The following is a 61454-nucleotide window of genomic DNA, read 5'->3' as shown; positions in this document are numbered from 1 at the left end:
CAAACTAATGTGTTGTGATATAAAGATTTCAAAGTCATGTAGCCTGACTCTGTGTTGTTCCATGCTCTTAACCACTATTCTGTGCTGCTTTTGTCAGTTGAGTGAATAGGCTTTATATAACATGGGCATATAGCATGGAAAACTCTTAATGTGTTTGGTAACTAGGAACAAATTTTTTGTTGTGTTAAGTTATAAAATTATGTAGTCACTTTGCCTAGATGGTTTTGGATATAATAGCCAATTCACTACTTGTGATTTGATGACTCTTGGGGCCTCTAGGTTTTCCTAACAGCCTCCAAAAAAGTTTCAGAATCCTTACTGCAAAAAGCACAAAAGTTTTCATTTGATAGTGATATGTAGCTTGTAAATAGTAATTCTTACCTCTGTGTTAGATAAAACATGCAATAAAACACCATCAAATTTAGCTTTGATAGAAGGGAACAATTAGAGTTGGTGTAGAGGCAGACCAGTTAAGATGAGGGCATGAAATACAGCAGAAGCAGTAGGAAGAGAAGAGAGATTGAGGATTTTGAAAGGAATTAGGATTTAGATGAAAATTTAAGATAATTCCTAGGTTTGGGAATGGAGGGAGAGCTTAAACAAGATAGAGAATATAGACACAGGTTTTGGAGGAAATGATTTTCTCAAGGGACTGCTGAGTCCAAGGAATGTTTACAAATCCTCATGAAGTGTTCCAGGCTGTTGGTAAGATATGAGGCTCACAGACCTTGTCTGGCTGTCAGGATTTAGAATCATAATAGGCAGTAATGTAAATTCACTAGCTGACTTTGAGGATGCAACATTGATAGCACTCTGAACTTTGAGGGCATCTTGTTTTCATTGAAAAAACTGGTAATCCCTGCTTTGGAGTACACAAGCATAGGAATAAGTAAATCCAATAAAGGAGTATTTAGGCTCACCTGGTAAATATTCAGTGTGCCACCCAAACCATCTGTAATGGGTCCCCTTATGAAAACATTCTTTTTCCAGAATGTTGGAGGCTGGATGGGCAAAAGCAAAATAAATCTACCACAGACCCTTGATTCTGTTAGTATCAATGATAAAACATGATTGATAAAACTAGGCATGATACATTCTTAAGGTACAGAAAAATGTAGAAATTGTCTGTGTCAAGAAAATCCACAAGTTTTAAATGGTTCTTTAGGCTGACAGTAACAAATGGGATCACTATAATTTTATGTAAAACCTTAAAAGGCTTCCTACTAAAGAAAGCTGAATTCCAGTAACAAATTGAGCCGTGACTACTCAGTTCATATTAGAGATCAACTTAGACTATTTTTGATGCCTTAAAGATTTCTTTAAGTCCCCTTTCTACCATACCCCCAGTAAAGCTACTTAAAATCATCTGTAGGAAAGAGCTGAATAATTGGGGGCAGAGATGGAGAACAAATTTAAGGGAACAGCCATTGGGAAGACAAAGCCAGAATCTGAAGATAATTTTAAAACCTTCAGGGAAAGTAGGTGTCTAATCACAGGACTTAATTCCCTTGAACAGAAATTTGTAATTTAGCCACAGGAATTAGGAAGTATTAGTTATAAGAGGTAACTTGAAGCTGTGGATATAATGATAGCTATTTTTGTTATTGTTGCATAATTAGAATGTGCCAAACACTTTGCTAAGCGCTTATGATAGCTTTTCTCTTCAGAACATCACCATGATTATTTACAATATAACCTGTATTTTACAGATGGAGAAACATAGGCAAAGGAAAGGTGCATAACTTGCCTCCGGGGTTACATCGATAGCAAATGGTGAAATTTAATTTAAAAATTAGAAATTGATTCCAGAGTCCTTACACTCTTAAGCATGACGCTGAAGATACCTAAGTCACCACACAAAACCCAGAATCTAAACGGCCATTTGCTTATTATTAGTGCTTATTCCTTTATTTCGTAATATTAGTTAAATGACTAAATTACTATGAGAAGATAACGTGCTTTCAGTAGTCAGTTGAGCCATTGATTTTCTTACTAAGAACCTCTAAAGGTCCAAAGGGCAGTTGACAGAAATTGGTTATGGATTCTGGAGCTGCAGGACTGAGTCAAAGTAAAAGGCCCATGGCAGTAAATTTGTCCCTTGCAGGCAGGCAGTTCTAAATGCTCGTCCCTAGAAATAACCTTACCCTTACTATCATCTGGACTCTGAGCAATTTTTGCATCTCGGTATTCTTAGATGTGGATTATTAAAAGGCCACAAACGAAGGCAGCTAACATAAGACACTTTGTGGGTGTGAGAGTATTCATTAAAATCAAGTATTAGTGTATTAGAAACAAATTCACTCATTTCAATTATGTAAAGCTAGCTGGGTTCTCAGTTTTAGCAAGTTAGGGAAGATACCCCATCACATTACAGGAGAAAGACAATCTAAAAGTTTTTGAAGTTTTAATGGATTTAACCACTTGTAAAATGTTATAAATTGTAGGACACTTCTCCGAAAGAGATCCTCTAGCGTACATGGATGGTCTGCTTTTCATATTTATGATTTAGCAGGAAATTCTGAGTTCATTTGAAGTTAGACTTTTTAGTAGTTTTTCCCCTCCCAATGAACTGTTCTGAGTTGATAGGTGTAAAATGTGTAGATTTTATTGAAAATAAGATAAAAGTTTGTAAGCGTCTTTAATATAGCAATTCTCTTGCTTAATTATTTTGTTTTATTCAGCACCCAGGTCACTTCCTGTGTGCTGGAGATAATTAAACAGACTCCGCTTCCAAGAAAGGATACAACAAGGAAAATAAGAGGTTGTTAAATAAAAATTATGCCAAAGATAAGCCTGTAGAAAGTATCTGTGGTGCATATGGTAGATTTTTATGGTTGGATTTCGTGAAGGATAAATAGTAGAGTCCTGAGGAGGAAAAAAAGGACAGGAGGTGGCCAGATAAATACAAGAGAGGGGAAGGGAGAAAGAATAGGATATGAAGAAGCCTGGCGTTGAGAGGTGGTATTGGCCTGTTCAGAAAACTTACTTGCCTAACCCCTAAGCTCTAGTCTCACTCAGCATTGGGTTTGGGGCTCCTCTAGATTCTAGTATATCATGATAGATCATGCAGTCAGTAAAAGTCCTGCTGATTTTTACCAGTAAAGTGCTTTAGTCCACACCAAGCCTGATCTTTAGTCCATGCCTAGAATTGGCAAATGCTCCCAGGAAAAAAAACAGTTGGTAGTCTCAGCTAGCTAGCTAGACTCAAAGACTTTTAGTACATCTAGTCTTAAGTGCTTCCACAGCTCTTTGATATCTCTAGTGTATTTTGCATTTGATCCATTTTTTCCTAGTTATTGAACCTGGGAGCCATTGCCAGTACTACCACATCATTTCGGTAATGGAGGTCCCCATTGAAGGATTTTTTCACAGCACATAGCATGATGACATTTAGGTAGATCATTCTGGCTAGGATTGTATAATTGTGATACGAAGGGGGAAAGGAAGTGAGATGATGTAAAAGGAAGTTTTGCATCATTTACTTGAAAGATACTGTTCTTCTGAATTTAATCACATTGGGAATTGGAAAAAGTAGATGAATAAAAGTTATTAAAAAGAGAAAAAAGATCAATGAGTCCATAAAGTTAAAAAGCAATTACAAGAAAAAGACAAATCTAATACAGTACCGTAATTATTTCAAAGGTTACTATTTTACCCTAAATTCATTTCTGTACTTTCAAGGATCGATTGATATTTTTGAAATTCTGCACTAAATGGAAATATTAAGATGGCTCATGTGTGCATATATAAATGAGTGTTATTTGTATCCTCAAAATAATACATTTCAAGGGTATAAAATAGGATTACTATTTGTGAACTGTATTGAATCCCAGAACCCTGTACTTTTGTCTGTTCAAAATGAAAACAGTAGTTTTTATTATTTTACCCCTTATAAAAGGGAATATACTCTGATGTAAAAAATTTTAGCAATTCAGTACACAGTACAAGTCACATAAAAGTCTACCACCAAAATGCAAGCACTGTTGATATTTTGATATTCATATATTTAGTTTTATCACTTTTTTAAACCAGTGTTAAGTCATGGACAACTTACCATATACATGAAAAATGTATATATAATCATTTTATGTTCATTTTTATACTATAATCAATTCTCCATTGATATTTAGCTTGTGACCTTTTTTTACTACTTTTTACTATGATAAATGCTGTAGTAAACACTGTTGTGTCACATACATTGTCATTCTGTCCAGTTTTCTCTATAGAAACCAATTTTTAGAATTTCTTGGTTAAAGTATATACATGCATTTCACATGCTTTTTGCTTACTAGTTTTTATATTAGACAACTTTTGATTAAACATTTAGGTTAAATGATTAAAAGTATGGCATAATAATAATTTATGGATTATTTGATTTTAAAAGTAGGTCTTAAAACAGGCAATATACTATGACAAGCAAAATATTTCCTTGTCATTATTTCCTAAGTATCCTTAAGAGAGATAGTATCTCTCTCAGGACTTGGACCAAGGAATGAGATGAAAGGGGAATAATGATTAGCTGCTTAATTCAGCTGATCTCAAATGCCTAGGGGGAAATTTTTTTTAAAAAAGTCCAAACATATACCCTATTTAACATGTGATAACACATATTCTATGTTCAGTGTCCTGAATTGATTATAGTGCTTGCCACACAATCACTTGTTCTGTTGCTAGCAATCAGATATTGATTAAAAATTATAAAAACAAAACTTAAAAATTAAAGGAAAAATTAAATCGCAATGATTGCTATTTTACCCCAAACTCATATTTCAAACCGCGTATGCTGTTTTGGCAGCTTGCATCTGTCTTCAGGAAAACGACCAGTAGGAAGAACACCCAAGAGATTTCCAAACATTTGTGCTTTGTCTCCTTTAGAAATGATAGAATTGGAGAGAACTGATGCCCAGAGATATGTAGTGATCTACTCAGTTGGGTAGTAGATAGTATGATTCATGGGTCTTAATGCAGTATTTTTTCTACCACACAATGCTTCAAGGCAAAAGTTAAAGTGGTATACTTTGGTACTGTAGCATGGTAGTGAAGTTAACTCCCTAGATTTGAGAAAAACTTTTACAAAAGTCTTAATTGTGTATATTTATTTATACTTCATAAATAACACGCCTTATTGCCTCTTTAAGCAGAAGGAATGGAACGTATTTAAAAGTTACCTTGATGAGAGAACCATTGCTATACTTGCAACTTATTTTATTGTAGGGGATCAGTGAAATACCTCTAGTAATACTGAGATGTATAGAAAATGCCCCTAAACTAAATGCCCCCACTGTTTTAAGTTAAACTGTATTGTTGGCCTGGGAGCAAGGGTAACAGTTTTTCCTTGTAGTTAAGCTTTGAGCTATCATTTCTTATTTTAGTTATTGTGCCTGCCTATGAAGGCTCTTCTAATTTTTAATTCTTAACTCGTTTTGGTGAAGTAGATGAACAACCAAGTTTATTGAAGCTTTAATCATAGTTTAACATGTAATTGAGTCGTTGGGCTCTGCATAAAGGTTTGCAGATTCTGACATACATTCTTTACAGGAGTTACAGTGTGAAGATTGTAGTAGCTATTTTCATCACCCATCAGACTTATATGTTTATTCAGTAGAGCTGAAAGTATTAAATTTCTGAATATTACTGGCTTTTTCCTGACCATTCACACTTCATGGTGATTTCACAAGAGAAGGTATATGATTCTGGTTTCCTTGCCAGACTTGTTTTTTGTGTTTTTTGTAATCACAGTTATCGAGGCTTAATTCTCCTACAATAAATTATATATACATTTTAAGTTTACAATTTACCATTCAGATCAAGATACAGAAAATTCTCATCTATTGGAGAAAGTTTCCTCATACTTCTCTGCAGCCATCCTCCCCAACCTGCCACTTGCCCAGGCAATCACTAATGTAATTTCTAACACTACAGGTTAGTTTGCCACTTCATCTCAATAGAAGCATATTCTATGTAGCTTTTGTCTGGCTTTTTTCTTTCAACAATGTCTGCCAATAATATTGCATTTATTGAAAGTTCATTTTTATTGCTGAGTAGTAAGTAGTCGTGTGGATATACCACAGTTTATCCATTCATCTGTTGATGGACATTTGGGTTGTCAGTGAACATGCATACAAGTATTGCTGTGATCATGGTTTTTCCTTCTCTTGAATAAATACCTAGAAGTGGAATTCTGGAGTCCTAAAGTAAAAGTATATGTTTAACTTTATAGGAAACTGCCAAACTATTTTCAAAAGTGGTTTAACCATTTTACATTCCCACATCTGCAATGTCTGAGAATTCACGTTCCTTGCTATAATTTAGGGACTTTTCTTTTACTTTTTGCCACACAGGAGTTTTTTATTTCATTAGATTAACACTTTGCTAATATAATTAACGTTTAAAGAGCAAAAAAAAAAACGCTCTGCAGATGAAAAGACCAAAGCCTATAATCAAAACATGACACGAAAAGATTTTAGAACACCCTGGCTTCGTAAGTTATCAGAAGGGTGAATTTTTATCCTTAGACTTTCAGCAACACCTTTAATGGCTAGCCACTTGAGACCTTCCTATAACACTTCTTTCAGAGTTCCTGCTGCTGCTTGAATTGTAAAAGCTGCAATAGAAATATGTTTCTTTACTTCTTTCCAGGCCAAACGAGAGTCGGCTTTATTTTCAATATCAAAGATAGCATCATAGATTCCAGGAAATGATTCTCCAGCATATTTGTTGTGGCTACTTGGAGCAAATATGATGTGCCTAAAAGGAAGAAAACAAGGCAAATTAAACTAAAGTGTATACGTACATTTTAGATGCTTTTTGTTTAGTCCACATTATGTTTCCTTGTGACATTCACTTTTGTTCCTATAAGATGTTCCTATAATTGATTTGAGATACTTATGCAAATCATAATTTTAAGCCAGGAAAGGAGCTAACAATATGCATTCGCTAAGACATATCTCAGAAATCACATACCATGTTGCGAACCCAAAACAGACGGAAGAAAGTAGATTCTTGTAGGTTGTGCAGAATAATCGTTAAGCGGCCCGTGAGCGTCCACAAACATGGTGATAACATGTAAGTTTATGGATGTTTTTAACAAGAGGAGATTGAGAAAGATAGTTTATTTTCGTGTTGCCTTTTAAAAATAAACAAGAATGACAGTTGTTCCCAATACTTTTTAGACATTAAAAAGCAAGTATTTATAGAAGCCTGTATTTCAAAATGTCACAAATGGCAAGGATAATGAAGTCCATTCCACAAAAGTAAGACACTCAACTTTTGATCTAGAAAGAAAGTTGTATAATTGCTTTTCTCTTTCAACGTAAGTAGCTCAAGGGATCAAGCGTCTTTCCGCAATAAGTATGTAGCATTTTGCTTTCCAGAAAGCGATATATTTTATTAAATACTCACATCAGGAATTAGGTCCAACAGTCAAACCCCAGAGCTTATTCTAGAGTAAATCTGTGTGAAGTAATATAGACCTCCATATAAGTCAGTATTAATGATAAATCCATAACACTCATTCAGGTTTACCAGAGTACATCAGGATTTATTATCTTGGCTTTTAAATCTTAATATGGCCTCAGATGGATCTTATTTTTAATTAAAATCAGTATATGTGCCAAGTTGTTTATAAGCATTGGTATCCTGACGGGTATATGAGTCAAGAAATTAGAGATGCAAGTCATAGATATTCCTTAGTATACTTACCCTCTTCTGGAGAATTGTAAAGCAAGAGTATAGCAAAAAAAAAAAAAAAAAAAAAGATGATGGAAGCGAATAACCTTTGAATCATTGATCTGACATTTAATATCTCAGTAACCTTTGGCAAATTGCCTAAGTTGTCTAAACTTGTCCCAGATGTGTAAAATAATTGAAATAATATAGACTGCATAGAGTAGTATCTGAGCGGGTTGTAGAGTGAGACTGCTTGTTTTTTAAAAATCATAATACTATCAGCTATCAGCCTTGTGGCTTTGCACTGGTTATTTAACCTCTTTGTGCCTGTTATCTTAAAAATGGTGGTGATAAAAGTACTGTCCTAAAAGGATTGTTGTGAGAATCAAATGTTGGATGAAAAGCATAGCTTGACATTTAATAAGTGTTCAGTAAATATTAGCTATTATTCTGAAGCTAAATCCTTTCCATAATTTTCTCAGATGAGAAGCAGGCAGCAAGCTAAAAGAAATGATCAATTGGTAATGCTTAAGCAGCTCAAATACCTTTTATGAAATGGTGGACTCAAATAGCTATTCTAGACCCCTGAGAATTCAAACTCTGGTCTAGTTCGCAAGGTTTCAAGTATATGATTTAATTACCCTCCACAATGAACATTTCTGAATTTTAAAGAGGCATCAAGAACTACTGTAGCAGACTAGAGAATACAGTCAACACTGTCTTTCTTTTTTCCTCAACCTTTCCCTCAGTACATAGTATTCACTGATGGGTTATGATAATGTAAATTTTTTTTTTCTTTTTTTTCTTTTTTTTTTGGAGACAGAGTCTCGCTCTGTCGGCCAGGCTGGAGTGCAGTGGCACGATCTCGGCTCACTGCAACCTCCAACTCCCGGGCTCAAGCAGTTCTCCTGCCTCAGCCTCCCAAGTAGCTGGAATTACAGGTGCCTGCCAGCACACTTGGCTAAATTTTGTATTTTTAGTAGAGACTATGTTGGCCAGGCTGGTCTTGAACTCCTGACCTCAGGTAATCCACTCGCCTCAGCGTCCCAAAGCGCTGGGATTACAGGCATGAGCCACCATGCCCGGCCACAAATGTTCTTAGAATTTCATAATCAAATGCTTTGCAGTTTTTAAAGACTTTTACAGTATTTCACTTGATGTTTGCAAGAAAGTAAGCTTTATTTATTCCTTTTTAGATTCCATTACAGAGTATGTTTATTTTATATTGCTGCTGTGCAAATTACCACAAACTTAGTGGCTTAAAAAAACATTATCTTACAGTTAGTGTGACATGAATCTCCCTGAGCTAAAATCAAGGTATGATCAGGGTCACATTCCTTCCTGGAGGCACTAGAGGAGAATCCTTTTCCTTGCTTTTCTAGCTTCTAGAGGCCTCCCACATTCCTCCACCATCAAAATCCGCAACTGCATTTCAGAATGAGTCTTTCGCAATGGCATCACCCTAACTTTCTCTCCTGCCTGCCTCTTGCAGAAGACTTTTAAGGACCCTTGTGATTGCATCATTGGGACCACCAGTATATTTCAGAATACTATCCCTATTTTAATTCAGCTGATTAGTAACTTTAAATTCCATCTGCCACCTTAGTTCCTTTTTGTCGTGTAACCTAACATATTCAGAGGTTCTGGGGTTTAGAAAATAGACATCTTTGGGAGGCCATTGTTAGGCTTACCACACAGAGCAATTAATTTATGTGGAACTTTCATTAGGGAAAAAACAAGAGCAGTAATAGAATAAAGAAAATGAGCTGAATAGTAGATAAGGAAGGATTCATTACTTGCCTTTGTTGTGATAGTTATGATATATTACCCACAACTCAAAAACAAATAAGTTTGCAACATTTATCAAGCATGCTGCTATGGTCTGAATGTGTTCATTCCCCAAATTTATATGTTGAAACTTAATTTCCAGTGTGACAGTATTAAGGGATTAGAGCCCTTATAAAAGTGAATGAAGGAAGCTAACTAGCCCTTCTATCTGTTCTGCCAACTGAGGACACCCTGAAAAAAATGCCATGTATGGGACAGGTGCTCATCAAACATTGAATTGGCTGACACTGACCTTGTACTTCCCAGCCCCTAGAACTGTGAGGAATAAATTTCTGTTTGTTATAAATTACCCAGTCTCAGGTATTTTGATACAGCAGCAGGAATGGATTAAGACACATGTTTTTTATTCAATAAACATTTAGTTATACTTCTGAATTTTAAGATGAATGTTTTATATATTTCACATTAACGTTTTATTTTAAAATATGTACAGTGTTTTCTGATTTATTCATTACTGAATCTCAACTGTTTAACTTAAAGCTGCCTCCTTAAATATTTTAAGTTCAGTCTAAAGGTTTCTCTGTATATAGTGAACTATAACCTAAATGGAGTTGTCAACAGACTGAGTCTACTCTTGTGCCAGTCACCAAGTTTTGGCCAGTTAAAGGGGGTCAGTTCAAACTGTTCAAATAAGGTAAATTCTGCACTGTAACCAATCTAGCTGTTTCTGTCACTCATTTCCATTTTCTGTATGTCACTTTCCTTTTTCTGTCTATAACTCTGCATCCATCACATGGCTGCACTGGAGTCTCTCTGAGTCTATCATTCTTTGCTCAATTAAAGTCTGTTAAATATAATTTGGCTAAGGTTTTCCTTTAGCAATACATACATATGTAATGTACATACATATATATAATGGCTATACACATATATATCAGATTCGTCTAATTTTCTTAGTCTCAATTCTACATGGTAGAACAATTTTATTACACTAGAAATTTGGTAATATCTCCATTCTTGAGGTTCATGAAATAGCAGAGCTTAAAAATGTCATTGATCCATTATACAAACTGAAAATTTTTACTCTTAGGTTTATAAGATTTACAAGATCATTTTTAACCTGATCTACATTGCCTGATGAGGAAAAAGTCATTTTGAAATAAATTCTTTAAGACAAATGAAAAATTCTGGGTATCTGAAATTGCTATTACAGCTACATTTATCTTAGCAGTTATTGGGAAAAGTGTGTATATGCAATATGTCATATCAATCCATAAAGTAATCCTTACAATCATTAAGAACTTATTTCCATACTACTGCAGTAGACTAAAACATAATAATATGAATTAGCGTTAGAATATAATCTTAACATTGAGCTAATAGTTCAAAATGCATCTTTAAAAATATGGTAGTCTTTGGAGGACAGTTTGGCAGTAACCTAATCAAAATTTAAAATGTGTTTACCCTTTCACCCTGAAATCCCAGGTCCTGATTATAGAGTGTTTTTTTTTTTTTTTTTTTTGGAGGAATTAACAATTATTAAGGATACATAATTGCCATGAAAATATTGGCAAGAAATAGAAGAAAGTGATTATTTTGTCTGCCAATTAATATGATAAAGGTAACTGACCTTGTGGAATAAAGAAGGAACAATATAATACTATTTACCAAATATTTTAAATAATTTTGTCAGCACCATTTACCAAATAACCCTAGTACTCCTGTCCCCAGCTGATATGTGATGGCAAGCCAGGGTGAGTTTTTGTATATTGCATAGCCTTAATTCACTGATTGATGCTGGTACTACAGGCATTTGATTATTATAAGTTTAAGCTATTCTTTAATTTTACAGATAGTAAGTCTTCTCTCCTTGGAGGGGATGGATATGAAGGAATTTAACATTTTTAAAAATTTAAAACATCACTTCTCATGAAATAAATACATTTTTTTTCTGCAATGAGGAAGAGCATAGATAAATGGATGACTCCGAGTGGAAGGGAACAAGTGATTTTGTTACAGTCGTCAGAACTGTGGCCAGGATCATTTTAGATAAGTATGTCAAATGTGTGGAATATCATGGAAGTGGCCCTCTTTTGTCCTCCCAGCTGTATGCTAATAGAATGCCTCCCAGGCACATGCTAATAGAAATATGTGTTAGATGATTGAGAGTCTTTGTTGTTGTTAAGACAGAGTCTCGCTCTGTCACCCAGGCTGGAGTGCAGTGGCATGATCTTGGCTCACTGCAACCTCTGCCTCCTGGGTTCAGTCAAGTGGTTCTGTTGCCATAGCCTCCCAAGTAGCTGGGATTACAGGTGTGTGCCACCACGCCCAGCTAATATTTTTGTATTTTTAGTAGAAATGGGATTTTACCATGTTGGCCAGGTTGGTCTGGAATTCCTGACTTCAAGTGATCCTTCCACCTTGGCCTCCCAAAGTGCTGGGCCCACGGGCATGAGCCTCTGTGCACAGCTGAGAGTCCTTTTTTGATGTTGGATTCATATTTATCCCACACATTGACTGGTTATGCAGATACTGGTCACGTTAAGTTCCCAAGAAGTTCTCCTCTCTGCTGCTATTCTTTTCTTCTTCTTCTTCTTCTTCTTCTTATTATTATTATTATTATTATACTTTAAGTTCTAGGGTACATGTGCATAACGTGCAGGTTTGTTACATATGTATACTTGTGCCATGTTGGTGTGCTGCACCATTAACTCGTTAGCACCCATCAACTCGTCATTTACATCAAGTATAACTCCCAATGCAATCCCTCCCCCCTCACCCCTCCCCATGATAGGCCCCGGTGTGTGATGTTCCCCATCCCGAGTCCAAGTGATCTCATTGTTCAGTTCCCACCTATGAGTGAGAACATGCGGTGTTTGGTTTTCTGTTCTTGCAATAGTTTGCTGAGAATGATGGTTTCCAGCTGCATCCATGTCCCTACAAAGGACACAAACTCATCTTTTTTTATGGCTGCATAGTATTCCATGGTGTATATGTGCCACATTTTCTTAATCCAGTCTGTCACTGATGGACATTTGGGTTGATTCCAAGTCTTTGCTATTGTGAATAGTGCCGCAATAAACATACGTGTGCATGTGTCTTTATAGCAGCATGATTTATAATCCTTTGGGTATATACCCAGTAATGGGATGGCTGGGTCATATTAACATATGTTAATATTAACAAATGTTCAAATAGGATACAAGGACATCCATACAATGCCAGTATTTTTCATAATAGGAAATAATTGTGGAAAAATCTAATCTGAAACTAAGAGGTAGATACATATTTGCACAAGAGTCAAATCTTTTCTCTAAAAAAAAATTGAAAAGTCTTAGAGATCCTCCAGGCTGGAGTGAATGGCATGGTCCTAGCTCCACTGTAACATTGAGCTCCTGTGTTCAAGCAATCCCCCTGCCTTACTCTCCCAAGCAGCTAGGATTGCATGCACCACCACACCAGCTACTTTTAAAACTTTTTTGTAGAAACAGGGTCTCGCTGTGTTACCCAGGCTGGTCTTGAGCTCCCAGCTTCAAGCAGTCCTCCTGTCTCGGCCTCTCAAAGCGCTGGGATTACAAGTGTGAGCCACCTTGCCCAGCCTAAGATATATTCTTACGGAAAAAAATAAAATTATAAAATAATGTGTGGTCCCATACATTATTTATGTAGACATAAACAGGTTGACATATTTATACGTGTAAATATAAATGATTATGTAAATTTGTGTAAATATATGTAAACAGATGTTTATGTAAATATAAATGTGTTTATATGTGTGTGTTGTGTGCATTTTTATGCAAATATTTGCAATATATAGTATGTAAATGTAATATGTATATGTAAATGTATATGGAACTATATACAGTAACTCCTCACTATCCATGGGGGATTGGTTCCAGGATCCCCCTTGGATACCAGAATTTAAGGATGCTCAAGTCCCTTACATAAAATGGCTTATTATTTGCATATAACCTATACAAGTCCTCCCAGATACTTTAAATCAGCTCTAGATTGTTTACAGCACCTAATACAATGTAAATGCTATGCAAATAGAATAGTTGTTTACTATATTTAGGTAAACAGATGACCCAAAAAAGGTCTGTAAATCAGTACAGACACAACCATTCTTTTTTCGTTTTCAAATATATTCTATCTGCAGTTGATGAATCCACAGATGTGGAACTCACAGATACAGAGGGCTGACTACATAGATAAACATGTATATAAATGCATTAAAATTTACACCAAACTCTTGACATTGAGTTTCTCTGAAGAGAATAACAGAACTGGGTGTAGGGAGTAGGGGGGAATGCTGAAGAAGCACTGGTCCTTTTTATTCTATGTGATTCTATAGAGCCTGAGTTTTTCAAATAATGACAAAATATAGCTTTTTTCTTATAAATAAAAAATATATAAAGAGAATAATAACACCTGAGAGGACTAACAAACACTGTAGATATTGCTTTCGGCTTTTGTTTGATTCTTATAAATAATTGATCATTGCTATTTCATTTGTATCAATGAAGAAACAAACATTTGTGTTCTTATTTATTATTTATAAAAATAGCTGCCATTTATTGAGTGCATCCGTCTTGAGCTAAATCTTCTACATGCCTTAAATCTACAGACCTATTGGGTAAAAGCAATTATAATTTCCACTTAGTAGCTGAGGGATCTGAGGCTTAGAGAAATAATTTTTCCAGGTCACATGAAGTATGTGGCAGAGCTGGGTTCCAAAAGCCTGTGCTTGTAATTATCTAAATGTTAATATTAATCATTAACATTTATAGGAAAGGTAACATATAGACCTTTTTTGCATATTGTTTGATGATAAATAGCTTTGCAAAGTAGCAATTATCATCATCTTAATTCGGATGGGAAAACCCTAGAAGTTACTTGCTCTAAATCACCCATCTGCAAGTGAACTAGAATATAGAAAATACGATATAGATTTTCTGGCCTTGAATGCTAGGACCTTTATAATTTCCACCAGAGAACCACTGTTTAAGAAGGCCCTTGAGAAAATAGTGATCATCCAAAGGGAGGCAACCAAGATACTGAAAGAGAACATGATGTAGAGATACAGAAAGGAAAATAGAATACCGAGGCTTCGTCATTTAACGAGTTGTTTTCTGATAAAACCATCATAAACTGAAAATATCACAAGTCAAAAATGCATTTAATACACCTAACCTACCAAAGATCATAGCTTGGCCTCGCCTACCTTAAGTGTGCTCAAAACACTTACATTAGCCTACAGTTGGGCAAAATTAACGCAAAGCCTATTCTATAATGAAGTGTTGAATATCTCATGTAATTTATTGAATACTACACTGAATATGAAAACCAGAGTGGTTTATGGGTACTTGAAGTATGGTTTCTACTTAATGTGTATTGCCTTTGCACCATCATAAAGCTGAAAAATGAAATCTAACCATCGTTGAGAACCATCTCAAAACCTAAAATACTATATGGAAATAGAGCTAGACTTATTTGACTTTAATAGAACAAACTCAAAGAGGAAAATAGATGTTAAATCTTTATGGAGAAAACTTTCTAATAATTAGACCTTTCATAAAGTGAAATGGGCTTCCTCATGCAGTAGTAAGCTTCTCATCACTAAAAGATTCCGAGACTGGATAACTATCTGAGATTCTATAAAAAGGATTTATGAGAAGGTTGAACTAGATGAGCTCTAAAATTCCCTTTAAGATTCTACAGTTTGAAGATTTTGTTCGAGTTCTTTTTCAACTAGCCTTTACCATTTTCACTTACAGCAAAGCAATAAACAATATGAAATTTATTTTTCTAATATGTATTATACTATTATCAGATGTACAATCTTACCCAAATTCCCTAGAGTATACATATTTGTCTTTCACCCATCTAATGGCATTGGTTTAAAGCCAACTTTAGGTATGCTGGTTTTGGTCACAGTGATGTATTTGGCACCTGTTGTTTCCTTACCTATAGAACCGCTTTCCTGGTAAACCAAGAGGATCGATGAATGCTCTTTCCAGGAGCATCAACTGGTCATTCATCATTCTCACTGCAATGGGACTTTGAGAAGAACATATACATAATTATAACCCAAACCGCAGAATCGTGTTTCAAAATAATATTAAATAAAAACAAGGCTTGGGAAAATACATTTCTAAAATTGATCAATTTTTAACAAAATGAATATTAACACAGTAATACTTTACATGGTGAGCCACAAACAATAGCAGGGTCATCCTTCTAATATTTACAGTCAGCAGAGAGACCTAATGGGAAATCGTTTGTTACATATTTCTAGATCACACACCAATCAAAAAGAACTCAAAGACATTCTATACTTCTTTCTAGGAGGATAGCCAGGCCTCCTGGAAAGGTAGACAAAGTGAGCTATCAAGTTATTCCTGATAAGTCATTCAGTTCTACTGCGGAAGAAAGGAGCAGATAAAGGCTGGACAACAAAGAGTGAATGAAGGTTTCAGAAGTCTGTCAGGAGGGTAAGAGATAGCTGCACGCAATGGATAGGGAATCCCTTTTCACACTCAGACTATCCATTTGGGGAGCTGAATAAGTTCCCTGGGCTCCCCTACAATCCAAAGGAGAATGAGGTCCCTTAAAACTACTTATAGCTTTCTTCCAATATGGGAAGTGGCAAAGTTTATTCTGATTACATCTGAAAAAACAAATGTGACATGGACACATTTGTGGATAAATTTATGCTTGTTACATGGTATTTACTTTGAATATACTTTGAAACTATTTTCAATCTGAAAGTGGCAATAAATTAAATAAAATGCAAAAAAACCTCATCAATGAAAAAATTTCTAAACAGGTACATAGGAGTACTGAACAAAAGACTTGTAAAATACATTACAAACTAATATGAATGAAAACAGTTCATTCTAGTAACCAGATAGCTTTTTTTTTTAAGTAGGGATTTGAAACTTACTTGTTAAGATCAACTTGTATAAGTCGTTTATGAAAATCTGAAGCAGCCTCTGAGAAGTTTTTCACGGCAGAAAATAAGGAGTCTTTTTTAAAAATAGAAAAGCAGAAGAGAAATTAGCTCGTATTTCAGAGGTTCGCTTTCCCACCCTCCCTGTTCCAGATTGATATAACCACATAGATGTTGAAGCCATTTTTGTACTGAGTCTTCTTGCAGATCCATGAAAATTAGTAGAATATAACAAAGAAATATTGTATGAAAACAAAAAATGGTAAAATTCTTTCTTAAAGAAAATAACTTTCAAAAATCTAGGACACAAATAACTCCTTAACCCATAATTTACTACAAACCCAGAATTCATTCATTCATTAATTCATTCATTGGGACAACAACTATATGCTAGACACTGGATACAGCTATGCTAAGGTATGATTCTGTAATTATTACAGGGCAAAAAAATATCAATTTTTGTTTTTAAGTAGTGTATTTGAGATCTTGTTCAACAGGCAACCTGTGACAAACATATATCCAGAGACTGAGAAAGAGGATCAGATTTGGTCTTGTCAAACTCTTCTTTAATTCACAATACTTCTACGAAAAGTAATTCGGTTCTCAGTACTGTCATACCTCACTATCAGTGGGGCCTGGGTTCCAGGATCCCCTGCTGATACCGTATTCCATGGAAGCAACTCCCTTATATAAAATGGCATAGTATTTGCCTGTTACCTACATACATCCTCCCCTATACTTTAAATCATCTCTAGATTACTTATAATGCCTAATAAAATGACTATATGTCACTTCATTCATGTGGATTCAATGTAGTGCTCAGAGCACAACAAATTCAAATTTAAGTTTTGCTTTTTTGAAACTTAGTGGATTTATTTTTCTGATTCTTTTTGGCTTGCAGTTGGTTGAATATGTGGATGCAGAACTCACCGATATAGAGGGGTGACTGTATATTATATTTTTATTACAACAATGTATTTATTATTTTCCATATTTGCTACACAGGACTTTAAACATACATTATTGATTTGTTGCTTGCATCAATCCTGTGGTACAAGCAAATCAGGAGATAACGATACTCATTTTATAGATAAAGCACTTACAGCTCAGGATTTCTATTAGGTAACACCTAATGGAAAGGATTTCTATTTCTATTTCTATTACCTAATTTCTATTAGGTCTGACCTAATGGAAATCCTGAACTCTAAATGCTTTAGGTAGTAGGTGGTACATTCGGTATAAGTATATTCAGTATTTTTAAAAACCTTTTTAGTCCCAGATTTTAGTCCTAGTCTTTTGGTCCTAGATTTTCCTTAAGTTTTAATTGTTGTTTTTAAGCCATGTTCAAACCAAATAATATAATAATAGATGCAATAGAAACTATGAGAAAAGAATGCTGAAGACAGCATTTTAAATTTCAAATCCAGGACAGAAGTCAAGACAGATAACTGAAACGTGTCCCTGGGATTAGTGACACATGTCAATGAGGACTTTGACAAGAGCAATTTTTCTAGAGTAGAAAGGACATAAGACAGCACAGTGGACTGGCTAGTGAGAGGTAAAAAAAAAACCATAGACAGTGTAGATTATGTATTCATTTATCCATTCATTCATTAATCATACCTTCATTCCTACACTAATACATTTTCTCAGGAACTGTTTTTGCCTGGCACTAAATGAAGAATTTTGATTGTGAAGGAAGTGGGGCACATCTGGCAGAAGAAATGTTTTTGAAATAGAAAAGCTATAAGAAGAATTAATCTAATGGATAGTCACCAACAGTAATGGTGATTTTTGAAAATATGACAGGGAAAGGCATTAACAGATCAAACCAGGCCTCTAAGAAAGTAAGTAGGTAGAGGAATTAACCTTGTATAAAGCGAGCCCTTCCACTGTAACTGTGTAGTTTCTGTCTCTTAATTGGACCCTGACTTATAAAAACTGATAAGACATCATTCACCAAAAGGAAATCAGGGCATTTAGGAAGACAACTGGCTGCTGAATAGCCACAGAACTACGAATGTCCATTTTGCTGTAGGCTCTGCTTATTTCTCTGGTTTTATCTCCCCTTATTTCCCCCATCATTGCAGAGCTACGCCAATTGTATTGATATAAACACATTTTATTTGCTTCATTTTTTTTCTAGACCATTTTTTTTCTAGACTTGCTGTAATTGCTAATCCTTTCTATAATCATATTATATAAAGATTACTAATCCTTTATATAGTAATATTCAGAAGTCCTTACTATTCCATACCCATTCTCTGCATTCTTATAGTACTCTCTACATATCCCCATAATAACCTATTATCTACATATTGCCTTCTTCCTCGTGTTAGACTTTAAGCTTTCTTAGAACTATGACCGAGCCTTGTACACACTTATATCTCCTAGGTAATAACATAGTACTTAGTACACAGTAGAAACTCAGTGCATATTTGATAATTTGGGTATATACTAAAATATGTGCCCCCAGAATAATAAAAGACAATGGTTGTAATAAAACAGTAATAATAGGTAACATTTAATGAACAGTAAGTGTCACCCACCACAGCTTCTATATACTATCAAACTGAATCTCCACAATGATCTCTGAAACATGATATGTTGATACATTCTTTTTTATATTTTCATTGTATGAAAGCTAACACATAGAGAAGTTAAGTAACTTTCCCAAGGTCACACAATGAAGAAATGATAAAGCTAGTATCTGAACCAGGCAAACCGTTTCCAAACTCAATCCTCAATGCTACTACATACACTACATTATGATTCATCCTTGCTGTATAGGAGATGCACAGTGCAGAAGAGCAACCACTAAACAGTCATTAATAAAAGAAAAGAATGCTTATAACCATGTAAAAAAAGTTTCATATAGACAAATACTAAAAGATATATGCAGTAATAATCACATTGTTGATAATAAAAACATGTATGTAATAGAATTTGTGGCTTTCTCTATTTCTCAATCTTTTACAAATCATGTTACATTTTTCTAATACTGTTTCTATGACAGTAATTTTTTTTTTTTTTTTTTTTTTTTTTTTTGAGACGGAGTCTCCCTCTGTCGCCCAGGCTGGAGTGCAGTGGTATGATCTCGGCTCATTGCAAGTTCCACCTCCTGGGTTCCCACCATTCTCCTGCCTCCGCCTCCGGAGTAGCTGGGACTACAGGCGCCCACCACCACGCCCGGCTAATTTTTTGTGTTTTTGGTAGAGACGGGGTTTCACCATGTTAGCCAGGATGGTCTCAATCTCCTGACCTCGTGATCCGCCTGCCTTGGCCTCCCAAAGTGCTGGGATTACAGGCGTGAACCACTGCGCCTGACCAGTAAAAATGTTTTTAAAGGCCATAATATAGGAAAAATGTTTACCATCCCAATGTTTGTGGTAATAACTCAGCCATAATGGATTCATTCTATACATGCCAGATTAAATCAGATTCTTTAATAAGTGTTTGTTTAAAGTTTTTGTGTAGAAGTCAAAATAAGTAAGACAAATATGTATTCTAGGATGAAACAATATGCATTGATCATCATAGGAGATAATATTTTAAAGCTCCAAATTAAAGATTGTAAAATATCTGCCCAACTATTTCTTACCAAATGATACTCCATAGTCTCTCAATTGTTGGTCATGTTTCTTAGATAGATTATAGATACTTGCTGCATAGTTTTTCAAAGCTTCTGCATAGTCTTGAATATTGAAAGGAATGATTTTAGAGTCCACAAGCTCATATACCAGTGCTCCTCGTAATTGAGCCACACAACGTTGTTTTTTAAATGTGGGGTCATAAAATTTCTCTACCAATTCAAATGTCTCATAAATTGTGTGGTACACTGGGTAGCTGCTGTACTTATCTGTTCTCTGAAAAAAAAAGTGGAGGGAGGCAAGTATAAATAAACATTACATATTCACGTTATAATATTTTTATGTAAGCATAAAAATAACTATAGAAAAAAATACAACCAGCCAGGTGTGGTGGCTCACACCTGTAATCCTAGCACTTTGGGAGGCCGAGGCAGGAGGATCACCTGAGCTCAGGAGTTCAAGACCAGCCTGGGCAACATTGAGAAACCCTTTCTCTACTAAAAATCCAAAAAAAAAAAGAAAAATGAAAAAGAAAAAATACAACCATATAACACCCTGAGTTTTATCACAATGAGGCAAAATGCTAATAATGAAAACACCATAGCCAAATATTCACTGATTTTAAATTTTTTCTCATTATTTGTTTTATAATTTATGTAAACTTCATTCAAAATGCTACACCTTGAACATTCTTCTTCTTGTATCTTTGATAACTAAAATTAGGGAATACATATTCAAATTGCACCTCAGCATAGTTCAAAGTTATCTATCAATTGATTGGTTAAAAAAAGGTTCTGGCCAGCTAAGTATACAACTTAAGGATGATTTATTAAAGTAACTTCCCTTCCTTCCCAAACAGTGTATATCTAAATGTCATTTAAACTTTATTACATAATTAAGGGTACCATTATGAATATGAATTATTACATAGTAGTATCCTGTATAAATATTCTTTTTAGTTCTTCGGTTTGCCTATTGTAATTTTAGTTTTTACCATTTGCCATCTTTTTATAGGGCTATCGTTCTTACTGCTTTTAGTATCACGAAAAAGCAATCCCCATATCAGTCCTTCTCCTTCTATCTAATTGTCTGCTTCTAATCTAAAGTGGTCTTAGAAACTAGATAACTTTGATCCAATTACAGAAGACAGAGTATAAAAGTGAACAGGCCTTGAAAAAGAGTTAAAACGTATCTTTTATGTATTAAGTGTAATGAATGTTAGTATTCTGAGTTTATCTATCTATTTTGGGTTAATCTGGAGTTGCTTTTATTTCTTTGTTCTTTATTGTATTCTGAATAGTCAGATTTGCAAGTGATATACATATAATGGGCAAGCAAAATTTAGGTGTATTGCAATTATGATTTGAAGATTGATTAAAATCTATGACAAATCTGTGTCTGCTACTGTAATCTTCAATTTGGTTTATGAAATAATTTATAGCATTGATGAGCAAAGATGATATATGTTGGTTATATCCAAGTACTTGTATATCATCAGGATATCTGTGTGACAGAGGTGCAAACCAGTCAGTGCAGAGCAAAAAAGGGGATCGAGTTAAAAGAGAAACTTGCTGTATTTCCCAACCAAGAGCCCTTGACTCAGGTGACAGGCAGAAGTGGGAATATGAAGAGGAGCTACCCACCATAATGAATCTTACTCTAATGCTCCTCTTGACCAAAATATGTTCAACTGCATTCTTCCTCATGAAAAGTACATCAGAGCCTGCAAGACTAGTCTAGAGAATGAGAGTTTTCTGACATATCAGGAAAAGGATGTGAACTGCTTGGTTCTGATACCCAGCTAAGTGTCTGGCATTACTCTGTGAATTATCATTTCTTTGATTAACCCTAACAATGAAATTTTCACAAAATTACTCAAATTACTTCCTTGTTCATCTGGAAAGGGACATGCAGTCTATCTCTATCCCTGGGAACTCTTCCCAGGCCATATCCACCAGGTGTCTGGTGCCAAACAACTCAGTGACATTCTTTGCTAAAGGACTGTAGATGAAATGTTATATATTCAAAATGATAAAGTGGCTTACCTTATTCTTAGTGTAACGGGCTCTGCCTGAAGCAATTCCAAGTCTCTGAAAATAAGCTTCAAAGTCACTTCCAGATCCCAGCTTATTGATTCTAGATGCAATACACACACACACACACACACACACACACACACACACACACGCATAAATAGGTAAATGATACAAAGTTTAAATAGATGGGACAAGGAATCCTGTCCCAAGAATAGCAAGGAATTATATGTTACATTTACAAGAATTTAGAAAAGGTCAACCACCCTCAAGACATTTTCCCATAATCTGCAGGAAAATTGCTGTAAAATTAAAAGTAACGGCAAAAACTGCAAATACTTTTGCACCAACCTATAACAAGAATTGGGCCGTGCCACTAAAGACTGCATCTGGTAATGATGCTCTCCACCATATTTTCAGCATTTACATTTTTGTTTAGAGGGCAAAACAACGAAGACGTGGGCCCTGCCCTCAGAGAACTATCATCTAGTAAGAAAATTGCCACAAAAGTCTACTTTTAAAATCATGAAGTATCTAAATGTGCTTTGTTTCATTTTAGAAATAAATCTAATTATAATTTATTTCTTTTCATATGATTAGGAAACCTCTATCTGTTGATCTGTCCCTCACATATATATGCATATACATAAATAAGATGTAAGACATGAAAAATTTTTAGTAAAATAATGGTAAGTCATGAAAACAGAATATAAAATTGCATGTGCATTAATAACATAACTATATATTTCCAAACTATTAGATTAGTAGATGTGTTTTTGAGACTGACCTCTTCAATATTTTAAAAATCATTTTTGTATTTTACTATTGTTATTGAATTGGCATGTAAAACTTTTATAATGGACCCACATTCAAACTTTCACAAGACCAATTTGAAATGAGGAATAAAGCTATAAACTGTTACTATTATTTGCTTGTACATGTTGAGTATCCCACATGGAATGCTTAGGACCAGAAGTATTTTGGACTTAAGATTTTTTCCAGACTATGAATATTTACATATATACAATGAGATATCTTGGGGTTGGGGCCCAAGTCTAAACAGAAAATTCATTTATATTTCATATATATCTTATATACATAGGCTGAACTTAATTTTACATAATATTTTAAGTAATTTTGTGCATGAAACAAAGTTTGTGTTAAGTACTATAATGTGTGGAATTCTCCACTTGGGACATCATGTTGGTGCTAAAAAAGTTTTGGATTTTGGAGCACTTAAGATTTCATATTTTTGAGTTAGGAATGCTCAGTCTGTATTAGAAATGGCATTGCAGTAGAAAACAAATATATACTTTTTATTACATAATGTTTAGAAAAAAGAAAATAAAAACAAATAGATATAAAATAAATTTAAGAAAGCTGCTGTAGCATGAATGAGAAGACGTACAAAATAAAATAATATTCATATAAATTCTAAATCACAGGTAAAGACACAATTTGGTGTTTATTGATAATGCTCCTTAATAAATGTACAAGCAAATAATCTAGCATTTGTCTTTTATTTCATCATTATCATCTGAAGTTATATATTAATACACCTAATACATAACTAAATGAAATTTTATGCAAGAATGCTAACTAATGGCTAATAATGTAGTGAAACTATTTCAACTAAAAATTTGCAAAACTAGGTCTATTTGTGCTCTAATACAGGCTGAAAGATTTCACGTGCTGGCTAATCAGCAAAACAAAACTAGACAGAAAATTTTTTTTTTTTTTTTTGAGATGGAGTTTCATTCTTGTTGCCCAGGTTGGAATGCAATGGCACGATCTTGGCTCACTGCAACCTCTTCCTCCCGGATTCAAGCAATTTTCCTGCCTCAGCCTTCTGAGTGACTGGGATTACAAGCGCCTGCTACCACACCCGGCTAATTTTGTATTTTTAGTAGAGACAGGGTTTTGCCATGTTGGCCAGGCTGGTCTCAAATACCTGACCTCAGGTGATCCACTAGACTTGGCCTCCCAAAGTGCTAGGATTACAGGCATGAGCTACCGTGCTCAGCCAGGAATTCTTTAGTATCCTTTCTGATTCAAATTATTGATGAAACACTTGAGAATTTCATGTTTGGAGAAACAAGAGGCAGAGCGGAATTTATAATTTATCCTACAGTAGAAAAGGTGCACACCGGTAACTTACCTAGGCAAATTTTTACTTTCAGGTGAAGGATCTTTTTCCAACCAGCTTTCATACAGTGATTTACTCTCAAACCCATCATCAGGGCTGGGGATCTAGAAAGAGAAATCAAATACTGGAAATTAGGGGTAGAAGCAACTACATTTATGCCAAAATAAAACTATATATTATTTGTCATCAACTTCTACTTTTAATGACGTATGTACATATATGTATGTACATATATGTACACATGTATATATGTTTATTTATAGAAAAATTATCTTTTTGCAAATGGCAAGAAATAAATCTGGCCCAAATTATTTTTTATTCATGATGCCTACCTGTGTTGGTAATTTTGCCATATCCCTAAGGTGTAATTGCCTACTTACTTTGGTAAACTTTTAAATAGAACTTAAAATTTTTGCAAACGCCATTTTAATGTCTGGCAGCTTAGATTTCTTTTAGTGGGAAGACACTGGAGAAAACTTCAGATATAACATTTGCTTTTGTAAATTATTTTTGCCTAAGAAGACCTACAAAGAGGTCTCAGAACAATAGAGGTGACATAATTTCAAGCTCAGCTTCTTAACCTGTAAGTCTTGGTTTTGTAGGGCAGCAGGGGTTAGTGCCAGGACTCTTCTTTTAGACAGTCTTATTATGTTTAAACAAAGTTAAAATTTTATGGATTAAAAAAAAAAAAACTCTATATAACCTCAGATTTCTACTTAGGAATTTTAAGAGCTCCTCTGTGTGTGTGTGTGTGTGTGTGTGTGTGTGTGTGTGTGTGTGTGGTGCTCATCATGTTGAGCACCAACATGATGTCACAAGTGTCATATTTTTATTCCTTTCATTAAATGTACATTTACAAATTTATACTTGCCTTGTCTTTTGACACTCTAAGAAGAGCAGAGCCATGTGGTGAAAACATTGTGGACTGTGGACTGTGGAGTCAAATTCATCTATTTTATATCTAGACTACTACACATATTGACTATATTTTGTTTGCTTGTTTGTTTATAACCCTGATTTGCTCAAAAATAGACCCAAGGCAGACCCTACTTAAGTAACTGTGAAAGCATTATAACTTGGTATATTGCTTCCCCTCTTTGAACCTTAGTCTTCTCACCTGTGAAAATGGGGATAATGGTAACTTTCTGAACATAAACATCTGATATTTTCTCTGGCCTTTAGATAGAGTTGGTTATTCTAACTTCTGTTTCACTATTCTTAAAAATGTTTTTATGGATATTTACCAAGCACTGACCTCAGTAGAGATGCGGAAATGGAGACATAGTCTCTACCCTCTGGGACCTCACAATGAAATCTAATTGGGGATACACACACCAAACAAATTTTGTAATATAAAATTATAATAAGCAGTTCAAAAGAAAATATCGAAGTGCTATAAAGAGATGTGGGGATGAGAGATAGATACATCTCCAGGTAAGGCCTTTCTGAGAAAATGGCAATTAAATTTAGGAGGATTTAATAAAGATGTTGGCTATTGGCACATGTTTTTGAACAATTTCCCTGTTTCAATCTCATCCCACTTATTTAGAGGCACGAATGTGTTGTGTTTACTGATAACACAAGCCCTCATCAGTGTTCAAGTAGAAGGTAACAATGGTGAATCCGCCCCCTTCCATAGAGTAATGGTAGGGCTGGGAAGTGGTCACTTGCCCTTAGCTTAGCATGAATGAGATGATACTTTATCACTGCATAGAGGGTCCACAGCTTAGAAATAGTCTTGGCACTCCACACCCTTCCCCACCAACATGAGGCAGCTGCAGAGATGTTCTGCTCATTTCTAGCCAGCTAACTGGGTTCTGCTCTCTACTCTGCTCCTGCCAATTTGCAATGGTTGAGAGAAATTCTGTTCCGGTTCCTAGATCCTGCTTGAATTGAATTCCCAGTAAAATCGTCTTCATTTTCTGAATCATACTGTCTCCATAGTAGTGCTAATCAGAAATCATGTCCCATTGGCCTAGACAATCCGGGTCTGTCTGTCTGTCTTTCTTTCTTTCTTTCTTTCTTTCTTTCTTTCTTTCTTTCTTTCTTTCTTTCTTTCTTTCTTTCTTTTTCTTTCTTTCTTTCTCTTTCTTTCTTTCTTTCTTTTTTTCTTTCTTTTTCTTTCTTTCCTTCCTTCCTTCTTTCCTTCTTTCCTTCCTTCCTTCCTTCCTTCCTTCCTTCCTTCCTTCTTTCTTTCTCTCTTCCGTTCTCTCTCCCCCCTTTCTTTCTTTCTTTCTTCTTTCTTTCTTTCTTTCTTTCTTTCTTTCTTTCTTTTCTTTCTTTCTTTCTCTTTCTTTCTTTCTTTCCTTCCTTCCTTCCTTCCTTCCTTCCTTCCTTTCTTTCTTTCTCTCTTCCGTTCTCTCTCTCCCCCCGCCCTTTCTTTCTTCTTCTTTCCTTTCTTCCTTTTTTTTTTTTTTTTTTGAGTCAGGGTCTCTCTATGGCTTACACTCCTGGGCTCAGGTGATCCTACTGCCTCAGTTGGAACTATAGGCATGTGCCACCACACGCGGCTAGATCAGTCTTACCTCAGCTATATGCACTGTCAGAATTGATAGCCCTCCTCTTATTTAGCAGCACTTTGCCCCATTTCTTGCTCCATCAAGCAGCTGCCCTTCCCTCCAAGCTCAGCCTTGTCTCTCATCCCTACCCTATCCTCACATCACCAATATGGCTTGACTATTTGTGCTAACACGCACTAGGGATTAATAAAATTGTAATAATCAGTTCACAGGAGAGTAAAAACAAGTCTTCTTTGTCTACTGGGTCTTAGTATGCCCATAGATAAGCACTTATCTTTGTACAAAGGGGCATAGACGTCAACTTCTCCCTTATCAACTACCAAATTCTTATCATTCCTGACATCAAGGACAGGGATCATCTCTCTAGGACAGCACAAATCATAAATTCCTGCTCCAAAAAGGGTTCTCTCAGTAAAGATTTTCTTTTCAACTTGCTTTTAGATAAGATGCTTTTATGGAACATTCCAATGAAAGGATCAAAGACATCAGCTACCCAAGATGGTGACAGCATTGTGATGAGGAAAATGAGAGGAGTTTCATTTGGAAAACTAGTTTTTAAAGACATGAACAGTAAAAAGAGAGGGGTAAGATTAAGGCAGGAAGTATTAATAGTACCCAGAGAGAAATGATATCTACTTCGTATTGCTATCTAAGGCTGACCTTGAAGCAAACATTTCCACAGGTAAATTCTTTGGCAAGGAACTATTTAAATGATGTTCACAGATATTAAATGAGTAGATTATATAAGTTTTAGAGATTCAGAGTCCTTTAGATTTTAGAGTTTTAAAAATATCTATAACTCATTTAATATTTATAAATTACTGGGAGATTAGCAAGCCTGCAGAATTATTTCCATTTTTGCCTTTAGACTTGCAATTACTTAATGTACTCACTACACTGACATAAAACAATGAACAACCTTGTTAGAAATTCTTTAATGATTTCTCCATAATAGATTTCTGAATTCCTTGGCCCATTGGTTATACCCCATTTCTTGCCATTTTTCCCACCAACGCCTTTGGCTGGGTCATGCTGAGCTCCCTTCAGATCAGGAAATATATTCTTTTATACTTCCACATCTTTTTTAGATACTGTGTCCTCTGCTTAGAATGTCCTCTCCCTTACTTCTACATCCCTTCATTTGACAGAAGCATCAGTGACTCTGCAAACTTCCTCTTATGATCCTCAACTTCCCCCAGCCCCAGGATTTAATATCCTCTATTCCATAACTGTTCTCCATCATATATAGTATCAAATATTCCAGTGAACTCTAATTCCTCATTTACCAGTCTGTGTCCTCTCTAGATTACAGAGTGTTAGAATTCAGTGACCTTGTCCCTTTATCACTATTGCTGCTATAATTCATTTTATAGAGCCTGACATATAGTGACCACTCAATGAATATTTGTTGAATGAATGAAAGAGTAGCTAAGACAGTTTTTGAACCATACGCTTTTCTATTCCAGCTCAGTCTTCTTTCTGCTATATCAAATACCTCTGCCAGATAAATACATGTTACAACTGTTTACACAATTACTAATAAGAACTATTACTAGAACAAAGAAGCTGGTGATAATATCTTATGTCGTATAGGTAAATTGCATATTAAAGATTTTGTTTTGACTTGTTTATATGATTCAATCATGTTCTCTCACCAGCTTAAAAATAAGTACCATTCATTTGGGTGGGAACACATGTTATTCATTTATCCATTCAAAAGAAAACATATGAAGACACATCTCTTTATATACCTCTTTTGTCAGTTTATACACTAATTGGTAAAGAAGGGGTGTACAGTCAACTCTGAGAGTATAATTGCCTGAAAAATAAATAAGACACAGAGTATTATTTCATACTTCTAAGTGAAATTCCGTTTATGATTAATTCTAACTTTATTTTCTAATTTTAAACAAGATATAATGATCTTCAAATCAAAGATTTAATTCCCAAAGAATAAAACAGGGTGGAACTAGTTCTTCAGGAGCAAGAGAGGCTGCCCCATATATTTTGAATAGAAGAAGGTCTTGGTGGACTTTGGTTGCTAAGGCAGCAGCTCTCACAGTGATTATAAGGGTCATCCTTATGGCAGCATTTCTTAGGGGCACTTTGGCAAAGGAAGTGGTAAGTCTGTAGCATTAATTTTTTACTTGTTTCATTCTATGCAATAGTATATATCAAGATATTAGACAAAGCCATGTCAGTAATTATTATGCTCTGACATTTATTTAGAAATAATCACAATACAGTGAAAGCCTAGAGACACAAATCTCTTCATTTTCTGAATCATACTGTCTCCATAGTAGTGCTAATCAGAAATCATGTCCTGTTGGCCTAGACAATCCAGATCAGTTTTTTTTTCTTTCTTTCTTTCTTTCTTTCTTTCTTTCTTTCTTTCTTTGAGAGTCAGGGTCTCTCTTACACTCCTGGGCTCAGAGGATCCTGAGCCAGATTGAAAGGGAGTTTGTAGTTCAAAAGGAGTGAGTACACTTACTTCAAATTTGTTACAACGAATACAGGAAATATTTCTAGACAGAATATTCTGTAAAATCTTTCTTCTGAACTGTTTTAGCCAAATTCTATTAATATCTTCATTGTGAAAATATGTGGTTAATACTAGAGTTTTAAGCAGTAATTTAATATAAACAAATAGTAAATATATCAAAGAAATTAAAAGCAATAGCTTAGTTATGAATGATATCAATTCATATGAATCCTAATTATTTTCTCTGTGGTAAAATGAAAAATAAAGGTATTACTGAGGCATCTCATAGGAAGGGGATATCTGAGGTGCTTAATAATTTAGAATTTATAGGCTTAATAGATGGTAAACTACTCAACAATAAGTAAAAGTTACTTGAAATAAAATTTCCTTTCTGAAAATTTTACTTCAAATTGAAATAAAATTTACCTTCTATAGATGAATCTGAGTTGATATAAGCAATGCTTCTCTCCTGGAGTATTTTGACATTCTCCTACAGTTGAAGCAAAGTTGTTACTTAATTCACATTACTTACAGTTGTGAAAATGTCAACAAAATAAGCAAATTAATTTTGTGAAATAGCGGTTTACAAGTATCTTTCAGAATTAAATAGCTATATTCATCTGTGACCATAATTTCTGAGAAAATGCAGAAAACCAGTTGGTTAACAACAATTATGCAATTAATATAAGAATTAAGGTTACTCTGAAGCAATAGCTACTGTTTACAGAAATAGCAGAGAGCCCTAAGGAAAAAGAAAATATTTTCAAAGTGTGGTTCCTTGATTCCCTGCATCAGAATATGCAGGGATGTGGCTCCTATATTCTAGGGCCCTGCCCTAGATCTACTGAATAAGAACTCACAGTGAGGCTAAAAGTGGGGCCTGGAAATCTGTATTTTATTATTTTATTTTATGTTTGAGACAAAGTCTCACTCTGTTGCCCAGGCTGGAATGCAGTGGGACGATCTCAGCTCACTGCAACCACTACCTCCCAGGTTCAAACAATTCTTCTGCCTCAGCCTCCCAAGTACCCGGGATTACAGGCATGTGCCACGATGCCTGGCTAATTTTCGTATTTTTAGGAGAGACGAGATTTCACCATGTTGGCCAGGCTGGTCTTGAACTCCTGACCTCAGGTGATCTGCTCACCTCAGCCTCCCAAAGTGCTGAGATTACAGGCATGAGCCACCGCGCCGGGCTGGAAATCTGTATTTTCTAATAGATATAACTGGCAATTGACTTTTGCACACATTGAAGTCCGAGATCCATTTATAGAGGGGATACCCAAGTAAATTTATCATTCCAAAAGTAAGAAATAGAAAATTTCCATTTGTTTATATTTACTATGTATATGGAGAAGTGAACAAAAAACAAAGACAAAAAATTAGAAAGAGAGGAGGCACACATTAGGACAAAAACAAGACTCTCTTTCGCTCTCTCACTCTCTCTCCCACACACACACAGACACAGATTCAAGAAAGATAAAGCAAGACTAATGCACTTACACACAAAGAGGAACATACTGAGAGCCCTCCACCTCTCTCTCTAGCTTGTTAGCTTTATAAAATATGTTTTAGTAAAAACATCTAAAGCTGTGTGTGGTTATGGCACACAAAAAAAACTTTACCTCTTTTCACTGGCTTGCATAGGCCAGGTGATAGTTGACTCCATTACAGAGAAATATAAAATGAGAATTTCCATTATAACAGATTTATAGCAAAAATGAAGAAGATTCCTCACGTGTATTTAAAGAAGGTCAGCATGCTACTGAATATAATCAAAAACCTGGCACAAAACTGGAAAAGTGTATTGAAATTGCCTTTTAATGCACATGTTTATAAATTAATGCAAAGCATTTTTATTATTTTATATATTACATTTCTTTATGTTCAGCTGCTGAAAAATTTAAAAAACAGATGCATGTGTTTATGTGTATTTATATATGTATCACAAGAAATCACATGTTTCTAAATCACATGTTTCTAAAAGCAAATGACCTGAGGCACCAGAGGGGCAGGAGGAAAAAGATAATGACCTGAACTAATAAAATTTGATTCATCAAATTAATGTTACAGTTTCAAAATGCATATTAATAATACCAATGTGAAAAATAACAATTTGCAGTGTAAATGTAATCAACAAAGGATAAGTGATACCAGACAAGTAACTGTGAGTGGGATTTTTACTCCCTCTATATTTGTTTGATTCATATTATTCCTATCATAGTATTTTAAACTAATGTAAGAGAAAATAAGTTAGGAGGAAAGCCTTTTTTTTTTTTTTTTGAGACAGAGTCTCGCTCTGTTGCCCAGGCTGGAGTGCAGTGGCGCAATCTCAGCTCACTGCAAGCTCCGCCTCCCGGGTTGACGCCATTCTCCTGCCTCAGCCTCCTGAGTAGCTGGGACTACAGGCGCCCGCCACCACACCTGGCTAATTTTTTTTTTTTTTTTTTTTTTTGTATTTTTAGTAGAGACGGGGTTTCACCGTGTTAGCCAGTAAGGTCTGGATCTCTTGACCTCGTGATCCGCCCGCCTCGGCCTCCCAAAGTGCTGAGGTTACAGGCGTGAGCCACCGTTCCCGGCCGGAAAGCATTTTTAAAACTGAACACAAGGGCAAGACAGGTACACCATATTTTAAAACAGCTCTATAAAATCTGGACTTATAAATGATAAATAGCAGATGGAGGAGGGCAGGTAAATACTTATGTAGTGCACCTACCTAGAAATACCACTGGACCCAGCAATCCCATTACTGGGTATATAACCAAAGGAATATGTCATTCTATATAAAGACACATACACACATATGTTCATTGCAGCACTATTCATAATAGCAAAGACATGAATTCAACCTAAATATCCATCAATGACAGACTTGATAAAGAAAATGTGGTACATGTACACCTTGGAATACTAGACAGTCATAAAATCTAATGAGACTATGTCCTTTGCAGGGACATGGATGGAGTTGAAGACCATTATCCTTGGCAAACTCATGCTGAAACAGAAAAATAAATATCATGTTCTCCCTTATAAGTGGGAGTTAAATTATGAGAACACATGGAAACATAGAGGGGAACAACACACACTACGGACTTTCAAAGGTGAGAGAAGGGAGAAGGGAGAGGGTCAGGAAAAATAACTAGTGGGTACTGGGCTTCATACCTGGGTGAGGAAATAATCTTTCACTAGTAATATCACAATATTAGTTTCATAGAGTCTCAAAAATTACTACATTTGAGTCATAGGTTTAACATTTCAAACCAGGTTTTTCAAAATTCTCTCTTCACCTAGTTTTTAAAATAGTTTTTCAAATAACTTTCAAAATGATATACATGTGAAAAACTAGGTGAAGTTAGGGGAGAAGTAAAGATGAAGAGAAAAGGGAGCCAACATTTATTGATCACTTACTGTGTGGGTTAAATGAGTTAAAATGGGCAAATCACATAGCTACTGTAAAGCTCAATAGAATTAATATTGCAATTATTATTGCTATTAATACATGATAACACTCTTCTAGAAGAGATGTGATCACAAATTGTGTGTTTATTGAACTTAGTCTTACAGAAAAAGTAAAAGTTTACCACTGGGTCAAGGCAGGCAGGATATGCCAACTAGAGAAATCAGCTTGTAGAGTTGTTGAACAGCATGGCAAAATCCCATGACACAGTTTACCTATGGAATATACCTGCACTTGTACCCCTGAACTTAAAATAAAAGTTAAAAAAATGTATATGCTTACCTTTTACATTTAGGAACTTAGAGATTACTTGACAGAGAGACTAAAAGAAGAAGTTGAAAGTAAAGGGCCCTAGGAGAGACACTTAAATATAAATAATTAAGAGTCAGTGACAAATGACAATCAATCATATGTGAAGAAAAAAAAACCTACCTCTGAAATTGTAAAACAGGTCAATTTATTAAAGTAATTCAATTCACAGAATTATCACTTTATACTTAACAATGAAGCACCTATCTGTTGTAAATGCTAAAGTATACTTATGGTTGCCATTTTATATGGAATCTGTAAATGTGAAAATATAGTCAATATATGGCCATCTTAATAGAACATCTTATATTTTGTCAGATGGAAGAACTCTACAGAAACTTCAAAAACGTGAAAATTAGCTCTAAGCATCTGTATCAGTTTTTAGGTATGTTAATTCTCTTATCAAAAACATCTTGCTAATTTTGATTATTTTGAGCTTAGTGATTTTACGTATTTTTTAATAAAACAAATACAAATGGCAACTAAAATATTTTGACCAGACACAATACATTTGTTTGTAGCCTAGTAATGAGAGGTTATTGCCAAAGTGATGTGAAAGTAAAAACAAACTACTTCTTAAATTCTCTTGAGTCATTCTCCAAATCAAAACCATATTAGGTAATGGAATGTATTTTGATCATCCTGAGATACATACATATTTGTTCCCTGTTGACCAAAAAAAAAAAATAATAAGAACCTTCTTTGTCTTATTTACCTCAGCCCATTCTGTGGAACCCAGAAGTCCAAATTCTTCTGCATCCCAGCTGGCAAAAATGATAGTTCTTCTAGGTCTCCAGCCTGTAAGTATTGTTAACACAGGTGGTTAGGTACAACTGCCTAAAAAATAAAAGAAAATTAAGCAAGTCACTTTTTGTCATCATCTAGGAAAGAAAGGTTGTTTACCTTTACTCATCAGTTTTCCAAAACTCCGGGCAATTTCTTGCAAAACAGCAACCCCACTGGTTGGGTCAATAGCTCCAAATACCCAGGAGTCCCGGTGACCTCCCAGAATAACATACCTGTCTGGAAAATATTATGTTCAAAAAATCTACAACTTTGAATACATTATAAATATTTGTGATTTATGTTTTTAAAATAAAAATTATCTTGCTTGAGTTTCCTCTATAGAAGACAAGAAACACTATAAAGTAAAATCTTCTTTTAGACTTGTACCAGTTTTCCTCAAAATTTAGCAGTTTCAAATCAGCCAAAAAAACCCACATCAATTGTTGTCTACAATTTATCTTTACTTACTCTTTAATTTTTGTAGAAACAAAATGTTTTAAAAAAATTATCTGACTCACCAGGTTCCACAGATCCTCTGATAGTTCCAATTACATTGTAAATCCTTGTAATTTTATTGATGTTATGAACATGCATTCTAACCTTCCTAGAATTTTAAAAGGAATAAATTAGTATAGCAAATTATGTTTTTTTACAGTGTTTTGTTATTAAAAACTATCTTCATAATAGTGCGTTATTATAAAAAGCTGTGCAATAGCATAATGAATTCTCATATCTCTACTACCTAAATTCAATAATTGTTAACACTGTTGAAGCATTTGCAAGTAAGGTACAGACATTATGCGAATTTACTTCTAAGCACCTAAGTATGTGCCTTGAAGTCAAATTTTAAAAGCTGTCTATTTTATGTTATTTTCTCATAGCTAAATTGTTATCTATTTAAAATTCAAAATATTCTATTATTCAAAATGTCTTCAATATTTATTCTAAAATGTAAAAATATACCCCAGTTAATTATGAAAACAAAGAAGACAGCCCATTATGTAATAAAGAAAGAAGTATAAGCATATTATTTGAATGTATCTGTTTATATTAAATCCTAGGTTCAGTAATTTTCTTCATGATTGTGGAAATGATAAGTAAGTTTAAAAGCTGGCTTAGTGCCACCTATAAAAAACATAAAAAATTCTGTTGTTAAATGAGAATTTGGGAAACTCCTACTAAAATGCACAACTACATAATGAAATGTTTCTAGGCCATGATTGTTGATTCTGATTTGGGTCAGGCTTTTAAATATTCATTCATGAGTTACAATCAACTGAATTAGAAAACAAGGGAAAATACAATCAAGCTTAGCCAGACAGAAAAAAAAAGTGTCACACACATTTTATGAATCCAAGATGACATGGGAAAATGCTAGTTTTCCCCAAGAGAACAAAATTAATCATAGTTTATTCTAAGGGTAGGGAGACCGCAGTTGTTTCTAGTTTGTGATGGAAGAACGAATAAGACCCTGAAACTTGTATATTGTTAAGAACAAATTCTGGCTTCCCCCACCCCCACCAAAAGTATACTGTGCTTCTCATATTTAATCCATTCACAATATTCAACTAAGATTACCTCAGAGGAAAACTAATCGATGGGTATTTTTTTTTTCATTTTAAGGCATTAAGTAAATGGTTTCTTTTTGCTACTGACAGATGAAAATTAATAGCAGAAAAGAAGAAATATTGTTTAGCATGTGTTTCTAAAAATATGGGCCTTAAATATATGATTAGTAAGAAACCTAAATTCATTGGTATTGTGTCATTAACAGAAAAAAATCAAGTAAAGAAAAATGCAACATATGAGGAATGAAAAAAATTGATATTAGTCTAAACAAAAACATAGGCTATCTGCTAAGATTCTCAAAGAAGCACATCTCCATCTTTAAACCTATGTCTTTCTCGTTTTTAGTATTTTTGAGCTCCAGAAGAATATACATTTGTCCCATTATTACTTTATCACGTTTCAAATAAACTGAACTCCAGAATGGAGTCTCCACAGGGAGGAGATATTTTGCCTGCTTTGTTCACTGCAGAATCACCAGAACCCAGAATGGTGCCTGGGGCATAGGAAATGCTCAAGAAATATTTGTGAAATAAATGAACATAATCCTGTAAGGAAAAATTGGGAAAAACTTTGGCTCATCCATTCATTATGGTCACCTTTACCTGTCAGTGTTCTTAACTAGACTATTTTACAGCTCTGTAGAGAAAGAAGTTAACTTGTAGAAATATGAAAGTAATGCAAATAATTCAATTCCATTGAAATGCACAATCTGTCTAGTGAATGTTTGTGTTCCTTTCCTCACTGTGGAAGATTTTTGGAGGTTCCACTTTGAGGTACAATGGATTCATTTTGCAGAACCAGGTATGGGCAGCTTAAATCAATTCTTCATATCTTCTTTTGGCTCTCACATGTAAATTCTAAGCAACAGAAGAAATTTAACTTTGCTGATACTCTGTATCCCTAGCTTTATTTTTTCTCTACTGATGTTGTGTTTTATGTTTCCGCATTGCTCAGGGCAGATTAAGTTATTCCTCATTGGTGGCAGCAATGATTTGGAGTTTGCCTTTATGTCTTGTCATTTGATGATATCTGTAAATGGATTAATGGATTATCGAGATCTCTGTGAGGTGAGACATGAGAGAATCTAGCTTTTAGTTTTGTTGTTGTTGTTTGTGTATTTGTCCACTTTGAGTTCTAACCAATAGAGAATTCTGTGCTCACACTGAAGGAGCACGGCTATTTTATATCTAGACCTAGGAATGTTTATGTTTTTGAGTTTACTCTTTAATTGTTACTAAAAGTGTAGAACTGAAGTTATATGTTTTCTCTGTCTATATGTTTCTGCTTATAAATCAGAAAGGGCTTTACCTTTCATTGAATAAGTTATGTTTTCCTTTCTCTGGAGGGTATAAGCAAATAAGATAATAGTCTCTTAAATTAAAAGAACACTGTTCTGATTGAATTATAGAGATAAACACATATAAATCAAACATTTATAAACTTATTTTAAAACAAGGAAATTGGACTTCTAATACTTTAAAATTTCTGGAATAAAAGAAATCTTACAGAAACTAAAAAAATATTCTGAGAATCCAAATTCACATAGTTAAGGGTAAATTGTTAGCAAACAAGACTGATTCAATACTTTTGGTTTAATAAAAACAGTTATATGCACTCTGATTTATCAGTATTACATTTTTCTCTCCCATCACATTTCAGGCAAATCAAACTTCTTGAAGTTCTGATCATGCCATGCTGTTCAACAACTGTACAAGCTGATTTCTCTAATTGGCATTTCTTGCCTGCCTTGACCCAGTGGTAAACTTTTACTCTTTCTGTAAGACTAAGCTCAATAAACACGCAATTTGTGATCACATCTCTTCTAGAAGAGTGTTATCATGTTTTAATAACAATAATAATTGTAATATTAATTCTATTGAGCCTTATAGTAGCTATGTGATTTATCCATTTGAACTCATTTAACGCACACAGTAAGTGATCTATAAATGTTGGCTCCCATCTCTCTTCATCTTTCCTTCTCCCTTAAGTTCACCTAGGTTTTTTTTTTTTTTTGAGATGGAGTTTCAGTCTTGTGGCCCAGGCTCAAGTGCAATGGCGCATCTCGGCTCACCGCAAACTCCACCTCCCGGGTTCAAGCGATTCTCCTGCCTCAGCCTCCCAAGTAGCTGGGATTACAGGCATGTACAACCACGCCTGGCTGATTTTTGTATTTTTAGTAGAAAAGGGGTTTCTTCATGTTGGCCAGGCCGTTCTCAAACTCCCGACCTCAGGTGATCCGCCTGCCTCGGCCTCCCAAATGCTGGGATTACAGGCGTGAGCCACCACACCCAGCACCTTCACCTAGTTTTTCACATGTATATTACTTTGAAAGTCATTTGAAAAACGATTTTAAAAATTAGGTGAAGAGAGAATTTTGAAAAATCTTTGAAATGTTAAAACTTAGAATTCAAATGTAGTAATTTTTGAGATTCTATGAAACTAATATTGTGATATTACTAGTGAAAGAATCCAATATTTCATTTTGTAAGTACTTCTTAAGTAATGTAAAATTGTTAACTGTTTAGTAATGAAAAAGAGATAAGCAAATTATCCCTGGCAGAACAGTTATCTTGACATGTTTCCATTAAAAATATAAAACTTTTTCAGACTGTTAAAGTAATGCAAAATTACCTGGAAGAATTATTCCCTGTAAAGCCAGGTCCGATACTATAACTCACATTGAGGGCTCCCTTCCAGCTCTCATCTGGTGGAGCGATTCCTCCCAAGTGGCTGTCAAAATAAAATGAAAGTGACAGAAAAAGGCTGACTATCACTATTTCTAAGGAGAAATTATAAAGTTTGATGACAATATTTCATTCATATATAACACAAATATTTGTCATTTGTGCCAGGTACTGTCAAAAAGTCCCCGCTTTGTGGGGTTCATATTCTAGTGAGAGAGCCATACTAAAATCAATATGTAAAATATGTAATATGTTAATGATAAGAGCAAAGAGAAAAAATAAAATAGTGATGGCAAATGGGAAGCCCATCTCCTTATTTTTGACCTTAATTATTTATGTGGGGATTCACTGAATCCAAGAAATCCTAAATATAGGAAATTAATGACTCCATTAAGGAGAATAAATTAATTTGTAAAGAAGCTGCTGATTACATAGTAGGCACTCAAACAATTATTAAGTTGTAATACTCATACAGGCATTTAAAAATGGCAGTTGAGAGATATGTAAAGAAATGTCAGTTATAGAATACAATAATTGTTTACTATATTTTAAATATGGTGCTAAGTATTTTACACATATGATCTCATAATAACACTATGAAGGAGAAACAGTTACTAGCTTCATCTTACAAATAAAGAAACTGAGTCAGAGAAAGTTTAAGCAACTGGTTCAAGGTCATACCTCCAAGTAAGTGGGGGGCATTGTCATATTCTTATAATACACGTTGAATATAAATATCTAATGAATACCTATGAAAATTCAATTGCTTGAAAAATCTCAAATCAGAATTATCTTTGGACATAGTTTTGTATGAGAATTTCATTTGCAGCAAACAGACAGATATTTTATTTTTATTTCTTAGTCACCAAATGACTACTTTTATGAAATGAAAAGATAGTATACTCTGTTATACCTATTTCAGGAGTAATTTAGTTATAAAACTTTATGTTTAACATAAGAATGCCATACTGGTTTTTGATGAGAAAATAGACACCTAGTGCAAAATATCTTAATCTCATATCCAACAAGAAAACTATACCGTAATAATATTTCTGCATCATTATATCCAATGGGATGTACAGGTATTTTGGGGATTCCCACTCCTTCTTCAACATCAAGTCTGAAAGTGTATTCTAAAAAATCAAATGCATAAAATGAAAACAATTTAAAAATCTGAGCAAGAGATATACAGGGATTTTTTGCATTACCATTGCAGATTTGCAATTATGCCAAAATTAAAAGTTCCCGGCCGGGCATGGTGGCTCACACCTGTAATCCCAGCACTTTGGGAGGCCAAGGTGGGCAGATCATGAGGTCAAGAGATCGAGACCATCTTGGTCAACATGGTGAAACCCTGTCTCTACTAAAAATACAAAAATTAGCCAGGAGTGGTGGTGCACACCTGTAGTCCCAGCTACTTGGGAGGCTGAGGCAGGAGAATTGCTTGAACCCAGGAGGCAGAGGTTGCAATGAGCCAAGATCAGGCCACTGCACTCTAGCCTGGCGACAGAGCAAGACTCCGTCTCAAATAAATAAATAAATAAATAAATAAATAAATAAATAAATAATAAATAATAAAACTTCCCCCAAAGTCAGACAATTGTTTTACCTAATACATCTTACTTAATAAATCATTTACATTTTAAGGTAATGTTAATTATAGAGATGACAGTTTTCCAAATTTGTTTTGACATTTCACATAATTTTCTTGACCTTTACAAGAATATTTTATTTCCTCAAGAATCTTTTGAATCTTTCTCAGAGAAACGTTATTAACAAGATGCTTAGAAACTGTGTCCCAGATTCTGAAACTATAAATAATTGGAAAAAAACCCAAGAGAACATATGCAATATTGGGAATAAATGAGAAACATCTTATTCAAATAGTAATGTAATATATTATCATTCAAGGAAGACTGAAAATTATCGCCAGCCCTAAAACCTCATTGGAACTGTGGCTTTCAGCCAAGATAGAGTTAAAGGGACCAAATTTACCTTCATGCCTGAAACACCTTATTTTTTATTCACCTTATTTTATGTAAATGAAACATTTTAAAAATAATAAAATATGTAAAATAATAGTTCTATCATGAGATTTTTATTAGGTAAGTAGCTTCATGAAATAATTGACTGCTGAAACAAAAATTTTAACACTATAATTAGGTAGTAAATCAGTAAGTATATAAGACTTTCATAACACTATTAACTAATTTGACCTAATTGACATTTACAGAATACTCCAACCAAAAGCAGAATATGCATTATTTTCAAGTGCAAATAGAATATATATTAGATAGACCACATTCTGGGCCATAAAACATGTCTCAGTAAATTCTCAGTATGTTCTGTGACCTCAGTGGAATTAAATTAGAAATCAATATTAGAAAGATACCTAGAACGTCCTCAAATATATTAAAATTAAATAACACATTTATAAATAAACCATGGGTCAAAGTAGAAATGAAAAGGGAAATTAGAAAGTATTTGGAACCAAATAAAAATAAAAACACTCAGCCTAGGCAACACAAGAAGACCCATCTCTAAAAGTAAACATTAAAAAATTAACTGGGCATGGTGGTACATGCCTATAGTTCCAGCTACTTGGGAGGCTTGGGCAGGAGAATCACTTGAGCCTGGGAGTTTGCGGTTACAGTGAGCTGTGGTTGGACCACTGCACTCCAGCCTGGGTGATAGATAGGGTGACAGAGTGGGATCTTGTCTCTAAAATAAAGTAAAACCACAATATATTAAAATCTGTAGGATGAAGCTAAAGTAGTGCATATAGAGAGAGGTATAGCACTAAATAATCCATCTTAGAAAAAAAGTTAAGTTTCCGACAAATGACATCAGTTTCCACTTTCAGAAACTAGAAAAAGAACAAATAAAGGCCAGAATAAGCAGGAGAAAGGACATGATAAATATCACAGCAGAAATCTAAGAAATAGAAACTGGCTGGGTTCCTGACGGCTCATGTGTGTAATCCCAGCACTTTGGGAGGCCAAGTCAGGAGGATTGCTTGAGTCAAGGAGTTTGAGACTGGCCAGGGTAGCATAGCAAGAGCTATCTCTATTTAAATTTTTAAAAAGCAATAGGAAACAAAAATAATAGTAAAGATAATCAATGAAACCCAACCTGGTTATCTGAGATCAATAAAACTAATAAACTTCCAACAAGACAGATCAGGACAAAAGGAGAAATGACTAAATTGCTAACATCAGGAATAAAGGAGAGAATATCACTCTAGTACCTGCAGACAGAAGAATAGTAAGAAAATATTATAAACCACTCTATGCTCATAAATTCAACAAGTTAGATGAAATGGACAAAAATCTTTGTAAAAATGCAAACTACCAAGACTCACTTGAGAATAAATAGACTATATATAAAAGAAATTCAACTTGTAGTGAAAAACAGTTCTCCATAAAAAACTTCAGGCACAGATAGGTCCCTGGAGAATTCTACCAAGTATTTATAGACAACATTGAACCCATTCTTTATAAGCTCTTGCAAAAAAGTGAAGATGAAATGGTTCCCAACTCATTCTAAGAGGCCAGCATTTCTCTGATACCAAATGACATAAAGATATTACAAAAAACTAAATCTACAGCTTAACATCCCTTATGACCATAGACAGAAACATTCTTAAGAAAAATAAATCAAAAATTCAATAGTATGTAAAAGGATAATACATTGTCACCAAATTGGATTTATTTTAGGATGACAGGGTTGGATTAACATTAAAAACAATCATATAATTTAACAAAAGTAAATAATAACATATGATCATCTCTATGTGCATAGAAAAAAAACATTTGGCAAAATCTAATATACATTTCTAATAAAAACACCCAGTATATTAGGATAGAAGTAAATTTCTTCAGTGTGACAAAAGGAATCTATAAAAAACCTAGAGCTAGCATAATATTTAACAGAGAAAGAGTGGATACTTTCCCTGTTGGAACAGAAGTAAAAAGCGAGTATGTCTGTTGTAACAACTTCTATTCAACATTGTACTGGAGTACCTCTATAAAATGTATATAAAAAGAAGAAAGAAAAAAAATGTCCTGGAGGTTCTAGCCAGTACAATAAGGCAAAAAGAAGAAAGAGAGAAAGGGAGAAAGAGAGAGAGAGAGAGAGAGAGAGGAAGGAACGGCATGTAGATTGAAAACCAAGAAATAAAATTATCTTCATTTGCAGATGACATAATCATGTATGTAAAAATGCTGATAGAAGCTACAAAAACTAGCAGAATTGATGGGTTTAACAAGTTTGCAGGATACAAGACCAATGTATTTCTTCTAGAAATAGAATAATGTTTTCATTTCCTAGTAATGAAAAGTTGGAATTGAGACTACAATAGCATAAAACTATGAAATGTTTGTGGATAAATCTGACAAAAGGTATGCATGATTCATACAGTGAAATCATAAAACTTTGCTGAAAGAAATTAAAGATTGCGAAGTTACATTTTATTTATGGATCAGAAAAGTAAATATTGTTAATTCAATTCTCCCAAATATTGCCAATTCTCCCCAGATTGATTTATATATTTCATTCAATCTCAATCAAACTCCCAGGAGGCTTTTTGGTGAAAATTGTAAATTAGTTCTAAAACTCACATGGAAAGGACCAAAATTAGGCACAACGTTTTGAAAAATAGAAGCGTTGTAACCTGGAAGTTGTACACATCTGTTAGAATGTATAATTGAAAAGACTGGCATACTAAATATTGGTGAGGACATAGCAAATAGAACGCTCATACATTACTGTTGAAATATAAAATGAAACAACTTCAGAGAACAATTTAAAAATTTCTGTGAAAGTTAAATATCCAACTAACCATAGTATTCAGGCATTTCACTTCCAAATATTTCCCAAAGAGAAATAAGAGAACACGTACATACAAGGTCTTGTACAACAACTGTTCATGACACCTTTATCTGTAACAGCCCCCACACTGAAAGCAATCCAAATGTCCATCTACAAGTAAAGGAGTAAACTGCGGTATAGCCATTCAAGGGAATACTACTCAGCAAAAGAAAGAAAAACTATTGACAAAAATGCCAACATGGACACATTTCAAAATAATCATGCTGACAGCAGAAAGCAAGAGGAATGGTTGCCTAGGGATTGGCATGAAGTGGGAAGGAAGAGTTGAGAGGGTGGGAATATAAACAGATGAGAAGAAGCTTTTCTGGGATAATAGGTATGTTCATTATTTTGATTGTAGAGGTCATTTCACGTATGTAAAACTTCAAATTTTGTGTTTTAAATAACACAAAAACTCATTTGTTTTAAGAAAAAAAAAAAGAGAAATGTATGTATTAAGAAGAATACAATCCATCGGTAATTCAGGGAACCTAAATTGTCATTTGTTAAAAGGAACATTACTTTAGGTATGAGGATCAGTATCTCTGAACTCTAATAAAGGAAGAAGGAGAATATGAGTTTACTCCCCATGCCGACATCTCATGAAAATTTAAAATAATACAAGAACAAATGTTTTAAAATTCCTAGCAACAGTAATCCAAAACGATATAAGTGTACTCAATTTTAGTTTAATATTATTCTGAACATGCTTGCTTTTCTTCCTTTTAAAAGGGCAAGGAGTATTTTTGCAAAATTGGTGGACTGATAGGCTCATCCCTCACCTTTTGCTGGATAGCCTGGAGTGAGTGGGTCACCAGCACCATTCAAATTTAACACATTTCCTCTCTGGGCTGCAGTTCCAGGAAGATTCCATCCTTTGGGATATGGCTGTACCTCAGGAGCAAAGTAGTCAGCCGGATCTGAGTACAGGATGATTCCTATGGCTCCTGCTAACATGGCATTTTTAACCTGCAGGGGCAATGTGCAATTCATAATGCAGATATGGCAAATGGTTGGCTTATTCATATAAGAAAGACATTAATTTAATAATGGAAGGATATTTAGACACTGCCTTTTATCATACAATTACACATTCTGTTCTCTTGGCTTTGAACACAATTTCCCACCTGTTAGACCTAACAGACTTCCATTATTCCATGGAATTCTAAACAAGTTATCATTTCTTCCGTGAAACATTCCTATTATAACCCGCAACTGTAGAATTAATGTTCTTCCTTTGTAGTTCTACATTTTCTATATTATAAGATAGCTCATAATGTATTAAAATATCTTTTAAATGTCTATCTCCCCTATTAGGCTGAGGGTGTTTTTGAAAACATGAACCATGTCTTCTTAATTTTAAACTACTCTAAAATCTTGCACATCATAGAGTAAGCATTCTACAAATATTTATGGAACTAAACTGATTTAAAATTGTATGCAGAGCAGTCATATTTTGAGAAAAATGGCCCAGGGCTTTTGTAAACATCTTTCTAACAATTCAAACTGGCCAAGAATAGGAAAATGTACCCTGTGAGATACCAAATTCTTCTTCACCAAAAGTATTGTAGCAGAAGATGGATAACAGTCTTGATTCATAAGAATGCATTCCAATATTTAGAGAGCACCCTGTTATATCACTCAGAGTATAATCTGTCACAACTTTTTGAAGGAAAATTGATGATGTCTATCAAAATTTTGAAAGAATATACACTATTATTTAGCCATTTAATTTCTATGAATCTATACTACAATAATCTTCACGCAAATTTCTGAAGCATATATTGACAAGGATGTTCACAATTAAATTATTTGTAGTAGTAACAAATTCAAGATAAGACAAACATCATCAGTAGTGGAATAGTTAAATAAATTGCTTGTCAATTCTGTGAAATATGATGCCATCATTTAAAATAGTGAGGTAATTAATAAGAAGTTATATAGAAATTACTAAGTACCAGACACTATCCTATGTGCTTTCAAACAAAGTCATTCAATAAGGACTCTATGAGATTGGTGCTATTATTGGCATTCGCATTTTATATATGAGGAAACTTTGCAACAGAGAAGTTAAGTAACATGCTTAACTTAACATGCTTACTGTTACTTAATACGTTAAGTAACAGTAAAAGATCTAGAAAGAATAGGATCTAGACCAGAACCCAAGTGATACGGATCTATGGTTCTATATTCTTAACCAATGTATTACATAACTCTCAATGTGCAGACATGAAGAATATGAGTCTTGGCTGAATGAAAAAAATTAAGTCTTGTAATATACAATGTAAAAGGTAATAAATATGTGTAAAATGGGCATATAGGGACAGATGTATTTATATTCCACATAATTAGATTTGAGAAAAGCTATTAAGATTGATTATATCTGGATAATGAAGTGGGTAATGCAGGGGAGCTCTTCATTTTTTACTTTATATAAATTTCCTTCAATTAAATTTCAAAAAGCAAATATTACTTTTGTAATAAAAATGATTAAAAAATAATTTTCTTTTCCAGGTATGTGAGAAAACATAAAAACATGAGTTTCTGTGTACCCATGGCAAATAGGAAAAAAAAGAAAGAAAAGAAATGTTTGAAAGCAATTTGGAAACTGAGAAGCAAGTTGGTCATTTACATTTACAGAATATATATATCCTCTCATTCTCTGTAGAAAAACAAATAATACTGTACTTTATTTCCTCTGAAGATTTTTCCATATCTTGCAATAACAATCTTCCCAGTACAGTTGATGCCCATCTCTCTTTCTAGTTTGAAAAAGTCTTCAGTGCGAGCATAGTTCACATATATAAGATCTCCCTATAGGGAAAAGAAAATATATATAATACTGCTAAAATTCAAGAAAAAAAACAAAAAATAAGTTTGCTTCACAATACTACATCATCAAAAGTGTTTCCTTTCTTTATTTGGGGAATAATAAACAGATCCACGGTAATTATGCAGATGTCATTAGAGAATCTGTTAAAATCCTGGAAAGGTTTTTTAAAATGACAATGTATAAGACTTATTTATTTATTTATTTATTATATTTGAGACGAAATTTCACTCTGTCATCCAGGCTGGAGTGCTGTGGTGCTGTCTCGGCTAACTGCAACCTCCTCCACCTCCTGAGTTCAAGCGATTCTGCCTCAACGACCAGAGTAGCTGTGATTACAGACACGCGCCACCATGCCCAGATAATTTTTGTATTTTTTAACAGTAGAGATGGGGTTTCACCATGTTGGCCAGTCTGGTCTTGAACTCCTGGCCTCCAATGATCTGCCCCCCCTCAGCCTCCCAAAGTGCTGGGATTACAGGTGTAAGCCACCGCACTCAGCCAGACATATTTAAACAGTGTATCCTGTGTTGAAGAAATTATCAGTGTATACTAAGCCACAGGGAATAGAGTAAATAAATGTCATTTTAAAGATCCTAACTATATTTATTTACTTTCCAACCATTGCATTACCTTAAGAACCTCTATAGTATGATCTATAACATCCTATCTATGAATCCATAAAAAATTCAAACTATTAACAATGGAAAGAAGCTTGTAAAAACACCTACTGCCGGCTGGGCGCGGTGGCTCACACCTGTAATCCCAGAACTTTGGGAGGCCGAGGCGAGCGGATCACCTGAGGTTGGGAGTTCGAGACTAGCCTGAACAACATAGAGAAACCCTGTCTCCACTAAAACAAAAAGTACAAAATTAGCCGGGCATAGCGGCGTGCACCTGTGGTCACAGCTACTCAGGAGGCTGAGGCAAGATAATTGCTTGAACCCGGGAGGCAGAGGTTGCAGTGAGCCGAGATTGCGCCACTGCACTCCAGCCTGGGTGACAACATCGAAACTCCGTCTCAAAAAAACAAAACAAAACAAAAACAAACAAAAACCACCTACTGCCTCACTGAATTAAAAGCGTGTTCAGCAGTTTCTTTGTTATTTCAAAGAGTGGCATCTGCTTCAGCAGGATCAGTTTTTAATGTATTTGTTTTGTTTCTTTTTTCTCTGGTGTTCTTTTCTATTTTATTATAATTTTTTTTAATTGGGGGATGAGGTTTTCATAGTACTGAATATCAAACAATAGATCAGCATGTATGATTCACCTAATTTCCTTGGTTTTAGTCCTCTATACAGATTTTATATAGCAAAAGAATCATTTAAAGACTTGGATTACAAATGTATTTTATTTTACCTCTGGCATGCCTTGGGCTGAGAAAGCATTATATGGTGGAACAATATTTGTAACATTCTCGTAGCCATCTGGTGTTGGTTCGAAGTATGATGTTTTGAAAATCTAGCAACAATTAGAACATGTCAAGTTGGAGAGAAAAATTCCAGATTATTATTAAGATATAATTCATTTTGCCTCCAAGTATATACTTCAGATTAAGCATCCTGGAACTAGGTTCTATAATTAAATAGAAAAATTACACTGACAACAATGAGAAAGAGCCTTATCATTATTATTGTCTTCCTAATAATAGAAACTGGCCTCAGAACTTAACACCATGTCAAACACATAATGGATACTGAATAATTCACTATTAAAAAATGTCTACTTTTACTTGACCCTACATTACAATCCACATAAAATAGTCAGATTGTAAAACATAAAAAGTACCAACAATTTCACATACCTCAGTTTCATGTTCATCCACAATCGCTATATAGTTGGCATTTGTCTCATTGGGGTAAGATAAGAGGACATCGTAATGAACCAACTTGGCTGAATCTAGTCCAAATTTCTTCCACTGGGTTTGGATTTCCTTGGCAAGCAACAAATTTTGTTCCGTTCCTGCCAGATGAGGAAGCTTTGTAAAAGAACTAAAATGAAAATAAAATATAGGAGGGAGTTAAAGACTATGCTCAGATGATGTGCCTAAAAACTACTCTAAATGCACTACTTATGCTTTGGGCATTAAGTTATTGTTCCTATATGACATATAAAAGAAACTTAGCTAATGTTACCAGTTTCTAGACAGGCCAATTTTTAAGTTATTTGTATACAACTGCAGTTTTCATATTATGCTTCCTCAGAAAAGAACACATTTCATGGTAGACACAATCAGCAGAGGCTCAGCTATGAGAAGACACCTGGAAGAACCTCATACTCCTATACTAACAATGTTCCTTTTTGCTGCTTGTCAGAGAACAGAGACATTTTGGGAAAAAAATTAGATCTTAATATTTCGCAGGGACCACTTGGGCACTTCCATGTTTAACTTATATGTTTCTACTGTTGATTGTATCATCTATGCAGCTGTTTATTGATCTCATTGATGTCAAAGTGCATGCATTTTTATTTTTAATATCCCGTTAGTGCTTAGTTCTTGCCTTTTACTCAAAAAGTACAGGCTTGCTGAATTTAATTTGGGCAGTGTTCTCTTGGTTCTGGATGTAAATGAGTTGTAACATTTAAGTGACCTCACAAACTTAGTTCTTAGTGAGATTTATTTTACTTGGGGTGAATATTTTTTTTTTTTTTTTTTTTTTTGAGACAGAGTCTTGCTCTGTAGCCCAGGCTGGAGTGCAGTGGCGCGATCTTGACCTGGGCTCACTGCAAACTCCGCCTCCCGGGTTCACGCCATTCTCCTGCCTCAGCCTCCTGAGTAGCTGGGACTACAGGCGCCCGCCACCGCACCCGGCTAATTTTTTATATTTTTAGTAGAGACAGGGTTTCACCGTGGTCTCGATCTCCTGACCTCGTGATTCGCCCGCCTCGGCCTCCCAAAGTGCTGGCATTTCAAACGTGAGCCACCGCGCCCGGCCGAATAATATTTTTAAAGTCCCTGGCCGGGCGTGGTGGCTGACACCTGTAATCCCGGCACTTTGGGAGGCCGAGAAGGGTGGATCAACTGAAGTCAGGAGTTCAACACCAGCCTGGCCAACATAGTGAAACCCCGTCTCTACCAAAAATACAAAAAATTAGCCAGGCTTCGTGGCAGGTGATTGTAATCCCAGCTACTTGGGAGGTCAAGGCAGGAGAATTGCTTGAATCTAGGAGGTGGAGGTTGCAGTGAGCCGAGATCATGCCAATGCACTCCAGCCTGGGTGACGAAGTGAGACTATGTCCCAAAAAAAAAAAAAAATAAAAAAAAATAAAGTCCCCCACCATCAGTAGAACAAAAATAAACCCTTTTTTAATTTTTTTTTTTGGTTAACCAGACGACAGCCACAAAATATATGGTAGTAGAGGGAAATTAACATGCACTGAAAACCTGTTGTATGACCAGCACTCTACAGTCACTTTCATATGTGTTTTCTCATTTAATCATCACAATCCTTCTTCCATCATCCCCATTTTGCAAATGAGGATACTGACAGAGTGGCTGAATAATCTACTCATAATTTTACAGCTAATAAATGCTGGAACTGGAATCCAAAATTTTAGTTATCTGATCTTGAGAAATAGTGATATTTCTAAATAATTCATCTGCTCTTATTACCCATGTGCTTAAAATTCTTCTACAACTCCCTGTACCCCGCATTAGAAAGTTCACACTCTAACATGGCATCTAAAGCACTTTTGGGTTAGGTCCTCTCTTCTGTCTTTTCAGATTAATTTCCCTTCACTCTCTTATAAACTTTTCTGCTCTCTGTCACTGAGTATACTTAATTTTCTCATAAAGTGATTATGATCTTTAATACTTTTTAGCCTTTGCACAATGTCTTATCTCAGCCAAAAATATTGTCCCATCTACCTGACTCTCCCTCTATTACCACTTCTAATCATTCTCCTTTCTTATCTCCAAACTATTAATCATCCATAAGGACTCTTCAAGCATCATCTTCTCTGAGAAGATGTCCTTCTCTATATCATAAAATGAAAACTGCAGGTATCAGATGTTTAATTTCATAATATATTTATTTTTAAAAAGTACAAATGTGTTCAGATGGAAGTTATTTTATATGTATAGGAATAAATAAGTAAAACAGAGACATTTAATTTCTAATTTATACAATTCATTATTTTAGTTTCTGCAAAGAGCAGATATGATTCTTGTAATTAGAAAAAAAAATACTTATTTCTTTAAATTAGGAGGAAGGATTAGCCATGAACTTTTTTGCCTCCCATATTTTCAAGAACCCCCTGAAATGAAATAGAGAAGTACAGAACAAGAGTAGGAAGGTATAACATCCTTTATTTTATATCAGAATTTCTCCGTATGGTCCCAAGATGGGCATTACAGCTTCAGGCATACATATTCACCCAGTAACTTCAGGAGAAACAAGTACAAACTAGAATAACTATTCCTTCTTTTGTGTTTAACAAAGGAACATTTTTGTAGAAGATCTTAGCTAAGTTTTTATCTCATTTCATTAGGCAAAATAGGGTCATTTACCCCTTTTCAAACCAATCAAGAGATTCCTGGGCTGGGAAGAAGGTAACCTTTACTGAACACATATCCTCCTGAGGGAGGGAGAACACTCACAGTTGAGGCTCTGTTAATAAGAAAGTGGCTGGGAGAAATAAAATTGTTCCCACATTTAAGCCCTTTAACTCAATCTCCAAGCCCTCCTTTGCCTTCCAAACTCCTCTGCTGTGTTCATTAACCCTTTAGATCTGCAATCAACAATTCGCCTATATCTTCAGCACCTTCTCTGAATGTTTCCCTGACCTCCTTGTCTTTCTTTCCTTTCTTTTTTTTTTTTTTAATTTGTTTTTCCAGGTGGAGTTTTGCTTTTGTTGCCCAGGCTGGAGTGCAGTGGTACGATCTCGGCTTACTGCAACCTCTGCCTCCCAGGTTCAAGCGATTCTCCCACCTCAGCCTCCTGAGTAGCTGGGATTACAGGTGCACGTCACCATGCCCAGCTAATTTTTTGTATTTTTAGTAGAGGTGGGGTTTCATTATGTTGGACAGGCTGGTCTCAAACTTCTGACCTCAGGTGATCCACTGTCCTCGGCCTCCCAAAGTGCAGGGATTACAGGCATGAGCCACCATGCCCAGCCAACCTCCTTGTCTTAACTGGTTTCCTCTGAGGACTCTGCTCACCTGCAGGCTTTTTATTTCCCATGACCCCACATATCTCATGACTAAAGTTCAGCTAGGAGGCCTTCTTACTCTCCACTGGCTCTTTCAAATATATCTCTTTCTTCTTCTTTCCAAACTAACAGCTTTTTTGAAGCTTACACCAAAAGTCACCACCCACTACACCTTCTAGGCACTGTCATCTACAAAACTTTAGGTCACGCCTCTTCATTCATTAAAGTTGGGGGCCCCTAATATGCTGTATTTCCCACTATCTCTGTTCTTGTCATCATTCTTGGTGTGTAATTTTTGTATTTGGTTGGATGCAAAAGAAAAAACAACACCAACAAGATATTTAATCATCATGAAAACCATTCAAAGATTGCTTATCAACCTATGCATAATCCCAGCACTTTGGGAGGCCAAGGCGGGTGGATCACCTGAGGTCAGGAGTTTGAGACCAGCCTGGTCAACATCTCTACTAAAAGTACAAAAACTAGCCGGGTGTGGTGGTGGGAGCCTGTAATCCCAGCTACTCAGGAGGCTGAGACAGGAGAATCGTTTGAACCCGGGAGGTGGAGGTTGCAGGGAGCCGAGATTGTGCCACTGCACTCCAGTCTGGGCAACAGGGCAAGAGTCTGTGTCAAAAAAAAAAAAAAAAAAAAAAAAAAAAACCTCCGCCATCCTACTGCTACTGCATTGCATGAGCTATATATAGATTGAGTCTCTCTTCAAGTGATGTTCATTCCTACTCATTATTTTCCTTGTATCACCAAAAAAGCACCCCAAAACAGACATTTTGAACTAACCTCTTGATATCTGATGTGCCTTGATAATAAATAGCTAAAATTGAATAAGAACATTATAGCTGATTTATTCCTCATTACAATAGCTCTCTTAAGTTCATCCATAGACACTAACATGGAACCTTGTGATCTCATCACCCATCTGTTGTTACAGCACAGATGGGTAGAAAATAGAGACACTACTCAACTTATGGTGAGGTTATGTCCCTATAAACCCACTGAAAGTCAAAAATACTACTAAATTGAAAATGCATTTAATACCCTGATAAATCCATCATAAAGTTGAAAAATTCTAAATCAAACAGTCATAAGTCAGGGATTGTCTGTTAACTGCAGTGTATGTACTTCACTGGGTGTATTTGTCTGTAGGGTTTAACTGGAGTATTGGAAGAAAAGAAGAGAAAGAATGGTGCAGAAAGATATTTTAAGAAATAATAAACGAGACCTTCCTAAAATAATGGAAGACATAAATTTACATTGTCAAGAAGCTCAGAGAGCCCAAACACGCTAAATTTAAAGAAAACTATACCTAGACACGTAGTAAAACTGCTGAAAATCAAAGACAAAAATGATACATGTTATATGATTTAATGACTAAACTTCTCATAGGATGACAGCAGCTAGAAGACAGTGAAACATTTAAAGTTCTGAAAACTTCATGTGTGTTGGCAGAGTCAACCCAGAATTCTATATTCAGGAAAAATATGATGGGAATAAAGTTGAAGTAAAGAATTTTATGGATGAAGAAAAACTAAGAATTTGTCACCATCAGAATCCACATTACAGGAAATACTTAAGGAAGTTATTCAGACTCAACAGAAATAGCACAGGGCAACCTAAATCTTCAGAAACAAATCAAAAGCATCAAAAAGGATAAATATCTAAGAAACATGAAATACTAATTTTAACTTTAATTGGTTTACAATACATATAAATGTTCGAAGAAAAAATATAACATTAATATAGCATTTTTTGAGGTTTATATTTAATGTCTGTATGATACATATGACAGCTACTTCATAAAGGATGGTGGAGGAGAGAGTAAATGGACATACACAAGTGTGAGTTTCTCCATTTTATATTAAGTGACACAGTAGTAAATTTAAGCATGCAGTGAAACATTATAGATGTGTAATATAACCTTTAGAGTATCCACTAAAAAGTATAGCTAAAGAGGTATAGCCAAAAGATAAATTGAAATAAAATAAAATTTCATATATTTTCCCCACTATCAAAAAGTCAGAAAATGAGTAAAGGTACAGAAAGAAAACAGAAGACAAACCATAAAGTGGCAGACTTAAGTTTAATTATATCGATCAATAACTATATTGTATGTTAGTGGACTAAACACTCACAAGGCAGAGATTACCAGAGTGGACAAAAAAGCAAATATCTATTATATGTTGCCCACAGAGGGCATACTTAAATTAAGGTTACAAAAATGGATAAAACAGCAAGTGACAACTGTGTTCTCTCTATAGAGGGTACATTTTAATTCTAATGAAAGTGAGAGTTAAAAGTAAGTAGATGGAAGAAGACATCCTATATAAACATAAGTATTAGAAGGCTGACATGGCTCCATTCATATGAAATAAAATAGATTTTAAAACGTTATTACTAAAGATAATGGAGCACATTTCATAAAAATAAAAGGTCATCTGTTTTGAACACATAACAACATCCATGTGTATATGCCTAATGAATGAGTCTCAGAATACATAGAGCAAAAACTGACCAAATTAATGGGACAAATAGACAATTTCATATTCATGGAGAAAACTATAACATGCCTCTGGATTAAATTTGACCCCCTCCTAAATTAGTAAAGAAATAAAGGAATTACCTAACAACCAGCTAAAAAAGAAAAATCATATGATCATATTAATTGATACAGAAAACGCCCTTGGCAAAATTCAACACTCATTCATGAAAAAAACCCTCAGCAGTCTTGGAATAGAGAGGAGCTTTCTTGACAAAGAGCATCAACAAAATACCGACAGCTACATCATACTTAATAGTGAAACTAAATCTTTCTCCTTAAGATCAGAAAAAAGAAAAGAATGTCCATTCTTACTACTCTTATTCAACAGAGTAATGGAAGTTCCAGTCAGCACAAAGAGGCAACTTTTCTTAAAAAAGTAAAAGGCATACAGATAAGAAAGTAAAAAGAAATGAAACGTTTCCTTTTTGAAGATGACATTATTGTCTACATAGAAAATTCCAATGAATCTACAAGAAACAAACCAAAACAAACAAACAAACAAACAAATCAAACTCTTTCCCACCTTCCAGCCAAGTCCAGTGGCTCACACTTGTAATCCCAGAACTTTAGGAGGCCAAGGTGGGAGGATCGCTTCACCCCAGGAGTTTGAAACCAGCCTGGGAAATATGGCAAGACTCTGTCTCAGAAAACACCCCCAAAATCAAAATAAACAAACAGACAAAACCTCCTTAGAGTTCAGCAAGGTCACAGGATGCAACATCAATACACAAACGCAGCTGTATTTCTATATGCTAACAACAGAGTATGTGGAAAGTGAAATTAAAACACAATATAATTTGCATTTGCTCCAAAGAAAATGAAATACTTAGATGTAAATCTAACAAAGCATATAACGCATCTGCTTAATGCAAATTACAAAACGCTGATAAAAGAAAGATGATCTACAATTGGAAACATACCATGTTCATGTAATAGAAGACTGGACATAGAAAAAATGTCAATAATTCCCAAATTGTTCTATAGGATTAATGCAATTCCTATCAAAACCCCACCAATAGTTTTTTAGACAAATACGTGTTTATTATATATTTTAAATGAAAAGTAAGAGATATAGCATAGCTACAATAACAGTTTAAAAGAATAAGGTAAGAGGAATCATTCTATGTTTTGTTAAAAATCTACTATATCACTTTAATAATCAGGACAGCATGGTACTGGATCAATCGGACAGAATATAAAACTCAGAAACAGAATAAGACTCTGTCTCTACAAAAGAGAGAATCTAGAAATAGACTCACACAAATAAGCCCCATCAATTCTTAACAAAGGTGCAAAAGCAATTAAATGAAAGAAGGGTAACATTTTAACAAATGGTGATAGAGCAACTGGATATTCTCAAGCCAAAGAATAAACTCAACCTAAACCTTTCCTTATGTACAAAATAACTCAAAATAGTTCAGAAACTTTAATGTAAAAGGTAAATTCTAAACCTTTGGGGGAAAAAAGAAGACAAAATTGGTCAAAGGCCAGATCAAAGAGTTCTTAGATATGAACCCAAAAGCATGATCCAAAAGAGCAAAATTGATAAATTAAACCTCATCAAAATAAGGTTTTAACTTCTGATCTGCAAATAAGGGTGGACAAACAGACAAATTACAGACTGGAAAAAAATATTTGTTCATTGCATTTCCAACAAAAGACTTATATCTAGAGTAGAGTTGACCCTTGAAACGACATAGGGTTGAACAGCATGGGTCCACTTCTATATGATTTTTTTCCAATAAATATATTGGAAATTTTTTTGAGATTTGCAGCAATTTTTAAAAAACTCATAAATGAACCACATAGCCTAGAAATATTAAAAAAGTAAGAAGAGGTTTGTCATGAATGCATGAAGTACATGTAAATAATATCTATTTTATTATTTACTATTTTAAAATAACATTAATCTATTATAAAAAGTTAAAATGTATCAAAACCTATTCATACACTTACAGACTACATGGTGCCATTTGCAGTCTAGAGAAATGTAAACAAACATAAAGATACAATATAAAATCATAATTATGTAAAATTAACTGTAATACATTGTGTACTACAGTAATACTTTTGTAGCCACAGCTTATTGCTCTTGCAGTGAGCTCCTGTGGTGACTATCTGCTTAAACCACCGTGTGATGCTAATCATCTCCCTAATCATCACTACGTGAACAGTTTCTTTCTCCAGTAAATGGCTTATGGCAGTTTTTTAAAAAAAAGATCTCTCATGGTTCTCATGTAGTTCTCACTGTGTTTAGTACAACACTGTAAACCTTGAATAACACCATGGGATCCATACAAAGCGCCACTAATGATACATTACAAGAAAAAGATGAATTGCTTGGTATACCATAGACTGAGGTCTGCAGCTGTGATTGCCCTCCGTTTTCAAGATAAATCCGGCATAAGGACTAATGTTAAAAAAAAAAAAAAAAGGAAAAATTTATGAAACAGTCATGGTAGCTGTGCAACAAATGTGAAAACCTCGTACTTTTGCAAATTACCTTTTTCTCTTGTATTGAAAATGTAGCTTTTATGTGGGTATAGGATTGCTATAAGAAAGGCATATCTATAGACTCTAATTAATGTGATTTGAGAAAAAGCAAAGTCATTCTATGATCATTTAAAGCAAAAGAAAGGTAAAGGTGGAGAATCATATGCCTGCAAAAGATGGTTTGATAAATTTAGAAAGAAGATTAACTTCTAAAGGAGGAGCAGCTTCTGCTCACCAAGAGGCAGTAGACAAGTTCTCAGATGACATGAAGAAAATTACTGAGGAGAAAGGATATCTGCCTGAACAGGTTTTTTAATGCAAATGAAAGTGCCCTATTCTGGGGGTGGAGGGGGATGCTACAAAGGATATTTATGACTAACGAAGAGATGTAAGCACTGAGATTTAAGGCAGGAAGGGATAGGGGAATTCTACTGTTTTGTGCAAATGCAGTTGGGTTTATGATAAGGACTGCCCTTATCTATGAAGCTGCTAACCCCCAAGCCTTGAAGGGAAAAGATAAACACCAGCTTTCAGTGTTTTGGTTGTACAACAAGAAGGCCTGGACAACAGAAACCCATGTTCTAGACTGATTCCACCCATACTTTGTTCCTGCAGTCATGAAATACCTTGCCGGGAAGGGTCTGCCTTTTAAAGTTCTTTTGGTGTTGGAAGACACCTCTGGCTACCCAGAAACCCTGAGATCAAGTAGTCTACTTGCCCCCAAACACATCTCTCTAATTTGCCCCCTAGATCAAGGCATCATAATAAGAACCTTTAAGGCTCATTGCACTCTATTGAAAGGATTGTCAGTCCTATGGAAGAGAACCCCGACAGAACATCATGAAATTCTGGAAGAATTAACACCATTGAAGATGCCATCGTTGTTATAGAAAATACTGTGAAAGCCATCAAGCCCAATACAATAAATTCCTGCTAAAGAAAACTGTGTGCAGATGTTGTACATGACTTCACAGGATTGATGACAGAGCCAAACAAGGTAATCATGAAAGAGATTGTGAATATGGCAAAAAAAAAAAAAAAAAGTAAAAAAGGTTGAGGGATGAAGGGTTTCATGTTAGTAATCTTTGAAAAATTCAAAGGTAGTAGACACCAGAAAAATTAACAGAAGATGATTTGATGGAGATGAGTACTTCTAAACCAGTACCAGATGATGAGGAACAAGACAGAAGCAGCAATGCCAGAAAACAAGATGACATTAGACAATCTGGCAGAAGGTTTTCCATTGTTCAAGACTGCTTTTGACTTCTTTTACAAAATGGTCCTTTATATGATACGGGCACTAAAACTAAAGCAAATTCTGGAAGAAGAACTGGTGGTATATAAAAATATGTTTACAGAAAAGAAAAAGTAAAAAACAGACATGATGTCTAAGAGTTAAATGGAATGTGACTGCCTTTCCTGCCTCCCCTTCTCTAATTTCTCTGCCTCTGCCATCCTTGAGACAGCAAGACCAACCCCTCCTCTTCCTCCTCCTCCTTAGCCTACTCAATATGAAGACTGTGTGAAGACCTTTATGAATATCTACATTCACTTAATGAATAGTAAATGATTTTTCTCTTTCTTATGATTTGCTTAATATAATTTTATTTTTTCTAGCTTACTTTATTGTAAGAATACAGCATATATTACATATACAAAATACATGTTAATTGTCTATGTTATTGCTAAGGTCACTAGTAGGCTATTAATAGTTAAGTTTTGGGGGAGTTAAAAGTTATATGTGGATTTTTGACTGCGTGGGGGGGTCAGCATCCTATGCCCACATTATTCAAGAGTCCATTCCATATAAAGAACTCTAAAAACTCCATTGGGGGGTTGGGAATGGTGGCTCATGCTTATAATCCTAGCACTTTGAGAGGGTGAGGTGGGTGGGTCACTTGAGCTCAAGAGTTCGAGACCAGCCTGGGCAAAATAATGAGACCCTGTCTCTACCAATCACAACAACAACAAAAATAAACAAATAAATAAAAATTAAAAAATTAGCTGCGTGTGGTGATGCATGTCTGTAGTCCCAGCTACTTAGGAGGCTGAGGTGGGAGAACCCCTTGAGCCTAGGACATGGAGGTTGCAGTGAGTTGAGATCGCACCACTGTACTCCAGCCTGGGTGATGGAGTGAGACTCTGTCTCAAAACAACAACAACAACAACAACAAACAAAAAACTCCACAGGGAGAAAACAATATATATCTAAATAGAAAATAAGCCAAAGCTGTGAATAGACTTCTAAATTTATTTCTTCATTTTTAAATTTTATGGCTACCTACTACTTGTACACATGTATAGGGTATATGTGATATCTTGATACAAGCATACAATAAGTAATGATCAAATCAGGGTAATTAGGATATCTATCACCTCAAACATTTATCATTTCTTTGAGCTCGGAACATTTCAAGTGCACTCTAGTTATTTTGAAATATATGATAAATTATTGTTAACTACAGTTGCCCTATTGTTCTACGTAATACTAAGTCTTATTCCTTCTATCTAACTGTATTTTTGTACCCATTGAACCAACCTCTCAGTATCATCCACCCTCCTCACTACCCTTCCAGTTTCTGGTAACCATCATTCTATTCTCTATCTCCATGAGATCAATTTTTTTTAGCTCCCACATATGAGTTAGATCATGCAATATGTATCTTTCTGTGCCTGGCTTATTTCACTTAACATAATGACATTTAGTTCCGTTCATGTTGCTACAAATGATAGGATTTTTTTCTTTTTTATGCTGAGTAATAATCCATCCTGTATATACACCATAATATTTCTTGATGGAAGTTGATCATCAAGTTGATTCGGTATCTTGGCTATTGTGAATACTGCTGTGATAAACATCGGAGTGCGCATATCTCTTTGGACTACTGATTTCCTTACTTTGGGGTAGAAATGCAAAATGATGCAACCACTTTTCACTTACCTTAGGCATTTTCTTAAAAAGTTAAACTTATGCTTATCATCAAACTCAATCATTTCTAGAGAAATAAAACCACTTTTCCACAGAAAGACTTGTAAACATCTGTTCACAGCAGCTTTATTCACAATAGTCAAAAACTATAATCAACCCAAATTTCCATCAACTACACATTGCAGTATATCCATACAATGGAATTCTAGTCAGCAATAAAAATAATGAACTACTAATACATGCAACAATCTAGATGAATCTCAAAATCATTATTCTGAGTAAAAGAAGCTAGATACAAAAGAGTATGTAGTATATGATTCCATTTAAATAAGATTCTAGAAAATGCAAATGAATCTCCAGTGACATAAAATTTATTAGTGATTGCCTAGTGCCAGAGATGGAGGGGGGTGGGGGATAAACAGCAAAGGGCATAATGGAATATTTTTGTAGCATGATGGAGGAGGTGGTTGGTTCACTATAGCATACATCTGTCACAACTCTCAAATTGTAGGGTTTATAGGGATGCAGTTTCTTTTATGTAAATTATACTTCACTAATGTTGATTTTTTAAAAAACACCGATTTGAAAGAGTCTGAATACAGAAATAAATACTATGGCCATTGTTCTTAAGGAGTTTATGATCACTCCCCCGATTTCCACTGTTTTTCATGGTTAGAAGCTAGAGGATTTGCAATGACTCTTTCTGGTTTCATTTTGTCTTATTTGTAAACAACAAACTTATTTATACCTGCAAGATGGGATAAAGGTTTAACTTTTGGCAGACAGAATCAGACACTTGGATCACTTTTCCACTAAATCACTTAGTCAACCAGAATCTAACTTTCTCTGACAGAATATGGTATCTAAAATATTGCTGATTAAAACCCAGGCACTGATGAACAAAGAATAACATTCAGTTAGATCTAAAGTTACATGAAGTTGAAACATCTCTCAATAAGCCAACCAGATACTTTGTGTTATGTAAAGTTAGGGAAGACCTACTTTTATAACATTCTAACAGATTTCACCCCAAGAGTGGTTTAAAGAGACATTAAAAAAAAAATAAATAAATAAACATAAACATAAGTTGATGACCAATATTGTAATTTCACACAGAGAAGACTGTCCTCATGCATATAACCAGTTATAACATGCTTCTCACTGTGATATTTTAAACATGAGTTTTAAGATCAAATATGTAAAAAAAAAAAAAACTCACCGAAGAAATGATTTGATGTTTTCAGCTTTCATTTCGGATACCAGTTCCCACCTTATACTTTGATGATAGCGCACAGAAGGGGTTGTTTCTTTGAGAGGCTTAATAAACCAGCCTGAGGGGAAAAAAAAATGCACAAACACACAAACATCCACAAAATCACTTTGACTTTATTAAAACTAGAAGCCATCCCTCTCTCCTTCCCCCCAAAAAGTCTTTATCTGACAAATAGGTCCTGGTGGGCTTTAAAAAATAATGTTCATATTAAATGCAGAAAACCTATCAATAAATTCTGATATGTAATATAATTTTGAGATGCTTAAAAGGAGTTTTTTTTAAGGGAAGCCCTTTCATTTTCTCACGTTATGCATGAAGGCATGGCTTTTCTTGTTCTTCCCTGAGTATCTAGTCCCTGACACATAGGGAACATTCCACACATATTTATTTAAATATAGAGCAGGGTTTTTGTTTTGTTTTGTTTTGTTTTGTTTCGTTTTGCTTAGCTTTGCTTTTAGCGCTGCCCGCATTAGTTGACAGTTTTGACTCACTAATGTTGCCTGGAAATAAAATGATTTTTTTCATCCCTGCAGACAGTGACAGCTCTAGGTTGTCTTTAGTGAACTCAGTGAACATTTAATAAATTTGAATTTCAAGCACATTTTGTCTATTAGGAAGCCCAAAATACGTTCCGTCTGGTTTCCAGTTTTGCTGAAATTTGCAGTTTATCGTATCTAGCCCAGTGGGTCAGGGCTAGCGCACAGCCCAGTGTCTTCCAGCTCCAGGATTTCTCCCTTTATCTCTGCAGAATCACGAGCCTCGGAGTAAGGGGAAAGTGTTTCGTTCACTTACCCACCATAAACCCCACCAGGAAAGATGCCAGCGCAGCAGTCAAGCACATCCAAAGGTATAGATGGCCCCTGGACTTCGCCATGGCTTCTTGAGGGCTGAGCTTGGGGCGCCTACTACCTTCGCGAGCCTCGGGGCTGCAGAGAAACAGAGAGCGCGCGGGCAGGAGCCTGTGAGCGCGGCGTGGCCTCCGCTGACCTTCGCAAGGCCGCGCCTCCGCCCTCCCCGCCAGTCCCGAGACAACGAAAACAAGGCAGCGCCGAGCTCCTCCGGGTCCCTGTGGTCCCCGGGGGCCCTGGAGGGGAGAGAGGAAGCCCTGCCGAGGGAGGAGGCATTCTTCCTGTTGGCGGGCGACTTCCATTCTGTGAATCCCGCAGTAACCCGGACATAGTAGGTTGCGGGAGCTGCTGAAAATGTCCCTAATTATTGCCTAAAGAACTCGACTGCTGTTTGCCACGCCCATCCCCCAAAACGTCCAATTTCGGCTCAGAAGTGAATTTAAGTATTGCTTTTCCTGACCTATTGGTTATTCTTCTTCCAGATTCTCTGCTGTAATTTCCCACTCGTCAAACTCGGGAAGAAT

At 35.1% G+C, this 61454-nt stretch overlaps 1 protein-coding gene and 1 long non-coding RNA gene across 14 annotated transcripts; one reads left to right on the top strand and one right to left on the bottom strand.

The window, feature by feature from the left end:
- Positions 1-5427: 5427 nt before the first annotated feature.
- NAALAD2 (N-acetylated alpha-linked acidic dipeptidase 2) lies at positions 5428-61020 on the bottom strand. Of its 13 annotated transcripts, none has more exons than XR_012422775.1 (19): positions 60875-61020; positions 60029-60140; positions 47487-47673; positions 47042-47143; positions 45541-45666; positions 43635-43821; positions 39023-39116; positions 37931-38029; positions 34249-34334; positions 33848-33967; positions 33660-33742; positions 29605-29668; positions 28448-28515; positions 24190-24281; positions 22044-22088; positions 20010-20274; positions 16403-16484; positions 15424-15516; positions 5428-6747 (listed from the first exon to the last, which is right to left on the bottom strand). XR_012422775.1 is itself a non-coding variant. In XM_005579339.5 (19 exons), exons 1-19 carry the CDS (start codon positions 60954-60956, stop codon positions 6558-6560), a joined length of 2223 nt encoding a protein of 740 aa, XP_005579396.2. In that variant the 5' UTR covers positions 60957-60989; the 3' UTR covers positions 5428-6557. The 13 variants fall into 13 exon arrangements, 3 of the variants coding, with proteins under 3 accessions (XP_005579396.2, XP_065384917.1, XP_073868719.1); XR_012422782.1 differs by having other exon boundaries at positions 22044-22134; positions 33848-33963; XM_005579339.5 differs by having other exon boundaries at positions 22044-22134; positions 60875-60989.
- On the top strand, positions 36262-37113 carry LOC141408403 (uncharacterized). The gene is made up of 2 exons (XR_012422786.1): positions 36262-36366; positions 36959-37113. It is a non-coding gene; the product is annotated as an uncharacterized lncRNA (long non-coding RNA).
- Positions 61021-61454: the final 434 nt, after the last annotated feature.

The sequence above is a fragment of the Macaca fascicularis genome, chromosome 14, assembly GCF_037993035.2.
Source record: "Macaca fascicularis isolate 582-1 chromosome 14, T2T-MFA8v1.1".
NCBI classification, from domain to species: domain Eukaryota; kingdom Metazoa; phylum Chordata; class Mammalia; order Primates; family Cercopithecidae; genus Macaca; species Macaca fascicularis.
The sequence above is the reverse complement of the archived record's forward strand: the minus strand, read 5'-3'. Positions and strand labels throughout refer to the sequence as shown.

Coding starts and splice junctions, on each gene's coding strand:
- NAALAD2 (XM_005579339.5), bottom strand. CDS start 60,956: ATGGCGAAGTCCAGGGGCCATCTATACCTTTGGATGTGCTTGACTGCT. Junction 39,117..43,634: donor TCCAGGCTATCCAGCAAAAG/GTGAGGGATGAG, acceptor TTGATTTTTTAG/AATACACTTTCAGACTTGAT. Junction 15,517..16,402: donor ATACAAGTTGATCTTAACAA/GTAAGTTTCAAA, acceptor TTCTTCTCAAAG/TCCCATTGCAGTGAGAATGA.